General features: G+C 49.0%; 1 protein-coding gene and 1 long non-coding RNA gene across 4 annotated transcripts; one reads left to right on the top strand and one right to left on the bottom strand.

Moving 5' to 3' along the window:
* Positions 1–1,316: 1,316 nt before the first annotated feature.
* On the bottom strand, positions 1,317–20,642 carry LOC125915898 (uncharacterized). The gene is made up of 2 exons (XR_007455792.1): positions 20,467–20,642; positions 1,317–1,494 (listed from the first exon to the last, which is right to left on the bottom strand). It is a non-coding gene; the product is annotated as an uncharacterized LOC125915898 (long non-coding RNA).
* Positions 20,643–20,662: 20 nt separating this feature from the next.
* Positions 20,663–36,463, top strand: CE2H16orf78 (chromosome E2 C16orf78 homolog). Of its 3 annotated transcripts, none has more exons than XM_049621937.1 (6): positions 20,663–20,954; positions 23,919–24,026; positions 24,574–24,688; positions 31,833–32,088; positions 34,218–34,332; positions 35,808–36,463. In XM_049621937.1, exons 1-6 carry the CDS (start codon positions 20,805–20,807, stop codon positions 35,865–35,867), a joined length of 804 nt encoding a protein of 267 aa, XP_049477894.1. In that variant the 5' UTR covers positions 20,663–20,804; the 3' UTR covers positions 35,868–36,463. The 3 variants fall into 3 exon arrangements, 2 of the variants coding, with proteins under 2 accessions (XP_049477894.1, XP_049477895.1); XR_007455791.1 differs by having other exon boundaries at positions 20,665–20,954; positions 34,218–34,427; XM_049621938.1 differs by lacking the exon at positions 35,808–36,463 and having other exon boundaries at positions 20,665–20,954; positions 34,218–34,514.
* The last annotated feature ends 34,743 nt before the right edge of the window (positions 36,464–71,206 follow it).

The following is a 71,206-nucleotide window of genomic DNA, read 5'->3' on the forward strand; positions in this document are numbered from 1 at the left end:
AGAGCTCAATAGTATCAGGTGAGAGCTGCAAGGATCCAAGAGTCCATTGAAAACAATGATTCCTGCTCTGATGTTCACAGAAGTAGCACTGGGTTCTGTGAATTCTTGGCAAAAATTCAGAAAACCTAAGGGAATCCACACATTAGCTGATAATGAGGCCACACAGACTAACTAAAGCATCAGCCACCTCATTAAACTGGGAAGCTTAATACTATTTTTATTGCACAATCACTTCTAAATGTCTTTTATTAATAAAATTTGGGGAATGAATTTGTTATTCCTTAATAAGTGCAGTGTGTTTAGTTGACAAAATCATTACAAAAATAGGGATCAATGAGTGTTGAGAAGACTAAAAGGTACTCTTGTTTTACAGGGTTGGAAACAACCAGGCCACCACCCTCCTACCAATCATTTTACAAATGAAGAAACCAGGGGGTTAAAAAACTCATATTTTTACTCAAGCGTCAATTTGTCTTAAACTGTTAGAGTATTCTGTAACCCCATATAGCCAATAGCAGCTTTAGTAATTAGAGTTAATGTCTCTAGAATCTGTTTGCTTTATTCTTTTAATTCACTCAAACCTCAGCAAACAATTGGCCCTTGAAGTCAACATTACAAATAAGTATAAAATTGTCATCAATTTACCTGCTACTCTTGGTAAGAAGGGATAGGAGAAGGTTCAATATCTGTTAAAAGTGGGGGAGAGGGGGTGTAAAAAAACACCTCACACTTATTACACCAATAGTTTCTCCACATTATTTAATCTCCACAACAATCTCACAAGGCAAGTATAATTTTCCCATTTTACAGATAGTAAAATTACCATTGGAGAGGTTAAAATACTTTCCAAGGGAACATATGTTTAGAAGTAAAATCTAGTTCTGTCTAATATTTGAGTCCACTCTGTGAACGCCACTGGTTTCAGCACCACGGACAGAGGCAGAGTCCCTAGAGTCTTCACTGCGGAAGAAATAGGGGCCGCGTGGGTGGAGTATGGGTGCTGAATCCTGGGGGAGAGCTCTAACTACAGAAATGTCTGAACTAATAGGAAGGGGATCAGGGCCAAGGAAGGGCTCACCATCATAATCTCTTCACAATAATATCAAACTGCTCTTTTTAGAATGGATTTCTATCCTCCCACCAACTAGTTAAGCTAGGACAAGCATTTTCATCTGTAAAATGCCATTCCCAGACTGCCACCCAGAGTTTTTGTGAAGAAAAGATGAATGAATAGATGGGAAAGTTATCTGGAAATTCATAAAAATTCACTGGTAAAAAAAAAAAACTGTAACAAATAAACCCCAAAATTCCACTGGTTTAACACAACAGATATTTATTTCTCACTTATGTAGTACTCCCAAGCAGGGACTCCTAATTGTCATGAAGCTCATCTCCAAGAGTGATTCTGGTACCCATAGTCCTTCCTCCTTGTGGCTCTTCCCACTTCCAACATCCAAAATGGCTTTGAAGGTCCTCATGTTTACCTGCATCAAGCTAGAAGAGTAAAAATCATGAAGAATATCTAAGAAGATTTTTTATAAGCCAAGTCTGGAAGTGGAATATATACCTTCTGCTCACATTCTATTGGTTAGAACCCAGCTCATGGCCACACCTACCAGAAAGGGTCCAGGAAGTATAGTCTCCCTGTGGGGACAGGAAAATAAGGAAATGTTTTGATGAACACAGATCAGTCTCTTGCTCCTGTACAAAGCTGAGAAGTCACAATTACATGATTCTTAGCCCCATTTGAGAGCTTGAGAGTGGGAATAAACTAAGGACCAACCATGTAAAATATCTTGACTACTGGGCTTTCACTGGATGCATATGTTGGTAATCTGGAATTCCCCAGCTGAGCATCTTCCATCCTTCCATGGTGCAAAACTGAGTAAGCTTATCACAAGCTAGAGCTGTTAGACCATTAGATTACCCAGAAAGATCTACCTACCTACCTACCTATCACCTCCATATTCCTGGAAATTCTAATTCAGTGGACCTAGTAATGTGTTTTTAACACAGGGAAATCAAGATCCTTTCAGTTGCAAGCGACAGAAATCCAATTCACATGGTCTTAAGCACCAAAGGAAATGTACTGGTTCATGTAACTGTGCCAGGGGTAGAATAAGTTGGGGCATAGTTAGATACAGACACAAAAAGTCTCATTGGGTCACCCCCACTCTCCATCTCTCACCTGATCTCCTCAATAGAGGATCCATTTTCAGGCCATCTCCCTCATGGGTCAAGGTGGCCACCAGCAGCTCCAGGCATACTCATTTATGAACAGCCCCATGAGAACTACTCTTTCTCTGTAAAAGTCCCATAATTTGTCCATCTGTCAGTAATTGTTCTGGCTTGGTTCCTATGCCTATCCCTGAACCAATCACTGTGACCAAAAAGATGGTACCCTCTGATTATCTATGTCTGGGTCATGAGACCATCCTGAATCTAGGGGTGAGGTTCAATCCATACCATGAATATACACCAATGTGCATTAGAGGTGACTCCTCAAGGACAACTAAGGTGCTATTCCCAGGAGAATGGGGACAGGGAAGGGATGTTAGGCAAGCATCAACAACAGGATTCTCATATACTAGGCTATGGGAGGCTCCAAGAGAGGTAGGAGCTCTGAGCTTGAAACTCCCCACAGGACTGGGAAGGAACACTCCTTCAGATATGCAAAGGGGTCTCTGCTCACCAAGCTGCCTGATGCCTCCCACCCCCATCCCAAGCCCCAGTGGAGTGCCCCTTGCATTGAACACATGAAGCTGAAGTGACTCTCAGGGCTTTCTTTGTCAGCAGGCCAGGAGTCTACTTGGCCTTTTCACCCAGACCCTCTCAGTGGCTCTACCCCCAGCACGCTTGCACCCTCACCCCCAGCCAAGGCCTAGTGCTTGGCTTCCAATAACATCAAGGACTTAAGCTGATAATGACTTAAAGTTTAGTGACTTGAGGCCCATGAGCAAAAAATGGCCTATGAATCCTTAAATCTGAGTTCAACATTCTGTGTGTGTACACAATACATGTGAGTGCTTCTCCTCTTCACCAAGGAAAAGAAATCCACAACTTTCATCAAATTACCTAAGGACACTTCACCTAAAAAACACTAAGAACCACAAATGTCGATTGTGGCTTCTCTGGGCACCTGTTTCAAGTATTTAGTGGTGAAATTTCATGTTCTGTAATACTCCTTCTGGAGAAGCAGGAAGCTATGTGCCAAACTGAAATGATACTCTTAGATCAGTGTTTCCTGAGATTGGCTCATTGGAAGATGAGTTGATGTGATCTCATGTCCAGTAGGAGAAACAAAAACATTTCCATGTTCAAATAAGTTGGGGAAATGTTGGGTTAAACAAACTTCTTTTCTTCATGACTTGTCATAATGTTCTTTAATATTCTAACATGTGGAGTGACTCTCCAGGAGGAGTTGTGGTAGGTAGGTGGAGTTTCCCAAAGTTATTTAACACAAGCACTGTCTTGTATGGGGGTTTGCTTTGTTTTCAGCATCCTGTTCAACATTTTCCTGAACACAGATTCATGGGACTAGCAATTTGGGAACGCCTTTGTCCTCAAGGGATGTATATTTGTGGTGGCAACTTTGTGTTTGCAAGCATGAAAAAGCTTCAAAAGGGGCAATATTTAAGAGAAATAATTCCCTGTTCTTTGCTTGAATTAGAACAAATGAGGTGTCTGTATGTTTGCGAGGCTCCAGGGCATCCCTGGGTGTCTTTGAGCTGTGGCATGTCAGGTAGAAAGAGCAAGGGACCGGGGTCAGCATGCCTTGGGGCAGACTCGTGGCTCTGTCACTAACTGGCTATGTAATTAAGGCATGGACTTGACCCCTTTGAGTGTCAGCCAGTTACCTGTAAAAGGGTTTGATGTGAGGATTAAATAAGATTGTGAACTAAATGCACAGTGTCTGGCACTCAGAAATGCTCCTCCATAGCAGCTGAAGCAGAAGACTGTCTTGGTTTGGGGTCTGCAGAGCTTCACCCTTTGTTCTGGCAGCCCCAGGAAATTCTATTGTCCTTACCTGCCTTACCCTCTTGCCTCAACCTTCTCCCACCTGCTCTTGACAGCTCCCCATTCTCTCCTCTTCAAGCTGCTTTGCTGGTGCTCCAAACATGTCCAAACACTGCTGACCCTCTTCCCTGCCCTCTGAGTGGGGAGATGGGTGATGGCAATAGGACCACAACCTCCAAGGCTGGCTCCCTCCCACCTGCCTCAGCAACTACCCTGGCACCACCTTGGGCCAACAAACCACATGGGAATGGATGCAAAGGCCTCACTATCTGCTGACGCTGGCAGACTGTCCTTCAGGTCACCCTTTATGGTATGTCACCAAAAGCGAACAAATCTATGCCGCGTCTCTTCTATCAGAGCTTGTTTCTATCTGCATCTGTCATCGCTGATTGCATTTCAATGGGTTTAGTCTCTATTTTAAATAAAAGATTTATGCCTTAGCTGTCAGAGCCTGCTTTTATTTGAAAATTTAATCTTGTTTCTTGGAGTCTAGATTAACTTATTAGATTTAGGCGTCCCTCGTGTGTCTCTGAGAGAAAAGGAGTAGATTCTCCCCTCTCTGCATATGGCCCTGCACATACCACACAGCAGAAGCCAAGAGCTGGATGGACTTCACTGTGAGTAAACCAAGACAGGACAGAGGGACAGAAGCTACCTCTTGGACACCTTTCTTTGGTTACCACATGTCCAGGGAGTGTTTCTCCTGTTTCTGGGCCAGTTTCCAGGCCATTCCCCGGGAGGCCTGTGTTCCCTGCAAGGGCCCTCCACCAAACTTGCCCATTCTCAGGGATTTTGTGGAGGCTCCAGAAGAGGCCCCCATTTGTCAAGCCCAGCTATGCCAAGGAGTTCCCAAGTTTCCTTCATACCTATACTGTATCTTCTACCCCTCTCAGGTCGCTCACTTGACTGATTAAACCATGGGGTCAGAAGACGGGTTTGAGTCTCAGCAATGACCTCAGCCAAGCCACTTAACTTCCCTGACCCTTGGTCTCTTCATTTGAAAGGTGAAGATAATGGTAATGCCCGTCTAATAGGGTTTCTGAGTGAGGAAATGGCGGGGGTGGGGGGGGGGGAAGCTCTTGACAGGCCCCTTTCTGTGAATTTGTTGCTGCTTCAGTGTGTATGGGGGTGTGGGGTATACCACTACCCCCTTTGGAGGTGAAGATGTGGCAGTCCAAAGGGAAGAGTGGCTTGCTCAAGGTCCAATAAGGTGAATGGCAAATCTGGCTCAGAACCAGGAATCCCCACCCAGTGCTACAGGCTCTTCCCTTCTCCCCTCACCCCACCCCACCCCTTGCCTCTCTGTCTGTCTCTCCCTTCCTCCTTCCCTCTCTCTCCCCCTTTTCTCCTCTCTCTCTCTCTCTCTCTCTCTCCCTCTCTCTGCACTGGGCTGAAATGTTTCCCCCTAAAATTCGTATTTTGAAGCCCTAACCTCCAATGTAACTGCATTTGATTTCTGGAGAGAGGGTCTTTAGGAAGTAATTAAGGTTAAATAAGGTCATAAAGATGGGGCCCTAATCCAGGAGGACTGGTGGCTTTACAGGAAGATAAGATCTGTCTGTATGTCTCTCCCCTCTCCTCCTCCCCTACATGCTCTGAGGAAAGGTCATGTGAGCACATGGTGAGAAAGCAGCCACCTACAAGCCAAGAGAAGACACCCAGAATGAAGCCTACCTTGCTGGCACCTTGACCTTGGACTTCCTCCCCTCCAGAATTGTGAGAAAGAAATATGTTGTTGAAGACAGCCAGTCAATGGTATTTTGTTATAAAAGCCCAGTGCTTTTGTATCTGTCTGTCTCTGTTCCTTTCCCCCTCCGCCCCCAGCGATTCTTGACTTTCCCGTAGCATGACTGCCATCTGCTGGTCAGTCTAAGGATAGCAGGCAAGTGCAGGCCTCAGAGAGGCGCAGCCTCCTCCAGGGCACCCCCTCCCCGCCTCACCTATGCCTGCACTCTGCGTGAGCAGCACAAGTACACTCAGCAACCAAGGAGGAGAGCTGGGAGAGCTGAGATGGCTTCTCGCTCCCCTTCGTTTGCCCACTCTCCTACACAATAACTTGGTAGTCCTCAACTCCTATGAACACTTCTTTTTAGTTATAAGTTCCTTAGAGTCAGGGCCACAACTGACCCATCTCATTCCCACCTACTAACTGGCTGGCACACAGTAGGTGCTCACTAAATGTTCCCTGAATGACTAAGGGAAGCCGCTGTCATTTGGGGATTTCATTGGTTCTCATCTTTGAGGGGCTGGGTCTCAGGAACCTCTATTGCTCCTGGTGGGGGCCACTGCACCCAGGCTCACATGTGCTGCACCCAAACTCAGGCTCCTGCACACAGCGACAGGTGCCCACCTGGCTGGGCCAACAGGTCACAGATCAAGAGCATCATCTCCTATCTCATTAGAAAGGCTTCAAACCCAGCTCTGTGGGCCAACCCTTAGTGGGGACATGTGTCTCCTGGTTTGTCACTTGGCAAAACAACTCCAAGGGGAGGAAGACAGTGTCTTCATAAGTCAGCTACCTCGGCCTCCAAAAGAACTGTTATCTGAGGGGGCTAATTAAGATGAATCTGTCCAAGGGGAGAGGAAGCCCCAGCTCCAGCTCGAGCTTTCCAACCTAGAGGCTCTTCTATCACTCCAGTTCCTAAATCAGCCCAGGGTAACAGGGGGAGAGGAGGCTCCCTGGGGCCCAGTATGCTCAGCCAGGCCCCAGTCACCCTCATCAAGGCTAGGACTCCCCATGAGGAAGCGAGGCGCTCACCTGCAGTGCACGATTTAAAGGAGGAGCTTGTGCCAGGTAAGAAATGTACCCCCTCTCTTTGGCCTCAAGAGTCTCATGTGGCTCAGCACAGTGCTGGTCCTGATCTTGTCTTTCCTTAACATTTGGGAAGTTTATTCATCATGGACTTTCTTGCATGAGATTTAGTTGCTATAAAATATTGCGCTAGTGAAAGTTAGGGCTTAAACAGTATCTGTGCACCCATGTCCATAATAGCATTATTCACCATAGCCAAAAGGTAGAAAGCAACCACCCCACGTGTCCGTCGATGGATGAGTGGATAAGCAAAATGTGGTATCTCCACAATGGAATATGAGTCAGCCTTAAAAAGGAAGGAAATTCTGGGGTGCCTGGGTGGCTCAGTCGGTTAAGCGGCCGACTTCGGCTCAGGTCACAATCTCGCGGTCCGTGAGTTCGAGCCCCGCGTCGGGCTCTGTGCTGACAGCTCAGAGCCTGGAGCCTGCTTCCGGTTCTGTGTCTCCCTCTCTCTCTGCCCCTCCCTGACTCATGCTCTGTCTCTCTCTGTCTCAGAAATAAATAAACATTAAAAAATTTTTTTTAAAAAAAGGAAGGAAATTCTGACACCTGCTACCTATGCATGAACCTGGAGAACATCACGCTAAATGAAATAAATCAGATACAAAAAGAGAAATACTGTATGATTCCCTTTATACAAAGTACTTAGAATAGTCAGAGTCATAGAGATAGAAAGTAGAATGGAGGTTGCCAGGGGCTGGGTGGCGGGAGCAGGGAGTATGGTGTGAATGTTTAATGGGGACAGGGTTTCAGTTGGGGAAGATAAAAAAGTTCTAAAGATGGAGGGTGGGGATGGTGGCACAACAGGGCCAATGTATTTAACACAACTGAACTGAACACTTAAGAATGGTTAAAATGGTAACATTTTATGGTATGTTTCACCACAACAAAAAATCTGCATGAAAATAGTATTGATCTTAATTGCTGAGTTTTTTGGTGTCCTCTGAAATTTTGTGCCTGGGTCGAATGTGTCTTGCCTCACCCTTGCCTGACCTTGAATTCTTTACATTGTCCCTATCCTACTGACCATGGGGCCCAGCCTGGGGGATGTTAGAAGTTAACAGGCCTGCTCAAGGTCACCTAGGAGATTATTGGTGAGCCGGAAAGTCAAAAGCCGAGGCCCTGGCTCCCAGCTGAGGACTTCGTTCCATGCAGCTCTTCCTGCCTAGTCATTCCCAAGGTGCTTCCGGGCAGCTCTGTGAACACCACTGTCCTTTTGGAGGCAGCTATTCCTTGGTCAGAATCTTATCCCACAAATAAGATCCTCAGTGGACCCAGCCCTAGCCTACCTCTCCTATTATGGGGACCCCCCCCCCCGCTACAGCTACAACTCTCTGCTCCCCTTTCAGAGAAATTTCTAGGCAGGGGCAGGATCATGGGGCCAATAGGGTAGGCAAAGGGGCCAAGTCCATTTTCACACTCCCTAGCTATGACCATGGCTGCTACCTTTCCCCCAACATCCATCCGCCCTCCTGCCCAGGAACAGAACCCAATCTTAGCTGGGCACAAGCTGACTGGAATAAAGCTTACATTTCCTAGCTTCCCTTGCTAGCTGGGTGTGCCCACAGACTTTAGATGTGGACACACTAAACCCTACACATGGAAGCCAAAGCCAGTCTATGGTATTTTTGTTATAGCGGCCAGAGCTAAGACAAGGTACTTATTTGTATTATCTGGTGAGTGGCCAATCTGTTAAAACCAAGAGTTCCCCCGAAATCAATGATCATCTCCAAGCTCCAGATATTTATTTCTTTTCCAGCAATTCTGGCTGAGATATTGGGTTCCTCAGACTTTGCTATAGGGAATGTGACCTGAATGTTGTCTATTCAGAGCACAGCTGTGGGGACCAGTCACAGTGGATGAGAACCTGCCCCCATCCTCCCCAGCTCTCCCCACATCACCTCCCCAGGCTCTCTCCCAGTCCCCACCCTGGGGCTTCCTCGGCCAGTCAGATACTTCTGCTGACTGCACATCTCCTCTCCAGGCTGGGGAGAAGGAACCAGGCACTGGGAAAGGCTCTCAAAGTGGCCCCTTTGGCAAGAACACAGACACATGTCTCAGGCCCAAGGGTGGAGGCTGGGAGAAAGCAGGGGAGGAGGCTGGAGGGAGTGCTGATGGTTAGAAGGCCGACAGGCAACTTCCTCCTAAGTCATGACCAGAGATAAAAGTGGTCGCGAATAGCTTCTCCAAGCACTTCACAGTCTCTAAAGCACTTTTCCTTCCATTATGCTCCTTATTCCCAGTGGGGAAACAGGTCAGAGAAGGCAGAGAGCTTGCCCACGGTCACACAACAGTCAGAGATACTGTGTTGACCCACCTTAAACATTCCTCAGAATTTGGAGAACATTCCAGACACTTGGGCCCTTAGCAGTGGGCTTGGGGGCACATGAAGAGACACTCACCTGCTGACTGTTTCTGAGCCTTGGTCTGGCCTTTAGGGAAGGACCTACAGATGTGGGGGTGGAGGGAAGGCATCTTCCTGGGGGTCCGACCTGGCCTCCCCTCACAGGTGTGAACAATAACATGCCTTTCTCAGAAAACCTTGGGTTTATTCACTTAGTGTCCCCTCCTCTCTCCTTTTTTTTTTTAATGTTTATTTTTGAGAGAGAGAGAGAGAGAGAGGGAGTGGGACAGGAGCAGAGAGAGAGGGAGTCAGAGAATGTGAAGCAGGCTCCACGCTATCAGCACAGAGCCCAATGTGGGGCTTGAACACAGAAACCATGGATCATGACCTGAACCAAAATCAGATGCTCAACCAGCTGAGCCACCCAGGAGCCATCCTCCCCTCTTCTGATACTAGCACCCCAATAGTGCTTTGGAGAGCCATCCCTCCTCACAGGATACACTCTGAGTCCTTAGTCAAGGGTCCCACCCGGCTTCTTGGCAGAGGGGTGACTGTATAATGGTGGCCCAGACAGCCAACTCTGTTTCCCCTGGAATCTCAGACACACAGATGGCAAGGCCCCAGCAGGCAGACAGCATGGGGGTCTGCCTCCATCTCGGGCTCCGCAAGACTTTATTTTCCACCTTTTCCTCCTACACCGAGAGCTACTCCAGATCCTTCCACTATATGCCTGCCTCATTCAGGTTAGCCAGAGACACTTGTTGGGGCTCCCAACTGAGATGCCTGTCTGATTACCCAGCTGGGCCCAACAAAGGGAGACTCCCAGGGGTCTCTGTCTAGCAGGAACTGCCCCCCTACCTCAGGGCAAGTCTCTCCCTGTGCAGACCACTCCCCAGCCCCTATTGTGTTTTCTGCAATTTCCGATTGATTACTTTCATAGAGTCCTGGATGCAGGTCTATTTCTGGGAACCCGGCCTCCCCTTCACAGACCTTATGATGTCCGGCCGGGTGGCAGCACAGCAGGCCTGAGGCAGGTGAGGTCTCCCACCTTGCACCATGGAGAAATGACACCACCTATGAGCCCTCGCTGCCCTGCTGCTGGGCATGTTACTCATGTCAGCTCACTCCAGCCTCCTCCACTTTGTGCCTGCTGCACAGGCTCCCCCAGCCCCTTCCCATCGTAGGACCCTTCCCAGAGCTACACAAGACTCGCTGCTCTTGTCCACCCTTTGGGTGTGAGTTCCAGCAACGCCTTCTCAGTGAGGGCCTCCAGGACCCCGGAGAGATGGAACTTTACCGAGCCACCCCCGGGGCTGCTTGAAAACCACCACCAGAGACAGATGTAGGTGGAAGGTGTCACCCTGCAGGCTGTACTCTGGAATCAGAGGGGAAGGAGGAGGACGGTAGAGAAAGCAGCTGTGGGGACCTTGGGCAGCATGGACGTAAGGAGAGAGAATCTGGAACAGACTGCGGGGGACATGAAAGCCAAGTGAGGATGTGGGAGATGCTCCTGTGGGGTAACTGGGCACCCGGAGACAACATTAAAGAGGGCGAAGTCCCCGGTACTTGCAGTCCCGTAGGGTCACCCTAATGGGCAGGGTCAGAATCAAGAGCCAGGGCTGGACCCAGGAGCACGACAGAGAGAGTAAAGTGGCAGCTCCTGGGGTGCCAGCTCAGGGCTCTTCAGGGAGACGCATGGAGCTGTTCAGAGCTCCACTTACACAGAGTGCAATTGCAGTGCAGTTTCGCCTGTCTTTCCATGCCTCCCCCAGCCTCCCGGCCCCAAGGCCTCCCCAAGCTTCTTCTAGGGGCAGTGGGGGAGAGGGAGTTCCTGCCACAGTGGAGCCAGACTCACTTCTCAGGGTATCGGCCCTTGTATCTTTCCCAGAGGAAACAGCCCTCTTCTTTGTAAGTTAATAATTTAGTATTAATAGTGTTAATATTTTTCATGTGCTAATTGTGTTAGGGAGACTTCACATGGATGAATCCTGGCTGGTAGGAGTGGGGGGGAGGGAGCGGGTAGGTATGGTTATTAATCCCAGATTTTACAGGGAAGGACACTGGGGCAGGGAGATTGAAATTCATGTCCATGGTCACATGGGCCTTAAAGCGGCAGAGCCATGACTTAACAGCAGTCTGGCTCTACCATGCACCTAACCAGGCACCACGCTGCCCTGAAATGAAGGGGGCTTGCATCCTCCCCCCTGCCAGTGAGGTATACCCGGCCCCTGCCCAGTCCCTGTGTCTGGCCCCCTCCCTGCCTTCCCAAGGTCCCATCAACCCCCCACCAAGTGGCTCCCATTCCTGACAGTCTCCCCTCCCTTCCTTCCAGCCCCACCCGACACCCAGGCCCCCCACCCCCCGCCCCACAGTGGTTTCCCCATCTTCACCCTCCCACCCGCGTCCCCTTTCAACTGTTTCTCCTAGAAGCTTCAAGCAGGAGAGACAGCTGGGGATCTGCTCTGCAACCTGCTTGGGATGGCCACACTGGGGCCACCCAGGCCTCCTGCTGCCACCGCCGCCCAAAGGCAGACATTCGGAGCTTCTCAGCTGACTCCAGCAGAGAATTCGCCGCACCATCACCGACTGCCATCATGCTGTGATTAGTTAATCACTAAGTGCATGGGGCTTTTAATTAACTGCCAGCCCTGCGCGGGCGGGCAGCTGTTCCACGAACCACATCAGCTCACGGCTCCCCCAGTCCAAGCTGATGGAGCACTTCAATCATGCACTTGATGCCTGGATATTTGGATGCTGCGGAGATGCGGCTGCCCTTTCTGCAACCAGAGGGGGACAGAGCTGCCAGCCACAGGAAGGAGAAAAGAAGGTGACTGTCAGTTGGGGGTGGGGGTGACCTCAGATGTGTAAGTGTGAAAGGGGAAGTCTGCATAAGATCTGTGAGTATGCAGATGTAGCTGTGGTGTTTCTGTCAAAAGTAACTCAACTCAAATAAGTGTAGGGAACAAAAAACAAAAACCTATAGGTGCCACATAACCAGAGAGTATGAGACTTCAGGGATGGCTGGATCCAGGAGTATGAATGAAGTTGCCAGGGCAGATGGAGCCTGAACTATCGGTACAGCAGCACTTGCATCCCCGGTGAGTCAACTGAATACAGGTAGCTTATGTGAGGCATGAACAAGATAGCAATGTTGTTGCTCCAAACAGGGATGTCCCCTGCTCCTCTCTGATTCAGTTATGCCCTCTCACCTCTGGGCCTCCAACTAATTCTGGCCCCATTTCTATTATAGCCTTATTACATTTAATTGTAACCATTTGTTCACATGGCTGTGTTGCCCAGTAGACCGAGATTCCCCAACATTAGCACTAGTGACCGTTGGGGTTGGATAATCCTTCAGGGGCTGTCTTGTGCACTGTAGGACGTTTGGCTCTGCACGTGACAGAGGGTGACCAGTGTGGATGTGTCCCCATCTCAAGGGGGAAGATGCTTACCTTGTCATACCACATCCTTCATTTATTAAACAGATCAGAAATCTGAATTTTTTTATGACATGGCCTGACTTCTAAAACACTTAGCAGGCTGAATAAAATACATCTGTGGGCCAAATATCACTGGCACTACTTTGCAACTCTTCATTGAGTCTTATTCACTGTAAGACGAAAGAGGTCAAACAGCAAACCCAAGGTCACAGAGCCAAAAGAAGGAGAGCTGCATGGGCCTCGTACCTGGGCCTCTGGCTCCCTGACCAGCCAAGTCTTCCTAGCTCCATGCTGCTCCGTGTTTTACCTCACCCTCAGAGCCATCCAGCCCTGAGGCCTGGCCCCTGGAAGGCCCTGGCAGCCTCCTTGGGGCCCTGCTGAGCAAAGGAAGGACACTTTCAGGACCAAGGAGACTGCAGGGCCGTGAATATGTAAATCACAGCCCACTCCACAGTACATCCATCCTGCAGCCTAATTGAGACATTTGCTTGGAATGTCCTGGAAAACTAGGGCAGATGTGGTGTTCTGAGAATCAGAGCCACCCTCCTCGGACACCCTGCTGAGACTGGGGACCTATGGCTGTGCTCTGGAACTTGGTTGGGCCAGCCACAGTAAAGCAGTTCTTGCTAATAAGATTATATATATTTTTTAAATGGCCCTTGAGTATTGCAATGATACTGGGTATTAAAATGCCAGAAAGGAGGGCAAAGTAAAAAAGACAGCCCATCACTACATAAACCGTGCAGCACCAGGTGGAAAAATCCGCTGATTTCATCCCCATATATCCCCACCCCCAGCCTAAGCCAGAGAGGTTGGAGGTATGTTCACACTTTTCTTGACACTGGAGGCTTCCTCAATTTGCAATTCATTTCAATAGGTACCACTTGGTGATGGGGGTAGGGAAAACACTGTCCGCAAGGCTTCATTTCTTTCTTGCAACAGAATTCCAGGCCCTACTCTGGACTTGGGATCCCAGCTTATCAGCAGCCGTGGTCTATTCGATGCTGCCTATACGTATGCATGGTGTCTTCCCGGGTCTCTCTGGCTCAGCGTGCCCACTCTCCTCCCCACCCACCCCCATTTCTGCTCACATCACTCAGAGGTACCTGGCTGGTTGGAAGCATTCAAGAGCTGCTTGTTGAATGACTGAATGAGCTTTCTAAAGCAGCAAAACATTTCACCACCTTCATTCTCTGGCTCTGTTCCCTGTCCCCATGCCTCCCCTCTGTTCCCTGTCCCCATGCCTCCCTGTCCCCATGCCTCCTCCCTGTACACCTTCATACCTTGGTAGGTGCTGTTACCTCCAAAGAGAATGTAATTCTCCTATTGTCGAAGCCTCTGATTCCTTCAAGACCCCGCTTGACTTCTTTCTCGGGGGGGTCTTCTCTGGTGGCCCCCCCCCCCCCCCCCCCCCACGGCCAGGAGACTTCACCATGCCCTCCATCACTATTACATGTTACCATCTCCCCTGTATTAGCTATTTGTATCACCCGAAAGATTTTTATTGCAAGTAAGAGGAAACACAACTCCAGCTCATTAAAAGTCTGAAAAGTTCAGGGGTGCCTGAGTGCCTCAGTCGGTTAAGCATCAGACTCTTGATATCGGCTCAGGTCATGAGATTGAGCCCCGAGTTGGGCTCTGCACTGAGTGTGGAGCCTGCTTGGGATTCTCTCTCCCTCTCTGCCCTCCCCCACTCACACACACACACACACACACACACACACACAGACTCAGTAAATAAATAAATAAATAACTTTTTTAAGTCTGGGGGTGCCCAGGTGGCTCAGTCAGTTAAGCTTCCAACTTCAGCTCAGGTCATGATCTCATGGTGCATGAGTTCAAGCCCCGCGTCAGGCTCTGTGCTGACAGCTCAGAGCCTGGAGCCTGCTGTCTCCTCTCTCTGCCCCTTGCCCATTTGCACTCTGTCTCTTTCTCTCTAAAAAATAAATAAACATAAAAAATAATTTAAGTCTGAAAATCTCAGACACTGGCTCAGTTGTTCAGTGAGACTCTTGACTCTTTGAATGGTGTTTTATCTTCACTGTAGCTTCCCTCCCTCACCAGACCAAAATGACCACCACCATTCCAGGCTTCACATCCATACACCCCACCATTCACAGAGGAGTCTTCTTCACATTCCTAATGAAGCTCCCAATTCTATACTGATTGGGCCCTTCTTGCATCAATCACTCTAGCCTGGGGAACTCAGGGTATTGATTGGCTTACACCAACCTGATCCCGTCCCTCAAATTGGAGTGGTGTTTGTTCACCCAAACTACAAGGGGGAACAGTGGAGGGGAGAGTGGGAGACAAAACCATGCTCACAAGGCTTTGCAGGTGTCTCCCCTAGGAAACAATAAGCTCCATGAGAGCAGGAACTGACTATACTTAATTTTTTTAATGTATATTTATTTTTGAGAGAGAAAGAGCATGAGCAGGGAAGGGGCAGAGAGAGAGTGGGACAGAGGATCTGAAGCAGACTCTGCATGGACAGTGGCAAGCCTGATGTGGGGCTCAAACTCACAAACTATGAGATCATGACCTGAGCTGAAGTCAGATGCTCAACTGACTGAGCCACCCAGGTACCCCAGATTTCTACAGCCCCCCTCCCTCACTGCCCAGGACAGTGCTTGGCACCAGAAACACACCCATAAATGCTCCTTGATTTGAATTATCTCCTGTCCCATGAGATGATCCTCTGGGTCCTGGGTCTCCTAACCTCTGGTCTCTTTTAAGATGGCTGTAGCCGAAAGAGAATGCTAATACTCATGTTCACAAACATAGAGTTCTGGCAACCCAATTTCCACCCCAGAACAGGTCTTCTAGAAACATGTGGACACTGATTTCTACTGCAGATTTGGGGATGAGAAACCTGGGGTGAAGAGGCCCGCATGTGTTGCCCTGTCCATTCACTCTCTCACTCATTCACTTACCTACTCACTGTATCAATGCCTATTAATCATTGCCTCCCACCCTGCACACACAGCCCCTGCTCAATGGGGACAGACCATGTGACTGTACACGGCCTCCACCCAACTACCCTTGATTGATTACAATCGATTTTTTCATTATTTCATTAGAGAGGTTGCAACATTCCCTGAGAGGCATTTGAAAAACTTGGAGGATTTCCTTCTATTTTACTTGTGACCAAGTATTAAAATATTGAGATGTGGCGCACCTGGGTGGCTTAGTTGGTTGAGCATCTGACTCCTGGTTTCAGCTCAGGTCATGATCTCACAGTTTGTGAGTTCGAGCCCCGTTTTGGGCTCTGAGCTGATAGCACAGCCATCTCTTTCTGCCCCTCTCTTTCTGCCCCTCTTCTGCTCCCACTCTCTGTCTCTCAAAATAAATAAATAAACTTTAAAAAATAAAATAAAATATTGACATAGACCCAAAGGGAGACTGTATACATTTTTTAAAATTTCTCCCTTATATTAGTTTGGAGGACTAGTATGTGTATGCAAATAGGCTAAATTATATATGAATTTTATGTTAACACAGTAAAGGGGGTCTTACAAAATGTATTATATAAAAGGTGTATTGACAGGGGACTTCCACCTACGGCTGAGGAGGGACATAGCAAATCCTCTCCCCTAAAAGCAATTACAAAGCTGGACAAAATTGATCAAAACAACCACGTAGCACTCCGGACATCATACCATAATTGGAGCAGTATCTGTGCTTGCAAACCAGAAAGTTGGGCAATAACCGTGAACATCTGTGGCATTCCTGCCCAAAGCTGCTCCTGGCCCCTCCTCCCAGCTACAAGCACAGAGGTCCCACCAGTGTGGGGCAGTTTCTCTGCTTTGGCTAAAAGGGAATCACTGGGTTGGGAGCAGTAAGCGGCACCCACCCTTGGCAGCCTTGTAGGCTTCAGGGAAAATCTCCAAGGCAGAAAAGCACAAGAGCCACCAGCTCCACCAGACCGAGGCTGCCGGTTGTGCTTGGGGCAAACATACTCCTGGCTAAAGCTGCGTGCACGCAGTGTGCAAACCACAGAAGGCCCAAGCCAGCCACACACTCCAGGCTAACCCCTAGGTTGTGCGTGTGTGCAAAGATGAGAAAGAGTCCAGCAGAAAGTAAACGACAGAAAACACATGAAAATGGCCTGAGTTTTGAGTGGGTTCCTGTTATCAGCTGCTTCTAAAATGGCTCCCTGTGATCCTCACCTCCTCGGATTAGTACCCTATGTAATCCTCCCTTTGGGTGAGGCCAGCACATAGTGACCTGCTTCTAATAAACAGAACTCAGCAGAAGTGATGGGTGTCACTTCCGAGGCTAGGTTTTAAAAAAATGACTTCCGCCTTGCTCTCATTCTCTCTCTGGTTCTTCTCCCTTGCTGCCCTGATGAAATGAGCTGCCATGTTGTGAGCTTCCCTATGGAGAGTCACATGTCACAAGAGACTGAAGGTGGCCTTCTGCCAATGGCCAGCAAAGGAAGATCTCAGGTCAATGAGCTGCAAGGAACCCAGTCCTGCCAAGAACCAGATCAGGAACTTGGAGGTAGAGCCTCCCCCAGTTAGTCCTTCAGATGGTCCACCGTAACCTGGCTCACACCTGATTTTAGCCCGAGTCAGAGGACCCAACCAAGGTACACCCAGAATCCTGACCCACAGGAGCTCTTCAATAATTAACTGTGCAAAAATAAATAATAATGCAGTCCTAAGAGAGCTGACACAGCCCCCCTGTCCACACACAGATTCCTCAACAGAGGACAGATTGCTTACTGGCTGGAGGTATTTGAGCACAATCTCTGTCCAGTCGGATATGCAGATATGCAGACACAGAAGCAATCAGGAAGCTAGGCTTAAATATAAAAACAAAAATACAAAAAATTTAATCAGAAACTTCAGGGACTTCACACCATCAGGAAGACAGGATTCCCAGATTCCCAGACAGGGATTGTCTGATTCACAGAGCCTAGCTAAGTTATTAAACAGATAAATAAATGGGGAAAAAAGCAACAATAAACTTGGCAGGAATCAGAATCCAAAGTTGCTACAATTTTTCTTAATGTCCAGTTTTCAGTAAAAAAATACAAGATATACAAAGAAACAGGAAAGTGTGACACATACGCAGGAAAACATCTGTCAATAAACACTGTCTCTGAGTGTTTGCAGATGTTGAATTTAGCAAAGGCCTCAAATAGCTACTACAAATATGGCAAAGAATTAAAACAAATCATGTTTAAAATTTTAAATGAAAGTATGACAACAATGAATCAACATAAATTCTAAATAAGGAGACAGATTATTTTTTAAAAGATAAGTGAAATTTAATAGAAGAATTTTGCAACAAAGGAATATTATATCAAGACACTCTTATAATTTTTAAATGACCCAACTGAAGACAGCTAAGTATATTTTTTATTTTTTATTTTATTTTTTCTAACAAAATAACAGTTACTTTAATTTTGTAGAAATGCTAATTTTATCTGTGCGATTTATACAAGTGTGTTGTTTTGTTTATTTTTTTGTTTTCAACATTTACTTATTCATTTTTTTAATATAATTTATTATCAAATTGGTTAACATACAGTGTATAAAGTGTGCTCTTGGTTTTTGGGTTGGTTTTTGGGGGGAGAGGGGAAAATGGGTGATGGGCATTGAGGAGGGCATTGTTGGGATGAGCATTGGGTGTTGTATGTAAGCGATGAACCATGGGAATCTACCCCAAAAGTTATTTATTTAAAAAGGAAAATTCTGGGGTTGAAAGTACAATTGAAATGAAAATATACTATAAAGACTCAACGAAAGATTATATATGGCCAAGGAAAGAATTAGCAAACTTGGAGATAGATTGATAGAAATTATCCAATCTAAGGATCAGGGGGAAAAAATGATGGAAGAAAAATGAACAAAACTTTGGAGCGCAGTGGTACAACATTAAGCATGTCAGCAGATGCGTGATGAGACTCCCAGACATAGAAAGAGAAAGGAACAGAAAAACATTATGGAAAATATGGCCAAGATATTCCAGAATCTGATGAAAAACATTAAATACATTATCCCAAAAGTTCAAGAAGCTTCAAGGAGGATAAATACAAAGAGATCCACACCCAGACACATAATAGCAAACATTTAAAAGACAAAAACAGGGGCTCCTGGGTGGCTCAGTTGGTTAACGTGTTGGACTTCAACTCAGGTCATGATCTCACAATTTGTGAGTTTGAGCCCCACATTGAGCCCTGTGTAGGGCTCTGTGCTGACAGCTCAGAGCCTGGACCCCGCTTCAGATACTGTGTTTCCCTCTCTCTCTGCCCCTCCCCTGTTCACACTCTGTTTCTCTTTCAAAAGTAAAGAAACATTAAAAAAAAATTTTAAGACAAAAACAGAGAGAAAAAAATCAGCAAAATAATAATAATAATAGTAATAAAAAGACTCATATGTGCAGGGGAGCAATGATGTGATTACCAGATGATTTCCCATATAAAACAGTGGAAAGCAAAAGGCAGTGAAATGGCATATACAAAATCCTGGGGGGAAAACTGTTAACCAAGAATTCTATTATCCAGCAAATGTTTCTCCAAAAATGAAAGTAAAATAAAGACATTTCCACATACACAAAGACTAATAGAATTCATTGCTAAAATCCTGCAAATATATTTGTAAAATGAATGAAGCCAGATATGAAAAACTGTATGTAATATGATTCCATTGATATAAAACTCTAACAGACAAAACAAACCTATGAAATTAGAAGTTAGAATAGTGTTTACCCTCAGAGGGAGACCCTGACCAGCAGGAGCTGTAAGGAGGAATTCTGGGGAAATTGTTATACAGATGTCTTCATTTGTGATTCTGGCACATTTCTTTTCTTTCTTTCTTTCTTTCTTTTTTTCTTTTTCTTTCTTTCTTTCTTTCTTTCTTTCTTTCTTTCTTCCTTCTCTTTTAATTAGATTTCTTTTTTTATTGTTCTTTTTTAAGTTTATTTATTTATTTTGAGAGAGAGAGAGAGTAAGCAAGGGAGGGAGGGGGCAGAGAGACAGGGGAAGAGAGAGAATCCCAAGCAAGCTCCACACTGTCAGTGCAGAGCCTGATGCGGGGCTCAAACTTACAAACCGTGAGATCATGACCTGAGCTGAACTCAGAATCAGATGCTTAACCGACTGAGCCACCCAGATGCCCCTGGTACATTTCTTTATACACAGTTTCCTTCAACAAAAGTTTAATAACACAAAAAAGGACGCTTGATTGTGTCAGTCCCTCCCCTCTTTTTGAATCGCTTTATTGTTTTCCTCTTCCTTGTGAGTCTGAGCAAACCTGTGACTTCTAAGGTCCTGTCTGGTCTGGCCTTAGCCCACCTCTCCAGCATCATTTCTCACTACCTGGTACTCTAGCCTTTGGGCTTCTGTTATACTTCAAGTCTGCTGTGCTTCCATCCTGCCACAGGGCCTTTGTACATGCTCATCCCTCTGGTCCAGAGCCCCACTGAGACCTATTTACCCTTTAGCTCCATGCTTGAGTGAGTCGCGACCCTCCCACAACCCATCCAAATCTAGTTCTTTCACAGCATTGTATTTCTTTCCTTCAGAGCCCTCATTTTTATTTGCCCTTATGGACTCATAGAACAATTATTTGCTGCTTTGTCTTTCCCACTGGCCCATATGTTTTAGGAGGTCTGGCTATGTCAGTTTGTACTGTATCCCCAGCACCGTGCCTGGCACCTAGTACGCATCTGATAGCTATCTGTTCAATGAATGTTCAATAAAGTAACTGAGGCTATAAAAAATCTTCATTCTAATTAGAGTACATTGTGGAAAGCCTGGATACCAAACTAAGGAATATAGATTTTTTTTGTAGGCTACAGGGAGCCATTGAAGTTTTGTGAGAAAGGGAGGTATGTGAACTGACCTTTGTTTAAGATCTTCATGGCAGTGGAGGAGGAGAGGCTGTGGCAGAGTCCAGATAAGGGACAGTGCCTGCGGAGTGGCAATGGCCGTGTGTGGAAGCCAGTGCTGCACCCCACCCTGACCCCCCAGGCCAGCCTAACAGTGACCTCACAATCACCCCCTAGACCTCCCACCTTTGAAGGCCAATATCCCAGCTGCTGGCCTATGTTCACATCCGAAAGGCCACACCTTTCCACCTGAGAGGCCTTTCCACCACCAGGCCAGAACCCCACCGGAGACAGGGGGGTTCAACTAAGCGACAGTGCCATCTTGTGCCCCAGGCACAACCAAGACCTCAGAATGACAGAGCCATCCGAGTACTTAAAGGATTCAATGCCCACAGAGAGGAAGTCCATGTGGAGGACCTCGGAGGAGAGGCGGATGTCCGACCTCACGCGGATGCTGGAGTGGCTGCAACGCAGGCAGGGGAAGAAAAAGCAAACTTTCCAGGTGTGTACTTGGCGGAAAGACTCTCCGGGGAGCCGGACTCAACACTATTACAATAGGGAGACATGGAACTGAGCCTCCCAGGAAACAAAAGGTGGGAGGAGCTTTAAGCACTGGGCCAACTAATAGAGAAGCACTCGGGGCAGAGGGGAGGTTGTCCAGGTGGTTAGGCCGGCTGTGCCAACTGTCACTCAGGTAGTTAGCCTCCCACCCTCTCACAGAGACCCGGAGGAGGGGGTGCTATCTTTCCAGATGATTTCATTTCAAAGGGATGGCTTCCAGGTCCTTGAGAAAAATATTCCTGGATTCTGAAACTGGCAAGAGGCTGGGAGAAGAAGATTTACATCTCAAAGGGGCAGGAAAAGAATTTACAAGTGCTGGTTTTCTGAAGGAAAAGGAAAGAGAGGTCCTGGGCCCAAGAGCCAGGAAGGAACCTCTCTAGTTTCATCGGGGTGAGGAGGGCGTTAAGGTTGTCTTGGTCAGTGTTCTAGAAGAGCTTAGGGACAATAGCTTCTAAGATCTCCAGGGTGGCAGAATGGGCCCTCCCCACTGTCCCCAGAAGCTTGCATCTTTATGATGGCTCCAGGGTCAAAGTGCATTCAGTCTCCACTGTTATCCCACTGGGACTCCTGCTAACATACCTCCTCCTTTCTATCCGGTATCCCAACGAGTTCTAATCTACCCATCTTGGTCCTCTTCAGCTGCTGTGACAGAATACCATAGACTCGGCTTATAAACAACAGAAATTAGTGTCTCCCAGTTTGACAGTCTGGGACGTCCAAGATCAAGGTGCCTGCAGATTCAGTGTCTGATGAGGACCCGCTTTCTGCTTCATAGATGGCCACCTTCTCGCTGTGTCCTCACAGGAAGGAAGAGATGGGAGAGCTCTCTGGGGTCTCTTTTATAAGGGCACTAATCCCACTTGTGGAGGCTGCACCCTCATGACCCAATCACCTCCCAAAAGCCTCACCTCCTAAAACCCCCATCACACCGGGAGTCAGAATTTCAACATATGAATTGGGGGAGGGGAGGGGAGACACCATTCAGCCTGTAGCACCACTAGCACCACACTCCCTCTCTCTCCAGGAACTATGGCAACCAGTTTTGCCTCAGTTTCCCCCCAGGCCCACCATCTATGGAAAATCAAGCCATGTCCTTAGAAAGTGGTCTCCTCTGTAGAGGACACCCCGTGATCTTGAATTCTCCGGCCCCCAGAGAAAAACGGGTGGAAAATGGCATTACGTAGGATGATGCTAATGCTTATTAAGCATTTACTGTGTGCCAGGCCCTGTGCTTAGCCTTGCACTGCCCCCAGCAGGGCCACACGGTGGGCACCATTCTTACCTCTCAGCGGAAGTGACGTAATAAGGAAGCTGAGTGAGGTGCAAGGAAGCAATTTGCTTGAGCTCACAGAATTAATGAAGGGTCAAGCCAGGGCTCAAACTCAGATTAATCCAGTTCTCACTCTCAGGGGCTTTGTCAGGTCAACTCCCCATGACCACCTCCACTTCTCTGCTTCAGCTTCTCTAGCGGCCCCTGCCTTTCCAAAAAGTTCTCGTCCGTGTATGTGCTTGCTCCTCATTCATATGCAGAAAGATCCGGAGTGCTAGTTCCACCAGACATACTAAAACACGTCTGAGAAACATATTTTACATTAAGGTGCTAAAGATTTATGGATTGTCTACCCTCCTGGCCCCCCTTTTTGACTGCTGGGCCGCTCAGAACTCAGTATCAATCACAGAGATTTATATTCACTTCTGTGATCAACATGTGTCCCTTCTCATGAAGAGTATATTCCAGTGTTTTCACAGCTTTACCTTTTATGTGGCTTTTTACTGGAAATAATTTTGGACTCAGGGAGGGAACAAATTTAAATTGAAAATACACTGAAATCTTCAAGCATTCTTATCCTTCCCAGAGGCACACGGATTTTGAAGAAGCTCCTGAGAAAGCGATGCTTCCGTGGCAGGTCCCAGACAGCACAGATTGAGGGTCCGGGGCGGGGGGGCTTTAGTAAAGGCAGTTGGAGGGGGGCTGTCTGTGGCCTCCTCTCCCTTCCCCTGGCACCACACAGTCATTCATTAAGTTCTCAAAATAACCCTAGAAGATAAATCCTACTACTGCTTCCATCTTCAGATAAGGAAACCAAGCTGCCGAGAGAGCAGTCGCTTGCCCCAGATTGCTCAGCCCCCAGCAATAGAGCAGGATTCCCATGGGCGTCTGACCTGGAAGCCAGCCCCAGCCACCGTGTCCCCACAACCACAAGCAGCACACTGCAGGTGCAGACCCAGCCAATTCAGCTTTCCTTGAGGGGCTCCAGCACCCCTACTCCTTGTAGGCTGGCCTGGATGCCCCTCTGTGGGGCCCTCCCCACTGGACCCCAGAGCTCCCTGTTGTGTCCTCCCCAAAGCCCCAGTGGGGGTAGGAGCCTAGGCATGCGCACAAGGAAGTCCACAGCCACCAAGAGGAGCGCCCAGGGAAGGAGAAAGGCGGGATGAAGTCATATGACGGAATGGGGAGGGGTTGGGACAGAAGGGAGATCTGCGGACAGAGGGCATGTTCTGGCTGGACTCCAAGACAAGAAGGCCTTCCTGTGGCTTCAGACTGGAGGCCATGGCAGGAAAGTCACAACTACACAGGTCATTTGGGGGCCAGGAGGAATTCCTACTAGGCTGGAGAGAGGGGCCGTTGTGTAGAGGGTAAGAGGGAGCTAGTGATGGGTTCTGAGGTGGGGGGGACAGCCAGATCTGGGAGTTAGGTCATTCTCTAGGAGCAGAGTGTCGTGGACAGCAGGGCGTGTCTGGAGGCAGAAGGACAATTGTGGGGGGATCCGGGGGGGGAGGGACAGAAGTGGCAGAGTGGGAGCCAGCCAAATCTAGAAGTGGGGAGGGTGCAGCCCGCTCTCCACAGAGCCACCCCTCTGTGGGGGCAGCCACAGTGCAATCCTGTCTGTCTTTTCAAAAACAGAAACCCAACTGGGCGGTACCCCCTAAAACAACTGGGAAGGAAGAAAAGAAAGGCCGAAGCATCCCCAAAAAGCAGAAAGGGAACCACCAGGCAGCCTTCTCTGAGAAGGTAACACGGGTTCCCCGGGTTGAGAAGGGGTACGCGCTCCACCCCTGCACAGTACCTGGCTACATTTTTTTTCAGTTTAAGGTTCTAAAATTCACCCCTGCTCCACACTAACACACAAATGAATCCCCTCCCCCCTCCCCCCTCCAGACCCCACCAGCCCCATAGATGCTGGCACTCCTGTGGTAGAGGGTCATTCTTGCCAGGTGCCTTCCTCTCACTGCCGTCCCCAGACCATTCAGGAATGCCATCTGAGAGGCTGAGAGATGAGAACAGCCAGGCTTAAGTGCCCCCCGTCCCCGACGGCTGTGGCTTCTGTGACCCCTTATGGACTCCCTCTGAGGTAGCAGGGACCAAAAGTCACGTGTGGGTGAGCAGGTGCCAACTTACCACCCCAGCCCCTTCACCTGCCTCAGGCCCAGAGCAGTCTCTCCTTTGGCCCCTTTGCCTACCTTTCTGCGAACCCCTGAAATCACTCATTTTGAGGGTGGAGGAGGCCACGCCAAGCCCTGTTCCTTGTGGAGTGACTTGTCTCCCGCTCCCCTCCAAGACCCCCGAGCAAGGCATCAAGAAGGACAAGGACCATGTCATGTACCAAAAGCTAAAGGGAAAACGCCTCAGCCTGTTTCCTGGCAGCTACTCCAGGGACAACCCCAAGAAATCTGGTAAGGGGAGCATCCTACCCTAAGACGGGAAGATGGGATGCCAGAGTCGTCCCTCATAATTGCCCACCTCTCAGAGTTACAGGAAGCCCACACTGTTGTCAAAGCAGCAGGTTCCATGCCAGCCCAGCAGCCCTGGACCGTTGTGGAGCCCCACGTGGCTCTTTAGGGATCACACCACAAAAGGTGCGACCTGGACGGCAAGCGAGTGGATGTCCAGGCTCTGCCCACCCCTGGGGGTTCTCTTCTCAGGGTGCCAGCAGAGTGTACCCCAGGTTCCTAAAAGCCAGTATGATGATGGCAACCTCGTGAACTCCAGATTATCTCACTGGTTTAGGTACTGTGACAATGTCAGTGTGACATATGAGGCACCACTTCTGCTGGCCCAAAACCCGCCAGGTGTCGCTCAAACCCAGGAAGAAGTCGGCTTAGGTAATGCCAGATCCTCAGTTTCCAAGGCTCCCTGGGTTCTAACAGCTCTGTAGTGAACTTGGAGTTGTATAATCCGGGGTGAGTCTCTCCATCTGCAGGGGCCAGTTTTCATATCTAGAATGTGCAACAGTAACATGACTTGCCTCACAATAGAGTTTTAGTGAGATGAGGCATATAAAGCATGTAGCCTGATACATAGTAGGTGGTCAATAAATGGTGGTGGCAGCGATTTCTAAGGAAAAAAAATGCTAAAATTCTCAGGTGGGCTGTACCACGGTGTTGGAAAAACAGTTGCATTTATTGTGCCTGGCTTCTTGGAGAGGAGGTGTCTGGCAAAAGAAGTGGGAGGAGTGGCCGAAAGCTTTTGAGTAGGGGCTGGCAGGCCTCCCGTCCAAAATTACTCCCATCGTGCCCAGCAAAATGCCCTCTTTTCCTTTTCATTGAATACACCAAAGCTGTCGCAACCCAACTGCGCTCACTTGCCTGTCAGGTTTCAATATGATTGGCTCTAGATGCCGTGCAGAATCCTGGACTGAATTCTAGAACAACACTTTGGTGGAAAAACTGGTGAAATCCAAAGAAGCTGTTATGTGCCAAGGTTAACTTGTTAATTATCTTTTGACAAATATTCCCTGCTGGTGTGAGATGTTAACATGAGGAGAAACTGAGCAAGAGTGTACAGGAACTCTGTGTGCCATCTTTGCAACTAGATTGGCAAAGGCCCTAGAGTTTTCTGTGACTCCCAGAGTCAAGTCTGGCTCCCGCTGAGCCCCTGAGCATCTGCAGATCTCCATTCCAGTGGTTGTTCCCTTTTCCCTGCCCCTTGCCAGAGCAGACACAGCCCCGTGTCCTTCATTTCCCCCAAAACCTCTCACAGGAAGCCTTTGTGTGTAAACAGACTTTACTGAAGTTTAGGGCAACAAAGGAAAAGAATTTCATGGCAGAATTCTACAGAAAACAAAACGGAAGTTGATTACAAAACCCTCTTAAGGGTTCGTCCAAGTCCTTTGTCCCCAGCCACCAGGAGATGTCCCCTGGCTACCTTTCCCTACTTTTCCCAGCTGTTCCACTCACCCCAGCACTGGAGCTAAAGTGAGCCCAAGTCTGGCCCCCAGATACAAGATTTAAGGAGGCACTCACTCTCTGGTATTGACTCTACACTTGCGGGAGCCTGAGACTGAACACCTCCTTGAATTGCACCCTTGCCCCGGGCACTTTGCTGTCCTCACTCTACTCCTGGGCCTTCCTAGCTCCCCTCTCTTCCTCTGTTTTTTCTCTCCCTCTCCTCCATCCTCTGCTTTCCTCACCCCACAATTCCCATTGGCTTTTTACCTGGAAGGATCATTTAATTTCCTTTGTTTCACTGTCTTATTCCACACTCAAAAGGAGTCTATCAAGATAATTTCCTAAACAAAGGCAGTTCCTTCCTTAAGAGAAAATCACTACCAGCTAATAAAATAATCCGTTTCATAACACTGCACAAAAATGCAAGCAGTTCTTTGGTTCTTTGCAGTACTCCCGCCCCAGCAAGACAAAATCCACCCACTTCAACGGGGGACATTTTTCTCCCACCTGATGCAATACAACAAGTGGCCACTGGGGGGCAGCAGGTGCTCAGTTGCAGCAGGTGCTCAGAGGCACCCAGGAACCACCTTGGCATCCAGATGTGGCACCCAGGCACTGAATCAGGACTGAGCCTGAGCACAGCAAGGGGAGCTTCCAGAGAAGGCTAGCAAGAGGCCTGAAATGAATGGGCAGGATCTGCTTTTGGAGTCAAGTTCAAGACAAAGCAGCCCCTAGGAAAGAGGTGGAGCCAGTTATGGGCTATGGCAGGAGTCCAAGTGGAGAAAAATATAGATGAGGTAAGGACCAGGACTCCTGGTCCTGGCCTCCCCTGGCCCCACTCAGCACCTGGATCATTGGTGTCCTTGTCAAGAACCAGATCCCCCGGGTGTCCCGGGTTCCCTATCTGCAGAGTGAGGCCTTTGCACTCTTGTTGCCACATTTCTGTGTGATCTGCTGCGCAAGAGTCTGTGGGGAATGGCCATCAGATGATCCCCACCACCTCCAGAACTAGAATGTGACCACTCTATCTGTACAGATACAACAACTCCCACTCATCCACGTTTTTAGTGTATGGTGGCCACAAAATCAAAATCTGTGACACACAGTGTGTTCTTTTTTTTTTTTTTTTTTACGTTTATTTATTTTTGAGACAGAGAGAGACAGAGCATGAACAGGGGAGGGTCAGAAAGAGGGAGACACAGAATCTGAAACAGGCTCCAGGCTCCGGGCTATCAGCACAGAGCCCGACGCGGGGCTCAAACTCACGGACCACGAGATCATGACCTGAGCTGAAGTCGGATGCCCAACCGACTGAGGCACCCAGGCTCCCCAACACACCATGTGTTCTGAATGAGTGACACAGACCTGCCTCCAGCTCCAGAACCCCACAGCCAATAGAAAACATCAGTGATGACCCCCACAGGGAGCACTGTGCTTTTAACGCAGACCACTTCATCTTTGTCCGCCTCAATTTCACAAAAGCTCCCATTCACTCCTCCTAACAGCTGAAATGCCACCTCCATCCCACCAAAGACCACCACGCTGTCGCACCCAGGAGGCACCGGCCTGCTGCCACGCTGCTGCTATGGGCCACGGGCCACTCTCTTCTCCCCACACTTGAACTCCCTGAAAACACTCTCTTCTGTTTCCCCTTTCTCACCAACCCCTTGGCCCACGTGGAGGGCCACTAAGTTGGTTTTGAATTTGTAAAAGGTCATTCTGGCTATGGTCCCATAAAAGACCCTGGGAAAGAAATTGGAGCCCATTTCCAAAGTAAATCTTGGCAAAGTCTGAGCCGGCTAAACTAGAAAAGGGACAGGCGGTTGTCCCTGAATTTATATAACTGTTGGAGGTCTAGACTCATTCCCCCTAGACATAGCCCGGTAAAATTCCCAAACTTTCTTGATGAAATCTTGCAAGCTTACAAGGAGAACAATCTACTTACAAAGGAAAAAAGAAAATGCCCTAGGTGAGAGCAAAGACCCCAAACTAGCAAATAACTGGTTTACAGATCAGAATCTAGATACACTTAAAACTGGGTTTAATATGGAAAGACAACAAAAGAATAAGCCAAGAGATAACAAGAAAGACAAACAAATGAGGTTGGAATTAAGGCTAAAAAGAAACATGTCAGGTAAAAGAGGGATATTTTTAAATGTTAAAGAGAATAAGTAATAAACCTAAACCTACACACACGAAAAAATATAGTAGCTGAATACATAGTTATTGAGAACCACAAAGAGAATCTAACAAAAATACAAGTATAGTGGGAGATTCTAATATGCCTCTTTGATTTCTTTATATGCTTCTTTTTGAATCAAACAGATCAAACAGACTTAACTTTATATTTGAACAGAGAATGCATTTTTATGTGGCTAAAAAATATCTACAAAACTCATCTGCATTTTCACCTCAAAGAAAACGTTAACATTCACAAAGTAAAGATCCTAGGGCCATGGCATTATCCTAAAGCAATAATTAGAAATAACATTTAAATTAAAAGATACTCCCAACTCAGCAGTCATAAATGAACAAATACACTCCTAAAATACCCTGTATCAGAGGGGGGATAAAAACTCATGAAAATAAGCCCGTTTCTTACGAAAACCTATGGGAACAAAGGCGGAATCTAGCCTCAGAAGAAAATTTATTATAAAAACTAAAACTAATAATTCTTACCTTTATAACACAAAAAAAAAGTAAGAAAAAAACTAATACTTGTAGCAATCCATTATTTACAAGAAGATAGAAGAAATAATTTATGTGAAAAAGAGAGCTTTAATACATTAAATAAATACCAGCTGAGATTAATGAAATCCAAGCTAAAAAATAGTTAAAAGGATCAATCCAAAGCTAGTTTAAAAAAAAAAATTTATAATGTTTATTCATTTTGAGGGGGTGGCAAAGGAGGGGCAGAGAGAGTAGGAGACACAGAATCTGAAGCAGGCTCCAAGTTCTGCACTGTCAGCACAGAGCCCGATGCGGGGCTCGAACCCAGGATCCTTGAGATCATGGCCCAAGCTGACGTCGGACGCTTACCTGACTGAGCCACCCAGGCGCCCCGCCCGCCCCCCCACCCCCGCCAAAGCTAATTTTTTGAAAAAGCAAATGACGAGTAGTATGAACTTTTCGTGACCATCGTTAAAAAGAGTAGGGGTGCCTGAGTGGCTCAGTCAGGTAAGCGTCCGACTACTCTTGGTTTCTGTTCAGGTCATGATCTCGCAATCGGTAAGATCGAGCTCCCCATCAGGCTTTGCACTGAGCACGGAGTCTGCTTGGGACTCTCTCTCTCTCCCTCGCTCTGGCCCTTCCCCGCTTGTATGCACACACTCACTCTCTCTTCAAATAAATAAATAAACTTAAAAAAAAAAAAGAGCAAAAATGTCGAAGATTTTGTATGGAGAGAATGTATAAGCAAAGATGAGAAATACATGAACTGAGCTGTAATAGAACACTATATACACCTCTCTCTGATACATTTGAAAACCTAGAAGAAATAGATCATTTCCTCTCGTACTTTAAATTATTAAAATTGATATCATAGGCGCCTGGGTGGCTCAGTCAGCTGAGTGTCTGACTTCGGCTCAGGTCATGATCTCACAGTCTGTGAGTTCGAGCCCGGCATCGGGCTCTGTGCTGACAGCTCAGAGCCTGGAGCCTGCTTTGGATTCTGTGTCTCCGTTTCTCTCTGCCCCTCCCCAACTCATGTTCTTTCTCTCTCTCTCTCTAAAAAATAAATAATAAGCATTAAAAATTTTTTAATTGATATAATAAAGAAACATTGAGGAGAGCAACTTCTGAAGTAAAAATTGAAAGGTGGTTGACACTTTCCCACTGAAAAAGTCACCAGGACAAAAGGCTTCACATTTGGTTCTATCTAACCTTTTCAAGAACAAATGATCTCAATATCACTTCAACTATTCTGGACCATATAACATACAGATATTCCTGCATTAATCCCACAAGTCACCATAACCACAATATTAAAATATTTGCAAAGAAGTAATATAGATGCAAAAAATTTAAAAATTTTAGCAATATGCCAACTGTATGAAAATAGATCAACTATTTCAATGTGTGAAATTAATAACACAACCATGACCAAGTGGAATTTCTTGTAGTGGTTAGGAAAGGTTAGATTATCAATATCAGAATATCTAAGAACATAATTTATTCCATTAGTAAAATAAAGGAAAAACCATAGGAGCATGTCAGTAAGTGACAGAAAAGCAGTAAGTAGAGTCAAACAATAATAAAAACTCTGTGTAACCTAAGAATTATTAAGCTGATAAATATTATAAAGCATATCAAAAATAGTGGCAAGTATCATTCTAAATGACAAAGTGCTAATTATTTTATTTTTTTTTTTAAACGTTTTTTTTTTTTATTTATTTTTGGGACAGAGAGAGACAGAGCATGAACGGGGGAGGGGCAGAGAGAGAGGGAGACACAGAATCGGAAACAGGCGCCAGGTTCCGAGCCATCAGCCCAGAGCCCGACGCGGGGCTCGAACTCACGGACCGCGAGATCGTGACCTGGCTGAAGTCGGACGCTTAACCGACTGCGCCACCCAGGCGCCCCAAGTGCTAATTATTTTAATTAAAAGCAGGAACAAAATGAGGCATGACTGCTCTCATCATTATTGACATTGTGTTAGAACATCTGTCAAATGCAATATGTCAAGAAGAGTATATACATTTTCTAAATGTTACAAGGAAGCTATTTTCATTGTTCCCCTGGTATGATTACGTACCTCTAAAACTCAAGAAATTCTAGTAAAGAAAGAATAGAATGTAGTTTTGTTGTTACTGGACTAGAAAAAATACATTGTGAAGCAATAGTCTTTTCTCTATACTAGTCATACCAGTCAGAAATGGAAATGGGGAGAATATATTCCCTTCTCATTAGTAAAAAAAAAAAAAAAGCTACAAAATACTGAGTGGTAAATTTAGCAAGAAGAAAAAAAATTAAATTCTCCAAACACTCGCCCCCACAGTATTTAAATTCAGTCCAAACCACATATTTGGGTAACATCTGACACTCACCATTTAATTTCATACATTTGTTCTTTGTGCATGCTGTTCCTCCTTCCACACATGTTGTTCCTCCTGCTGCACATGCTATTCCTCCTGCCACACATGCTGTTCCTCCTGATGCACATGCTGTTCCTTCTGCCTGCACATGCCGTTTCTCATACCTGCACATGCTGTTCCTCCGGCTCGCACATGCTGTTCCTCCTGCTGCACATGCTGTGCCTCCTGCCTGCAATACTTTTCTCCCCTTTTCATCTAATAATCTGTTTTTCCTTTAAAAACCATGTCAGAGTTGATTTCAGATAGCTTCCCCTACCTCCTCTAGGCTAAGGTTCCCTGTAGGTGAGGAGGGAAAGAAGAGAAGGTCTAGAGGGGGACTAAAGACAAGAGGGAAGGGGAGGGAGCTGGGGGAGGCAGGGAGAAAGGAGGGAGGAAAAGACAAGTGAGAATTCAGCCAATGCCAAGAAGAGACTGCAAACCTTGAAGTGACCTCGTATCTCACAACAGGCAATCGTTTGAAGCCCGTGCAGACTCGCCAGCCTCACCCCTTCCTGTCCGCCCTGCCTCTCACCTCTACCAGGCTCTAACTCCCTGCTGTGCCATCTGTCCAATTTCAGAACTAGACATCAAGGATGCCATCGTCCTGGAGTCCACTCAACGGTCCATGCCATACCATCGACAAAGCATCATCGACCCCATGCTCCAGGACCCTCTCTTTAGCACTCGGAGGTCGACGCTCTTGAGAGACTGGCTGGTAGGCAGGATGCCCGAGGTCTCCTACGAGCGCAAGCTGAAGAGCCTCGTGGAGAAGGGCGCCGAGCCCAAGGTGGAGACGGTGAGAATGCTGAAGCCGGAGGAGGTGCTGAGCTGCCGGTGAGTCTCCACAGTCTGGTTCAGACACCGGGGCTAAGCCCGGGGGAGGGGAGGGCGGCGGTGGCAGGACGGGGCTCCGTCTTTGTGACCTGAAGGGCTGACCCAGGGCTGAAGCCGCTGGGTTTCCAGCAGCCCCAGCTGCTGGGGTACCAGCTCTTGGATGAGGCGCAACATTTAGGTGCTGCCATTTTGATGCCATGCCTCTGGACACCTTCACCACCCCTCCAGTATTTCTGTACGTTTCACAGTACAAACCATGAATTATCCACAATGAAAGAATGAGTTGTCTGTGGCCTGGTTTGAACAGGAAATCCCTCTGAGGGCCTTCACACGGCAGTGTCACGTTGCTGGTGATAGGAGCCACCCTCCCTCCTCAGCTGGCTACCTACTGTATGTTTGGGGTTTTAGACTCCAGAAGGTACTATGAATAGAGTGTGAGCCATTTGCTGTTTACTGTTCTCACTAAAGGTCTTCTTTCTCACTTGTTCTTTGTCACATTTATCAGGACCTGCTGGTTTCCGCCCCCAGATTCAAGCGCCCCTCCCAAGCCCTTTCCTGTAAAGATGTAACTGATAAGATTCAGAAACTTCAGTAGGGGAAACGGACGACAGAATAATGTGGATGTCCTGTAGACTGAACAGCAGTGAACTCATCTGTAGAGTTAAGATTGGCCTCAGATGCCTGGCACGCAGTGACCCCATTCCAAAGTCCTGCTCTGCTCACTGACTGGCTGAGAGATGGATGGGTAGAATGGCAGCATCCCCCACTGAAGGGGGCTTCTAGCTTGACCTCTCCACGGATGGGTGACTTTGGCTATGGCTTTCAGTCTGACAGGGTGATTTTAGTGGACTCTGGCCAACAGACAGCTACCTGGGCTCAATACTGGGCAGAAAAGAGATTTGGACAGGGCCCCTACCCTCCAAGGAGGGAGAGAGAATATTTGGAGAGATGGCATCCAACAAGCCATCCAAGAAAAAGATGAAACTGTCCATAACGAGATCTTAGTGAGTGCTCACATGTACATTTGTGTGAGATCTTCCAGAGCTGTGCTGGTCACAGACGGAAGGGGCAGACCCTGACTGGTGCTGTCATGGAAAAGTAGTCCCGACATGGGGCTGGAGAGTGGGATCTAAGGTGGCGATAAGACCAGGTAAGCTCTGGGCAGATCTTGAAGGAGAGGGAGACCATTCCCAATGGTTATATCAATATCCAGCTCTTCCCCCGTCAACTGTAGCAAGGAAACCAGCAGGTGGCCTGAGTAGGGGGACTACCTCCTTTACTAAAGCTGGGAACAAGGTCAAGATTGCTGGTAGAATACAGAGCTCTCAGGATATGACAATAGAGATACTCTCTAGACCACACAGCATAGATGGGACCAATTCCACTCTCCAGAGTAAGTTAGAATTGTGGAGCTTTAGCTAAGATTTTAAATCAATGGCCAGACTTTTAAATTGTTTGAATGATATTATAAGAAAATACTCCCCTTTCCCACAATTTTACTCAGCTTTTATTGCCACCGTTCTGTATTTGGCCCAGGCTTTGGCATCACTGAGGTTATGCACACCTGGCAGTGATGGAACCCCTGACAATTGGATCTCTCCCCACGTGGCATAATGTATCATGACCACCATATTGCACCTGCTTTCCTAATGGCATGTTAGCTTTGGCAGAAGAGTCCTTGAAATGGATATTCTGTTATTTGCTTAACCATTCCTCTGCTGATGGAATTTCTTCTTTTCCTGTTGTTGCTAACCCCAGAGTGAACACTTTGATTTATATAGCTTTTTATCCCCCTTGGCTTCTCTTCTTGGGATTCGTTGAAGGCCTGAGTGGATGGAGTTCCTGAGTCAAAGATCATGAACTGTTGGCAGGGAGGGACTTGGGGGGACAGGGGCGGAGCTTGGCATCTATGTTGCCAAATTACTTTCCAAGAGTTATACGAATAAAAACTCCCATCAGTTCTGTGGGGTGTCCCACTCTCTCATAAGACCTCTGTCAGCTCCAGAATGTCCACAGAGCCCATTCCCTTTAGAGATCCCACGCTGCCTAAATCTAAGCTCTTGTCAATAAAGTTTGAAGCTAGAGTGACTCCACCCTCAACTGACCTCTTTGGCCCTTGTCTCTCACAGATATCTGAGGTTGTCCAAGAACAACATTCGAACCTTGCTCAAGCTGTGCAAGGATGCAGGCATGAACGTGGACATCCACCCCCACATGGTCGAAGGGGAGATAGACGCTAAAAAGGTGTTCGCGCAAATCCCCAGTGTGGCCCTTTAGGCAGCTCCTCCCCCAGGCCATTGCAAGCTCCCTCTGCTGTTGGATCCCTGCCCACCCCCCAGGTGACATCTTCTGGTACCCCATGCCATCAGACCTGGTGCATCTCTTTTAGACAGTAGTGATCAGAAAACAAGGCCAGACTGCATGAATCATTGTACTGATGTAGCATTTGTCCTTGACCCAAATCAAAACTGATTTGGGAGAGACTGTGGATTTTCTCCCCACCAAAAGAAAACTCTTTGGAAAGGGCTTGTTAGAAAAGGAGTCTTGGAAAAAGTGAGAACTGGAGACCCAGAGTCCCCAGAGGGACATCAGGAGGGACAAAGGGCTGAGGGGCTGGTTGGGGACACACACACATCACAGGTCTTATACACCACCCCCCAACCCCTGCCCTTGTGGAACTTCATTCTGTGGGGAGCTGAATGCTACATCTTCAAGGGACTGCTTGGTGCTCCCAGACCCTCAAGACAGGGGCTACCCTGGGACCCTCACCTCTCAGACCCCAGGTGCTCCAACAGAGGTTGCAAGCTTCCCCTGGGGTTCAACAGGGACTGGAAAAGAGAGGGGTAAATGAATGCAGAGGAGAGGCCTCGCCCCACCCCACAGCTGCTACGGCCACCTGGGTGCTCTTCTGGGGTCCACAGTGCTTTTCTCTGGGAACTCCACAGGCACAGGGAGTCTCCAGTTCAGCTTCTTGACATTCTAACCAAATGAGCTACAGTGAGCCCCAAGATTCACAGACAACATTGAGAAAAGAACATTTATCAGCAGCCCCAAACCAGGGTCCATTGGCAGAGAGTGCCATCTGTAGCACAGTGTATTTTATAAACTGAAGTGGCCTCGCCATTACCTTTTTAACAGTTATCACCAGATACAGAAACACACACACACCAGCAACAGAGTCACACAGGTACAGCCTCCTGGTTTATGGCAAAGGTGACACTGTGGTGCAGTGGCGAAAAGACAATCTTTTCAATAAATCAGGCTGGTCAATTAAATGTCCATATGGAAAAAAAAATCAACCCTCCGCCTCTCACCAAATGCAAAAATAGGTTCCAGATGGATGCAGATTGTGAAAGCTTTTAGAAGAAACATAGAAGACAATCTCCATAACCTTGGGATAGGCAAATAAAATAAAATAAAATAAAATAAAATAAACACAAAAAGCCTCAGTAAGAAAATAAAATATTAATAAATTATATCATATTGAAAGTAGAACTTCCACTCATCAAGACATCAGTGAGAGAGTGAGAAGGCAGGTGACCCATGTGGGAAAATACAGATCTGACAGAGGGCTCACACTCAGATGAGCCCGTATTTTAACTCTGATAAGTCAATGTGAAGAAGGCAGGCAACTCGATCAAAAAATGGGCGAAAGTCTTATGTAGGCACCTTGCAAAAGTGTTAGCTGAGTGACCGATAAACATAAGAAATTGTATTAGTTTTCAGGAATGCAAATGAAAAATACAAGGCAATACCACCAACACCACCAGAATGGATGATCCCAATTATAGTGGAAAGTGTAGAGCAAAGAGAACGCCATTGGGATGGGTACAATCGCTTTGGAAAACTGGCAACATCTACAAAATTTGTTTACACACTGATGCTGTGGTCCAGTATTCATTCCTAGATACGTACTTCACAGGATTGTACAGCTATGTGCACCAAAAGACTGTCCTAGAACGTTCGCAGTGGCTTTATTCAATGCAGACAAATACTGGATTCAACCCAAACATCCCTCAGCAGTAGAAAGATTAACTAGCAGTGTATTCATACAATGGAATACTGCATAGAAACGAGAATGAGCAAATACGGATGAACGAAGCACGCAATATCACGCAAAAGTAGCAAGACACAGAAAGGAGGACAGCTGTATGATTCCCCGTATACAACAGCACCCCCCACCCCCACCCCACGCCAGGCAAGACGAATCTACCGTAGTAGAAGCCAGGATAGCGGCGGCCCCTGGAGGAGGGTGTGTAGTGCCTGGAGCCGCATCTGCCGTGCTGGTCACACGGGGGTCCATTCACTGTACACTTCGGAGTGCTGCCTTTTAGGCAGGTATACGTACTTTAATTAAAGTACATTTTTAAAAGTATACGAACAAGAGTTCTGGTTTTGTTTGCTAAAAACAATAACAGCCTCAAAAGCGAAGCAGTTTGGGTCCCCTCCACCTGAGAGGCTAAGGTGACCAGGGGATAGAGGCTTCCGGTCCTGGGGATGTGGTGTACATCTTGGTGACTTTGGTTAATAATGGAGTGCTGTATATTTGGGGGTTGCTGTATGTTTGGATCTTGAAAATTCTCACAAGAAAAGCACCAGAAACTAATATGTGATGTGTTAATCATGTCTAGATACAAAAATAAAATTAGAAAAATTACTTTTAAAAAACAACAGGAGCCTCAAAACTGAGGTGGTTCAGAGTCCCCCGCGTCCCCCTCGCCCTCCCCCTCCCATCCACAGCGGTAGTTCCCTCTCAGCGCCACCAGGTGGAGCTCCACCACAGCAGAAGACCTGCACCCACAGAGTGGGGCGTCTGCGGGGAGAGCCGTCAAGCCCAGGTGAGGGGCAGCAGAACCCGAGGTGACTGCAGCCTGAGCTCAGAGAGGGTGGCAAAGCCCAGCCATGCATACACCAGCTGAGGACCCCCGGGCACGTCACTTCTCTGAAGCGTCCATTCTTCCCCAAAATGGGGACAAGAAACGCAATTTAAAACAACAATGAGGTATCACTTTATACCTAATTAGACTGGAAAATATTAGTAAGCTGGGGAATGCCAGTGTTGGCCCAGATACAGAAATAAAGGAGTTTCAAGCCTCGCCAGTAGATAGTGCAGGCTGTTGTGGCTTTCTTGGTGAAGTCACACAGATATCAGAGACTGGCAATTCCACTCCTGGGTATATACTCCAAAGAAGTTCCATCACAGGAGACATATTGGAGGGTGTCCCCCCCCCACACACACCATGTTGAGAGGTGGTTGGGTGCTGGAGGCAGTCCCATGTGTGGGAAGGTGGACGGCAAAATGTGGTGGATGGAAACAATGGGAAACGGGATGAAATGTTACACACTGACCTTCATACAAAATAAAAATACATGCATGTAAATAATACATTGCTTGTAAGAACATGTGTAAATGTATTAGGACAGCTGAAGTGGGAGAAGGACGGAAGGAAAGGAAGGAGGGAAAGAGAGAAGGAGGGAGGAAGGAAGGAAGGAAGGAAGGAAGGGAGGGAGGGAGGAAGGAAAGGAAGGAAAAGAAAATGTGGACAAGAATACCAAGTTTCTAGAGTGGTTGTGAAAGAAGAATCTAAGGGAAGTTTCTATAGCATCTCTAGCATTTTCTGAGCACCCAATTATTTTCTACTTGTGCCTTTATACGTTAATATTTCTTCAATGCCTATTGTGTGTTAGACAATGTACTAGGCTCTGTAATACAACAATAAAACAGACCAAAAAGAAAAATTCCTGCCACTGAGAGCTCTGAGCCTTATTTCACAAACCTGGGTATGGAGAAATGGCACACCTTCCTAAATCAAATTACTGCCAGTCCGATTTTGTGCCCCCACCATGCTGCACTGGTGAGGAATCCAATTTCAGTCATGGGTGGGGCTCCCTCTGTCAGAGCCCCAGGCTCTGGGATATAGGAGCAGTATGCCCAGGGTGTGTAGGATTCCCAGTCCCTCGTGTCAGTCTACACCGGTCACTGCTGAATCACTGTGAGTCACAGCCCACAAGAGCCCAAAGTTCTGGTTCCATTTGGTGAGGCACCAAGCTGGCTCAAGGATTTCTGCAGGGAGGCCCCAAGGCTGTGATCCTGCCTTCTGAGAAGGGCCACATAGCCATGGCTCCCAGGACAGACTGTCATCTCCAGGACGCTGCCAGCATCGGAGATACATCTCCATCACAGCTGTGCTGGCTCCGTTTTCCATGGATTATGCTTCCTCTCCCCCCAGGACCTAGGCTACCAGACCAAGGCAGCTGGGTTGTCCACAGACACCTTCTGCCCCTGGCCTGGCAACAGAAATGTCCTGGGGGTGGTGAGAGAGCTGCTTGCTCTGCGAAGGGAGGGGAGGGAGGGAGAAATTCGGAGAACCAAGCATAAAGAATTCTCAGGCTTTTAAATTCTTCTCCCAGAGTGCAAACAAAACACAAATTTAAATCACAATAAAGAGCCCCGACATCGTTCCTATTTCTGGGTTCTTATGTATTCAACACAGTGGTTGAGTGCTTACTGAACGCTGTGTGTTCTAGGCACTTGGGGGGCCTTCAGTGACTGGTGTGATGGTTGATAGTACAGTGTGGATGACGATAGGGAAGAGGCTGTCCCAATTCAGTTTATTTGGTTGCCAGAAATAGTCAATAGGCAAAAAAAGAAAACGCATGTCTGTGTGTGTACATGTGTATATAATACCTGTATGTATGTATATGTATATACACATATGCATGTATTTGTTCACACATACATGCATATTGTGTGTATACATGCATGTATACAATGTGTGTGTGCACCTGTATAGAATGCATGCATGTGTGCATATGTTTGTGTGTATGTACATATGTGTGTATGTATACGTGTGTAAATAATGCATGGTGTGTGTAATATCAAGTAGTTTCCAGAATCAGCCTAACCACTTCCTGGACTGTATCTGTTGGAGACACAAATTGCAGGGAGAGGGTCTGATTGCCACCTCCGGGTCAGGGCCCCATCCCTTGGCCCAGGGAGGACAGAGTGTCATGAGAGGCAGTTCCACCAAAGCCACACAAGGGGAAGCAGGGTAGTCCCCCAAAGGAAACTGAGGTACCTGTTGGTTACCCACCGCCAGGTGAGAATTCTCCCCCAATAACAAGAAACCCTGACCATCTCCCATGGTGTCTCTCAGCTGGGGGTGGAGGGGCAGCTTGGCAGGAGGTTCTGGCTTGGGAGGGCTCATGAGGTGACAGTCACGCTGCCTGTCATCTGCAGGCATGGCCAGGCCCAGAGGACACACTGGTTCATCACAGGGGTGGCTAGTTGGCTCTGGCTGTCTGGCTTTGGGGAGGCAGCCTCAGTGCCCCACAGACATGGGCCTGTCCTGATGACATGGCTGCTTCCCCTGAGCAGGCCATCCCAAATACAGCAAGGCGACGCTTCAGGGCCCTCCACGCTCCTGTCTCGAAAGTCCGAGACAAGGTCTCGCCGGTTACACAGCTCAGCCTCATTCAGCGTGACAGGGAATAATGGCACGAAGATCAGGAGTTGACTGTCACTGGGAGCCATCGTGGGGACTGGCCACCACCTGCGCTGGTGGAAAGTGGGTAGGAACCTAAAGATGTAGCGAGTAGCCTTGGCTGAAAGAGTCAGGGGAGGCCCCTCCGAGGAGGTGACATTTGAGTCAGACCTGGAGGGGAAGTAGAAGTTCACCAACAGAGATGGGAGGAAGAGCACTCGGGGCGGCTCAGGGGTCAGTTCCGCTGCAAAGACTGGAAGCCTGGACAGAGAAGGCCTCTGAAGCACCTGAGCACTGCCTGCCTGTGTGGGGCCTGCTCCCAGGCCTGCCCTTGCTTCCTGCCCCCGGACTCCAGTGTCTGGCTGCTAAGGGGGAATGGGCTTGCTATCTCTGCGGGAAGCACCCACTCCCCCAGCTCACTGGCCTCCTGGGAGGGTGAGTCGTGAAGCCTGTCCTTCTAGGAGAAAGGCTGGACTCCTGGAAGACCCTGCCCTGCACCCCCACTGAGGGCCAGGAGGCAAGGTGGAGGGGTGGTGAGCAGGGGCTATCACTATGGCTTTCCATGTCACTGGGCCCAGGCCAACTTCACCACGCCCTGCCCCTTTATGGGGTTGGGGACAGCCGGTCAGAGACTGACAGATCCATTTGATCATCCCTGAGGCCCCCACACCCCGGACACACACAAATTCCCACTGGCTCTGGGCCAGCGGGCTAGGAGCTTCAGCAGGGCCAGGGGAGCTGCCTTGCCTAAGGCATCCGCATCCCCTAGGACGCATTAGGCAGGCTTCACTGGCCAGAGCAGGACGTCTGCAGAGAAACAGGCTCATGGGGGCTCAGATCCCCAGAGGGGTGGGGACTGTCTGGCCCCAGCCGTAGAAGCAACAAGGGGTGCACACAGTGCCCTTCTCCCTCCTCTCCCGTGGTGGAAGACGGTGAAGGAGGAGGGGAATAAGATACGGGCAGCAAAGCCACTGCCGCATCCTAAGTAGTCAAGGCCAGAGACAAGTCCACACCTTCAGCCACAGAACCCAGTGTCACGGAGCCAATGTCCCTGCCCCACGGGCTCCGGGAAGCTACAGAGTCTGTTGCCCAGGACCCAGCTGGGAGGGAGAGTCCTGCAGCTCTGCCCACCATGAGGCCACCAGCTCCAAAGTAAACCACACCCCTCAAGTCCAAAATAAAACTCCCGGTGGCCACCAAGCTCAGAGGTATGGGCTTTGTCCCAGACCTGCTGGGACCTCTGACGTAGGAAGGGAAAAGCCCCACTTAAACAGCTCTGGGCACTGGTGTGAAAAACAGGAGGGGCTTGCCCAGCACACCCAGGTGGAAAAGTGCAGAGCCTGGACTCAACCCAGGTATGTCAACAAGGAGACCCAGGTTCTCTCTTTAACTCATTGACTAAAGTGTTAAGTCCATTTGCAGCAAATATTTACTGAGCTCTTCCTGTGTGACCAAGACTGCTCAGCCCCAGAGATTCTGTGATGAGCAAAAACAGACATGATCCCACTGCATGGAACTTACAGGTTAGTTGGGGAAACAGCTCTTGAAGAAGTCTTTAAAAATACAGAATTACTAAGTATGTCGAGTACTATCAAGAAAAGAATGGATTTAGTCATAGACAACCTCCTTTAGAGGGTGGCCAGGGAAGATGCTTCTTAAAAGCAAAGGTGCTTTGAAACCCTGTCCAAGCACAGCAGAAGTGAGTGCAGGGATCGATTAATAATGTCTGCCATGGCCACTGGATTAGCAAGTGGTCGTGGTATGCATGCCAGATACTTGCTTCAACTGGTTTATGCACTCATCTAGGATCCTTGCTACCCAAAGAAAACTACATATGATCCTTTTCTTTAAATTTTTTTAATGTTTATTTATTTTTAGGGAGGGAGAGACAGAGCATGATCAGGGGAGGGGCAGAGAGACAGGGAGACACAGAATCTGAAGCAGGCTCCAGGCTGTGAGCTGTCAGGACAGAGCCTGATGGGGGGATTGAACCCCGGGACTACGAGATCATGACCTGAGCCAAAGTTGGACACTTAACTACTGAGCCACCCTGGCACCCTGATCTAGATGTGTTTCTAATTCTCCTGGAATTCATCGTGGGATCATGTGGATGAACATTTGCAGAAGCAGCCATGATACATGACAGCTCACTAGCTTTAATTAGTAGAAAAGCCAAGGAAGTGAAATAGAACCTGTAAGGGAATGATTGGTAGCCACTAGGGTGATGTTAGTGAGGTCTTGAAGGACATGGGACTTGGGAGCCTGTTGAAAAGAAGGCCCTCATTTTAAAGAGCAGAAGGCACTTAGCATCAGAGAGTGTTAGACATTCTCTGGCTATGGCTTCAATGGAGGGACAGCTGATTCCTGCTCTGGTCCCATCCATATTCTTAACAAGTGCATATACAATCCTTGCCTGAAGATATTTCTCACCTATGCTCAGAGAACCAGTCTCACCACAGACCTTCAGTGAGAGCTGACCTTCTATAGGACCTCCTACCCTCAGCTTTCCATCAGGTGGTCCATCCAAGCATCTCAGGGTTCCCCTCACACACTGCAGTGGGGCAGCCTGTTCAGACCCCACCAAATGGGAAACAAATCCTTGAGAGGCAGTGCTTGCATCTCTCCAAATGCTTTTAGAGCAGCCTACACCTACCCTTCACTGCGTTTATCACAACTGCAATCAATCCTGTTCGTACTTCTTGATTCATTGTAAGCCTCAAGAGAATGGGGACAATGTCTGGCATATTCACCACCAAATCCCCCATGCCTGGCACATCACGGGTGCTCAGCAACCATTTAATGATTGACTGAGCTGTTATAGAATAGAAAGAGTTGGAACAGCATTGAGAAGCTGAGAAGTTTTGGCCTTTTCCAGGGACCAGTGGTCCTCCAGGTTTTAGAGTGGTTCGCAGAGGGTAATGGCAACATGGCGGCCATTCCTTGTAAGTCCTGCTCCCCAGCTTCAGGGAGGCAAGATCCCCAGAAGAAGGTAGTGAATCCATATCATTCTGTCTCTCCGGTCCACAGCCTGGCTACTTCTCATGGTTTAGAAGAGGCCAATGCTTCGTTCACCCTGGGTCATGTGCCAACACCTACAAGACAGGTGCCCTGGGAAGCTGACAGACCTTTGGGGAGAGTAGGCTAGGCTGTCAGTCAGTGAAGTGGGTCAAATGCACATAGAAGCAGTGTGTGAGAACCCACAACAGGAGCTCGGTGAGGATGGGCTAGTCTCAGAGGCACCCAGGAGCCAGGTCTGTCAGGACAAGTAGACCTTCGACAAGATGAGGAAAGACTACGGGAGAAGGTGACTTTCAGAGGAGAGGAGAAGAAGAGTACAGCGGAATGAGGAAGGAGATGGCTGTGTTGGAAATAGGTGTGGGGACTTAAGTAGGCCAAGTGGAGCCAACCCATGGTAGACCTTGCTTGATAACCTAAGAGTTTGGAGTCATAGTCTCAGCCTATGGACAATGGGAAGCCACCACGACTCTTCCAGACAAAGAGCCCAGGGCTGGCTGTCTGGGGCTTCAGAAGTAATGGGCAGAAGACACATCCATGCCCCCTTGGAGGCCAGATTTTGTAGACAAGGGGAGGAAGGCCTCGGGGAGCCAGCAATGGATGACTCCTCCAGAGCTTGGTTTTCAGAACGTGCCTCATCAAAGGGGCTGGTTGCCTTATTAGTTCTCCAAACAGCACGTCTTCCCCAGATCAAGAGTCCAGTGGAAACACAATGGCCACAAAAGTGGTTTTTGTGCCTTGGTTTTCTGGGTCTCCCCTTCCCCCCCTCCCGCCAATATCTATTCCCCATTATTGGCCAGACAAAGCCCATCCCAAGATGCCCACGACTCTGTTGTCGTGAACATCCGTCTTTCTCACCTGCGCATTTACCCATGTGCGTCTCCACAAAATCTTTCATCGCATCCACACTGTAAGGATTCAAAGTAAGGAGGTTCATGTCGTCAAAGAAGCCTTGAACTGAATGCCTTCCCCCCACTTTCTCCTTAAATGAGTTGTTAGCAGGAACCCAAGTGTCTGTTGAACCTAAAATACTTTTTTTTTTTAAATATAACATTTCAAGGTAACTTACGGCGCGCACTTTAAGAAGCGAGGGCTCAGCGTGTCCCCGCAGATTCCTCCTTGAAGCTCTGGTCTTCAGGGCTGTGGGAGGCATCCAATCAGACAGGCCGCCGCTGAGGGCCAGGGGAGGAGGGCTGTGGTGGTTTTATTTCAGATTTGAGCTAAGACCATGAAATGGAAGGCAGGAGGAAACGTGAGCGAGCGAGCAAATGTGTGTGCGTGTGTGTGTGTCTGTGTGCGCACGGCCAGAATAATGAGTCGCACTAATTCATAGAATTCCATTTTGGCCATCACACACGGCTCCCTTTTCTCTTGAAGGCCACTTTGAAAAATCCCGTTTTCATAAGTCATTTACTTCCCCTAGGAGGGCAGGCCTTCTAAAAATATTCCCCATTTCTTACACCTCAGAAGCAAATTATTTATGTTAAAGCAGCTTCGTTATCCTGGCCCCACTGGGCCAAGCTTGGAAATGGAGGTGACTTTAAGAAGGCACCATTGTCAACAGCAAAGTCCTAGGAGGGGGCCTTTCCGGCCAAGCAAGGCTTTCTGTGGGGCCGAAAGAGCATTTATGGGTCAAGAAGAAGTTGTGTCCTATTTTTCCACAAATATTTACGCACCAGGCACCGCACTAGGCACTGGGGAGACCCCAGTGGACACACAGGTCTGCTCGTGGGAGCTTGTGTTTCAGCGAGGGGAGACCGACACTTGATAAGTACACCAAGAAATGAAACTGAGACAGTGCCCTCTGAAGGGTGTACTTGGCCTTCTAGAGGGTGGGTCCTCAGGGTCATGGGAAGCAACATCCCGATGACAGGAAGGAGTGAGTCACGCAAACGTCTGGGAGTTGGGGTTTGCAGGGAAGGGGAATGGGCAACAGGGGAGCCCGAGGTGGGGGTGAGCTGGGGTGTTAGGAGGAGGGCGAGGGGGTGAGCAGGGAGGTGAGTTTGACTGGGAGGCAGGAGAGACCAGCACAGTGAATTTTTGTGCTGCTGTTTACGCTTCACTCTGACCTCACGTGCAAATTTACCAAGAATGCAAACCCTGCAAGATGTACGCGCCCCATTGAGAATGGGGTGCCGGGAAAGTGGCTGAGACAGGTTCCTGGTGCTGAGGAAGTCCCTGGCCCCAGGTGCCTCTTCCTGATTCTCTCCACCCCAGAAAACACAATTAGAAATCACCTCTGAGAAGTCAGCCAGAGGAAGAGTGGAACCAGGGAGGGTGCAAGCTCTCAGTGTTTGTGGAACCTGTCACGGCCCCCAAGAGGGGGCCCGCCCCCCCCCCTTTTATCACTCACAAGCTCTGTCATTATCCAATGGGGGAGAGAGAAAGGCAAGGAAACCACTCCCTGGAGGCGCCCCTCCATTCTTTCGGTGTCCATAAGGCAATTAAGTCTTAACATTTCTAAACCTGAAGACTTTCAGGGGCTGAGCCAATTGGTGTCTCCGTAATGAGGGGAGGTTTCTGCTCAGAGAGACACATTTCCTTTCCCCAGAGTTTGTCCCAACCCAGCCTCATAGAGAGGCAGAGGGGCAGTGAGGCCCAAGCATCCCGGGGGCCCCCAGCACTTACATGAACGTGCACAGCCCGGACGCCAGAGGAGGCCAGAAGCAGGGTGGGCCTGGCCAGGATGCAGGTGAGGAGCCAGGCCCCCCATTAGCAAAAGTGGGGACTCTGTCACACAGCTGCCAAGGTAGGAGCTCTGGAGCAGTGGGGCCGGTATAAAGGCCTTCTGTGAACAGTCTCATTACCAATGAGCCTTAGTTTAAGACTCTATTACGGGCCTAATTGGAGAGTTCATTATTAGGTGCCATTGTGTGCTGCTAAGGAGCCAGGATGTTTCACCCAGACACTGGGGCCAGGTTCTACCCTAAAAGCAAGGGATACTGTACCCACCACCCTTGTGAGACCTATAATTTCAGGAGCTGGGAGGATACAGGGGATAAATAACCCCAGGTAACAAAAGATAACACACCAGAGAGGGAATACCTCTGGGCCATGCTGAGGGCAGTGATAAAGACCCCTGCTTCAGACTGGGAGCAGGGACAGCCAGGGAAGGATTTGTAGGAAGAGATGTTAAGATAGAAAGGAGACACGGTGATGGGAAAGGTGCTCCAGGTGGAGGGAACAGCATGTGCAAAGGCCCTGGTGCAAAGGACGTGGAAAATGAGGCTGGAAGGGCTACTGTGCTGGGCGTGAGGGTAAGACCCAGAGACTGGTGGGGAGCAGATTCTGTAGGCCTTGAAGACACGGCAGGGATTTTGAAACTCAAATCCATCCCTGCCACCTGCCCCAAGTCCCTTCCAAGGGCCAAGAGAGCCAGACACACTAGCAAGGACAGAGGACCCACATTCTCTAAAACCCACCTCCACTTGGCTACTTAGGGCTGGCAAAGAGAGAGGCAGAAAGCCTCTATGGAGCGGACAGACCTCAACTTTCACTGTCAGGGACCTACCTGGAGGAGGTGACAATCAACAGGAGAGAGGCACGATAAGATTTTCCTGGAGCCACCCGAAGACCAACCCCAGCACCCCAAATTTTCAGTATTCACAGGGACTGAACTTTCAGTGGGGCTCAAACCCGTGTGTTCCAAGGCAAGGCTGAGTGATCCCAGGAGTCAGCATTGTCTGGGGGTGTTGAGGAACCCTGAAGACCCCAAGGATGCTCCCAGTCCTAGAGTCCGGAACCACCCTGAGTCCACGGGTTGAAAGTTCTGAGTGGGAGGCAGGCTTGGGACAGCCACTCCCATGACAGGGGAAGCAGCTCTGTGATTGCTTCCCCTTCACAACAGTGGGGACAGCCCTTGGCAGGGAAGGAGCCAGCTTCCAAGCACCAGCTCACGCAGCCTGGCACCCTGAGCTTTCCCGTGACCATTTCCGTGGCAAAATTGGCCATGTTGTTCTTCTGGGACTCCTGGGGTGGAAGCCTGCTCTTCACTAGTAAGGACATTAGTGGCTAACACAGAGAGGCCAGATGTGCTGCTGTCCTCTTCACGGGCATCCTCAACCCCATTTTACAGATGAGAATCAGGAAGGGGAAAGGGGCATGAGCTGACAACAGCTATAGAGTGATGCCGCCATCTGATGCCAAATGCTAAGCTCTTAGCCTCCTCATTATGCCACTGCAGAGAGATGGCATTCAGTATTTGGTGGCACGTGTGGAAAAGTCAGAGGTGTCCTTGACTGGCACACCCCTGAAGCCAGCAAGGAGCTGGGGCCCCCCCTCAGGTGGTCTTCGCCTGAGAAGCCCCAGGCCTGGCCTCTCCGCAAATCCCCCCACCACGGACCCGGGCTCTCATCTCTCATCACACCCACCAAACACCCCTACCAGGCAGAGGGCGGGGCCGGTCTGGGCTGGGCCTCACGTCTCTAACAAGTTCATCGCAATGGTGGAATGTGTCTCCCCCACTCCTGCCCGGCCCCCCATCAAAGCAATCCCATAATGACATGGGACCATGAAAGGACATTTGCAGGTGGCTAAATGAGGTTTCTTGCCTTTGCAAGGCAGCGGGGAGGGGAAGGGCTGTTTTGTTTAAGGAAAGCTGCCGAAGCTCATTCTCTCACAGAGCAGATGCTTGTGAGGCGAACCAGTGCCAGAATGGGTAGACGCTCAGAGCATCACTCTCCATGGCAGATGGAGGCAACAGGCAGAGAGACAAGGCGGCAGAGCCAAGTCAGGGTGAGTGTGGGCCAGGTTGCTCTCTTGTCTTCCTCGACGTTGTCTGGAGCGGGGTTCGGTGCTTGTCACTCCTCAGCTCCAAAACCTACTGTGGCTCCCCATGGCCCCCGAGATGGATTTTCAAACTTCCAAGGAGCAGATATGTTAGAGCAGTTAGGAATCCTTTGGTTGCAAGTGACAAAAACCATAACCCAAAGTGGCTAAACTAAAAGGGCACTATGTTAACTTTTCTTAACGGACAAGTCCATGGCCAGTTTGCCTTCAGATACAGCTTGATCCAGGATCTTAATGGTGTCATCAGGACCCAGGTGATCTCTTCCCACCCCTCAGCTCTCCTTCCTTGGTGGGCTTCATTCTCTGGCGGATTCTTCTCTCGGGATGGCAAAGTGGCTATAGCTGCTCCAAATTAATCCTCCTGGCTTCCTCCTGGCAGGAGGAAGACCGAATGCCACTTCCTGGTCACTCAGGCAAACACTTGTTGATGGGCTCTAACAGGTGTGGCTTGGATGGCAAGGACCCTCCAAACCAATAACGTTGGCCAGGTCAGTGGGGGCTCCTAAGGGCTTCGGAAGCTTCAGAACTGGGAGCTGAGCTTGGAGCTAACAGCTAGCTCTCTCGTGGCAACGTCCTAAGCCACAGCCAGGCCACGAGTGAGACCGCTCTTAGTAGGGCACCAGGAGGAGACGTCACCTGATGCTAATTGCAAGCCAGTGGATGCTTGCGGCCGGAGCCACTGCACCTGAGGATACCGTGATTTTCCACTGGGTGAGGAGGGGTTCTTTCATGTGTCTTGACTGGTCCTCCTTCCAGCCTCCCAGCGGCGTGGCTCTGGATCTGCAGCAGGCCGGCTTTCATGCTTTTCACTCTCCAAGCTCCTGGGGGACTGACCCCCACAGGCAGAGCGGCCCCTGCAACTTAGCCCAGGAGAGAGAGGACCAGCAGTCGATGGTTCAGACTCCAGGGTCAAGTCTTGGTTGTAGCAGGAAAAGTTATCTCACCCCCAGAAGCCTCAGTTTCCCTGTTTCTAAACTGAGGGTAATCAAAATATCTATTTTACAGCATTGTCAGGAGAACTGAGTCACCCACAGAAAGTGCTTCACCCGGCGCTCGCCTGGGTTAAGTTCTCGAAAGCAGTGCCACCGTGGAATACCCTGCCGTGCCTCTCAGCAAAGAGGAGCGGCCGCGGGTCATGGTAGGGGTAGGCTGGCCAGACAGGGCTGGACGTGGGCTCTCCATGGGACAGTGGGCCGCAGGTCAAACAAATGGGAGTGTTTGGCAGATAAGTGTGAAGTCCCCACCCGAAACCAACAGTAATAAGGAACTACTGTCTACCAGGCTCCTAGCATGGGCCAGGCACTGAGCTTGGCATGATACGCACGTTCCCTCACATCTCCCCACCACGCCTGCTCAAGTGGGTGTATCACAAATCCCACCTTCCAGGTGAGGAAACAGGTTCAGGGAAGCGGCTTGCCCGAGTCACAGAGCCAACGCGTGGCAGAGCGGCATCCCCACCCAGAGCTGTTGGGCTCGTAACCATCAGTGCTTCACTGCCAAACAGGACATCCACACAGAGGTGGCCCTGAGCCGTGTGGGCTGTGCGACAGCCACCTTGCCCTCTGCCCACCCCCAGGACCATCGACCCCCCCCCGTGACCCCAGATCACAAATCCTGCCCCTGTGGTTCTGACCTGCAGGGAATTCCAGGTGGCTGGGCCCAGTCCTATTTCACTGGCTTCCTTGGCCCACTGGGGCTCCCTCTGCCCATCTGACCACAGACAAACCTGACATGCTGGCCTCCCCAGGGTGCCTGGCTCCAGGGCTTGGGATTGCACCAAGCTCCCAGACCTCCTCCACTCAGTGCTGCATGGGCCTCTTCATGCTGCCTCTGGAGCCACCCCTGCCTCCCCTGCCCAGGACCGGGGCCGTTCCGTGCCCCCCACCCCCAAGCCACCATAACCGCTGTGCCACGAGTGAGTCCATGTGGCATGGGCTGCTGGACAGGCATTCTAAAAGTTCCTTCTGTTTTCTGCCCTCAAAGCCTGCCTGCTCAGCCCTGCCCGGGGCTCAACCTGGCACCAACAGCAGGGCCAGCACATTCCAGGACCTGTGGAGGGTGATCCGGCCACAGGCGCCTGATGCGGTTCCCCTGTCCTGCCCAGGCCCCGGTGTGGAAGGTGGCCAGCAGAGGGCTGCTATCCAAAGGCATCATCACATCTGTAATTCCCCCTCCGAGTTCAGCGTGCTCCCTCATCCATTTTTATTGATAATTTTGTGAGCTAATAGTACATGTGTACTATGTGCTAGGCTGTGGGCTGAGTGTGTTTTATACACTAGCCATTCACTCACCGATGGGGTCAATAAACATGTCTAACTCTTTGTTACAGAAATGTTCAAACCCACCCAAAAGAAAGAGGATAATATGATTAACCCAAATGCAATCATTTTCTGATTTTAACAGTTATCAACGTTTGGCCACTCTTGCTTTATCAACTCCCACTTTTTTCTTAAACTGGAATATTCTTAATTTTTTTTTTTTTAGTGTTTATTTTTTGAGAGAGAGAAACAGTGAGTGAGCAGGGGAGGAGCAGAGAGAGAGGGAGACACAGAATCTTAAGCAGGCTCCAGGCTCTGAGCTGTCAGTACAGAGCCCGATGTGGGGCTCGAACTCACAAGCCATGAGATTATGACCTGAGCTGAAACCAAGACGCTCAATTGACCGAGCCACCCAGGTACCCCTTAAACTGGAATATTCTAAAGAAAATCCCAGGCATGCCACTTTATCCACAAATACTTCAGCTTGTGTCTAGCAGTTAAGGCCTCTTGCTTTTCACCCTAACCTCGATGCCATTATCACACTCAACTGAATTAACAGCGGTTCTTCATGTAGTCTAATCCCCAGTTCTCATTCAATTCTTCTTAATTCTTGCCAAAATGCCTTTCACAGTCAAGAAACATTTTCAGGCACTAACACATTATTTACACTAGTGAATAAATAAATACTGTAATTTCAGATAGCAATAAGGACATGGAAGAAAAATAAACAAGAGGCAAGGCATGGGACACACAGGGATGTTCCAGGCAAGGGCGACAGCAGCTGCAAAGGTCCTGAGCGGCAAAGGCTCTGTGAACTCCAGGAAAATGTGGCTGGAGGGACTGTGAATGGAGCCAGGGAACATGGTAAGTGAGGACAGAGGAACTTGCAAGCTGCTGTGGGGTGCTAAGTGGGACACGAATCACAGAAAGTTCTGGAACAGAGAAGGGATTTGCCTGGGATGGAAGCAGGATGGGGATATTAAGAGTTTCATTTGGGACAGATTACGTTTTTAATGTCCATTAGTCATGGAGGACGAGGCATCACGTATTTTTCTAATTCACACAGTGGCGCTTGAGGAATATGCATCATGAGCCCCTTTCATGGATGAGGAAACAAAGGCTCTGAGTAGTGAAAACCATGGTCGTACAGCAGGTATGTGTTAGAGCCACCCTAACCGTGCTCTGTAAGCTCCCGATAATCTACGAGGCAGGTGGCAGGGTGCAGATGGAACCCTTCTACAGATGGAAAAACAGAAGCTCAGAGGGCTTAGGTGATCACTCAAGCTTACATAGCAAGACAACAGTAGAGACCAGACCAGCACCTGTGCCTGCCGCCTCCTCATCAGCACCTTTGGGAATGGCTGGGATGGCCCACTGCGTGCATCTACACCAAGAGGTGCTCACAGGTTGGGGCACCGCTTGTTTCCTGGAAAGCCTGATCTGGTCATAGACGGGAGTGGATGGGCACCTGGGTTTGTTTCTGTCAATTCTTAAATTCCAGGAAGCTGCCCCTCACTCCAGATGGATTTACAAGAGGCATGAAGCATTATCATGAGGACTGGCGAACGTTCTTTTAGGTCCCTGCATGGCTGGGGCGGTGGGTGTCGGTGGCAGTGCCCGCCCGTGGTCCAGCAGTGAGCATGGGGACTCAGAGAGCCCCGGTGGGGATGGTCAACCCAGAGAGACCCGGTTCAGAAGGGAGGCAAGGAATCAGACTCGTCTGGGTTATCCCTGATCAGCACTCTTAACCTGCATCCACCTTTGCATTTTGCACAGATTATGTCAGATCTTCGAGGCGAGACGTCGCATCGGGTTTGTTCTCTAATCTCATAACATCCCTTGAGGTCGGTATCACGACCAGGACCTCAATATCAGGAAACTGAGGATCCGTTTCCTGGAATCTGTGAACGTGGATAGAAAAACAAACGACGTCTTTATTTTTACTCACCTCTACCTAAACTCTACCATCCCTTAAATTATAAATGTGGGCAACAAAGCACAGTAGTGTGAGCAGTTCCCGTGGCTGTGTCGCCATGAGAAAGCACAGGTATTCTTCCGGTCACGGATGCCCTGTGGCAGATGCCCCGTGACAGGATGTGTCACTACCGTGGAAGATTTAGTCATTCCACCCACCGTGAGCATTGTGCAGTGTGCTAACAGACAAGCATGCCACTGAATCACAAGTGTAAAGAGAAATTTTAATAATTGCAGTTCAACATAACTGGCTTCCTTTGCAATGCTGTATTGTGTATTTTGTGCAATTTTAAAGCACTATTCTCAGAGTGCCAAGAGGTCCATGGCACCATAGAGGTTAAGACCCCTGCCCCCACGAGGTGGGCACAGGGCCTGATGCCAAATTGGAGAGTTCCAGAAGGAAGGGGGAGGAGGGGGAGGACATTGGGGTCGGGCAGGCAAAGGCATCTACCCTTCAGTGAAGAGACCAGCGGAGCATCCATGAAGCCGGCACTTGCCAGTCCTTTCGCTCATACATCCCGTAATGTTCATAGTCCTCTGACTAAGCATGTGCAGGCCCCCCTTTCCTCCCCTTCACTCTGGGCTTTCCCTTCTATTTCTGTTCTGTTAAAATTACCCGACACTTCCTGTGCTATTAGTTGACCCATATCCTTTTAGGAAAGTGATGGAATCTTTTTTTTTTTTTAACCAAACTTGTAAAGAGGGAAAGGCATTTTTAACCTGATTTTACTCAGAAAGGAACTGACAGCCAGGACGTACGAAGTGACTTGGTGAAGACCTCACATCAAGTACGGACCCCTGCATCTCAGCGCACCTGCTGTTGCGCCCGCCTGGGAGACAGAGGGTCCCTCTGGAAGCAGAACTCCTGGCCAGGGTCTAACTCAAAATAGCATGCTCCATGTGTTCACCAAGGTTGAGGTCCCCAAGCATCTGGGGTGTGAAGAGCCAGCCACCATTCCCACTGCTACCACCAAATTCATCCTCCTGGCTAAAGGATCACATATTTCTAAATCACTTTCCACTTCTCACTTCTAAAAGTCATTGAGGAGATCTGACGTTAAATGCCCTACGGTTCTGGGAGTTATTGTACCTTTTGCCATACTTTCGCCTGGACTGCGAGGGCAGGTGGGGACACAATGTGAGGATCGGGCATTGGACTAGATTAGGCAGACTAGGACACCCCGAATCACAAGGGGGCAGAGTATCTGCTTACGAGGGGAGGCATCATCTTCACGAGCATGGCCTCCTAAAAGCTTTGACAATCCCCTCTGCCTGAGCTCACATTGGGGAAGTCTTCTATATTACCAAGATAATACTGTATTAAGAGAGATTTTGTATTTGGTGTATTTAATGAGCAAGCAACTCCCAGAAGACCTTTCAATAAAGCCGGTAAATTTAACAGGAGAAGTGCGTCAATTGGCTTTGCTGCTCTGGTTAAGAGGGCCGCCACTTTCTGCTTTTACAGACCCTGGCATGTATTATGCAAAGAAAGCCCTGGAATCAATCTTCGAGAAGAGGGCTAAAAGGTGGGTGCAATTAAGCAGCTAACATTCAGCCCCAGCTGCCCCAGCTGAAATGATTATTTTAATGTAAAAGCAATGAACTTGATGAGAAGTCACCCAAGTTAGGAAACGGCCTGCTCCCCATCAGAACGTCCCTGCTCTGAAGGGTCTCAGAGTGAGGCTGCTCATAAAGGCAGGCCAGAAACCAAATAAAGGACTAAGTACATAAAGGCATGCCACACTCCGAACACACTGCCCAAAGGACATTGACTAATGGAAAGCAATATTGTGGATTTTGACAAGAAGGGAGAGAATATAAAATATTCATATCCAACATCTCTTCAACATGATGGCGTGCCACCTTGGTCCCCCTGCAGAGAGGACTGGACAGAAGTTACATGTGGGGATAGAGATGAGGGCTGATAGGGAAGACCCGGGTCTGGTCCGGTCTTTACCCATAAAGAATATGGAAGCTCAGCCAGTCACATACCCCACCCGGCCCCCAAAACTCAGCTGGAAGTTCTGGTGGAGTGTGGGTGTATGTGTGTGTGTTGTGTGTTGTGTGTGTGTGTGTTGTGTGTGCATGTGTGTTTTGTGTGTGTATGTGTGTGTGTGCTTGTGTGTGTGTAGGTGTGTGTAGGTGTGTGTTGTGTGTATGTCCAATTAATAAACATTTTAAAGAGAAGGTTTAGGTTCCCAGCAGAATTGAGTAGAAAATATAGAGACTTTCCAGATACCCCCGGCCCCTACATATGCACAACCTGCTCAACTGTCCATATCTCACACCAAAGTGATACATTGTTACAATCAATAAACTTACATTGACACAACATTATCACCCAAAGCCCACAGTCTGGTGGTATGTTTGTAAACAATGAATTCACTCCCTCTTTCAACACTTACTAAGAACCTACTCCATGCCAAGCCCCAGTTTAGGGGTTAAAGAAACAGAAAGAAATAGTACTTAGTTCCTACCTAAGAGTAGTTATGATCACAGACATCCCAAGAGGAAAATCTCATGAACTCAGGCCTCCAGTACAGACCTGCAGGTAATCTGCTCATTGCTATAAATCTCATTATATACAGTGTATCACTTAGCTTTTTTTTTTTTTTTCCATAACAAACCACCGCAAAACTCAGTGGCTTAAAAAACCATTCATTTAGTTCATGATTCCATAAGTTGGCATTCTGGGCTGGACTCAGCACGGCAGGTCTTCTGATCTTGGCTGGGCTCCCTCGTGCATCTGTGGTCAGCTGCCGATCGGCAGGGTGGTTCTGCTCCTGGAGGTTGTCTGGCCATTGACCGGGGTGATGGGGAGAGAAGAGGGCAGCTGGCTCTTTCATCACCCAGCAGGCCAGCCCAGGCTCACACACAGGCTGTCCCAGGGTTCCAAGAGCAGGGAAAGGGCTAGTCCTTTTCCGGTTCCTGCATCAGGTTTGCCCCTATTTCACGGATGAACAAGGTCCAGGGCCAGCCTGATTGGAGAGACAGAGAAAGAGTCTCTGTCTTGTGGAAAGAGCTGCATTTTGGAAGGGTGTGGATACAAAACCAGGAAGAATCTATGGCCCCTTTTGCAATCTGCCACACATATGCGTCCAGTTTAAGGGAAAACACAGAATGGGCAAAATCAGTGAAACTCCTCTCCTTTGTTCCCCATTTCTTTCTGGCTGCCACCCTTCTCCACATTGCAGATTTCTCACAAACACTTGACACTTGCTGCCTTTGTCCTGGCTGCTTGCCTGTCCCCGCCATGGGGAGGACAGTGGACATCCACTAACCACCAGATCTGGATGGTGCTCTTCGGACCTTAACATCCTGGTTCTCTCATGTTGGTCTCTCCTTTCTTCTGGAATCTCTATAATCTGTGGTCAAGAGCATAATTGTTCAGTATATCTGTGCCTTCTTTCTGGGGAGGATTTTACTGCCCAGCCTGTTGACCTCAAGCTTGTCCTGGGGCAGACTTTGGCCAGGGAAATGTGAGGAGTGGTATCTATCACTGGAGTGAAAGTTTCAAGAGGCGGTGCCTGGTTGCAATGTCCCCTTTTACCTCTGCTACGAGACTGGTAAGGTGGGAGGGACAGGCTTCCCCATCAGCTGGGGTCCTGGTAGAGGGCAGTAGCTGACCGAGATGGTTATGTCGTCTATGCTATAAATCTCTGTTGTGGAAGGCACTGAGACTTGGGGGTTGTTTGTTACTGGAGCATAACATAGCATATCCTGACTGATACACGCTTTCCCTGGCTTCCATAGCACCACACTCTTCTTGCTTCCCACCCACCACTCTTATGCTCCTCCCCCTTAGGCTCCTCCTCCCTTTTCCTCTGCCCCATGGTTCTGCCTTTAGCCAACTGTCTCACTCATTGTGCCCCTGGTTTCTCTACCTTTGCAAAGACTCCCAGGTCCATATGATCAGCCCAGGTCTATTACTCAAGCTGCAGTCTCATAAGCTCAGTCACCCACTGGGTATATGCCACTGGATGATCCACTGGGACCCATAACCTACTCCTTCCCTGCACCCTAGGTGTCCACTGGTGGCTCCTTTGTCCATTAAGTCCCCAGGTTGTCCTTAACTTCACACTTTCCCATGATACATCCAACAATCGAGCACCTTAGTCAGTACCTTTCATGTCCCCAGTCGATTCCCTCCTCCCTTCTAGTGATTCTGCTGGCACTTCCTTGGTTCCAGCCACCAACCACTGTTCCCTGGATGGTGGCCACAGCCTCTGATAACCTTAACTGTTCCCTCCAGTCTCATTTCCCCACTCTCACCCGCTGTCACCCAGCCCAGACCATAGCTCATTTTAGCATTTGCGAGCTATCAAAATATACATCTGGCCAGGTGGGTCTGCTCATAGCTGCCAAGGCTTCCCACTGTCCACAACACAGTCCAAACCCCTCACTGAGATTTACAAAATCCCCTGGTGGGGCCCCTACCAACCCTCAGTCCCCCTCACTTGTGCCACTGCACAGACATGCACATGCAGGGACCCTTGTCCATTGTCCATGGCCTCAGAGATTCCACTGAGGCTGGGCCCTCTATTTTGTTTTTTGCCAATACCCTTCCTCCTGTGCCCCAGGCAAGTTCTACTTGCTCTTTAGCACTCAGCCTAGATGTCCTCTCCTCCAGGAAGCCCTACCTTGCCTTACACACACACACACACACACACACACACACACACACACACACTGGATTGAACACCCATCCTCCCCAGAGAAATCTCCATATTGCACCCACCTCACTGAAGGCTACTTAGATGCTAAATGCCTTTCTCTCCTTTGAAATGATGAGCTTCCCCTGAGCTCCTGGGGACTTATGATGTGTCTGTCACGTGGTAACTACCATGTAGAGCTTGTTAAATGTATGTCTGAGGGAGTGAATAAAACGATAACCATTTGCTACAATGTCTTGTTTTTGGCCAATCTGTGGACCCCTTTCTGTCTCTACTTACCACTCTTTCCATACTTCAGGCCGTTGTTCCTGCGGGGTGGCAATGCTATGCCAGCATCCCCAAATCCTGTCGGAACCACTCTAATCAATACTTCCAAGCATCCTCACCCACATGGCCGCCAGGACCTGTGACCACACGCACAAATGGCTAGAGAGGGCTCAGCACATGTGTGAGTCCTCCTTCCCACGCAAGTGCTGTCCTCTGCAGGCTGCTGCATCCCGCATGCACATCTGGTGCCTGGTCAGAGCCACATGCATGGAGAGCTTTCTATGGGCAGCATTGTGTGGCTTGTTTCATTGAATCCCAACAATGATCCATTGCACAGGCCCTTTTTACAGGTTAGGAAACTAAAGCACAGGGAAGCTAGTTAAATTTCCCCTGGTCACACAGCTTCTAAATGGTTGAGCCGGGGGGCGCCTGAGTGGCTCAGTTGGTTGAGCAACCGACTTCGGCTCAGGTCATGATCTCACAGCTCGTGAGTTCGAGTCCCACGTTGGGCTCTGTGCTGACAGCTTGGAGCCTGGATCCTGCTTCGGATTCTGTGTCTCCCTCTCTCTCTGCCCCTAACCAGCTCGCATTCTGTTTCTGTCTCTCTCAAAAATAAATAAACATTAAAAAAATTAAAAAAAAATAAATAAATGGTTGAGCTGGGATTCCAACCCATGTGGTCAGCCCCCAAAGAATTTGCTCCCCACCACGTCAATGTGCACATGTATAAATGCAGAAAACATCTGAGGACTCAAGTCAGGGACAGATTGGTTATTTAGACTTGTCCCATCATTGTAGCCTAACATCTAAGCAGATCATTCTTCTAAACCTTTGGCCCCCACAACATGGGTTGTGATGGAAGGACCTGGAACTTGGAGTCAGAAGAGGCAACTCAAGGCTCCACTGGACCAAAGGACCTCTCTGATCCTGGGCTCCTGACCTGTAAGGTGGGCTGTTGCTAGAGATGCCATAGGGAGAATTTCCAGAAAGATGTCAGGTGCCCTGTCAGGCACCATGCAGCCCAACCCTGGTTCTCTTGGGAGAGCCACTCTCCATTTCCACTGAAGAAAATGTGGTGGCATAATGCACTCACCTCACCTGCACTGTGTGTGACGCCCACAGCTAGAAGGCAGCTGAGGAGAACAGCTGACCCGTTGTTCAAGTCGACAGAGCACTGCCAACAGACTTGGCCATTCTGTTTTCTTCCTTGGCTGAAGTGATTGACTGTTTTGGCACCATGAGGACAACCCAGACTGGATGCCAAAATATCTCATCGGTTCCTTCAAACCAGGTGTCAGACTGCCAGCCACCAGCACTCAGATTGTCCCTTTCGTCACGACTGGGTCAGGATATGGTTGAACTGGTTGATCTCAGTAACCAGCCACTCAATGGGAATCAGCTCTTTGGTTGTCGTTTTTCATTCATCTTTGCAAGATATTTTATCATCCCACCTCTGTGCCTTGCACTAAGGATTCAATGTCAAAACCAGTTTCTTTCCCCAAGATGCTCACCGTTCAGGGGGAAATTCAGGCAAATAGAAACGTGGTTGATGTGCAGACAATGGAAAGCATGTGGTCCAGCCTTTCCCAGCTCCAGCCTCCTGCTCTGATCAGCCCGGCATTGACGCTGAGCCCGGACACAGACACATAACCCACGACTCTGCTTTCTGCCCACCTGACAGCCTCTTCCCACTGCACTCAAAGCCTCCTTCTCCTTCCAAGCCTGCCCTGAGTCCACCCCCAACCCAAACATTCCTGGGCCCCTGCCACCCACCTAAGTCACTGTCCTCTTGAACCCTTGGTTCACAGAACCCTGGGTTTGGCCAGTCTTTTAGGAGGAGACACACACCACCCTGGACCGCAGGCTGTGCTGTATTAAAGCAAACAAAACTTGGGGCACCTGGGTGGCTCAGTCAATTAAACGTCTGACTCTTGATTTTGGCTCAGGTCATGATCTCACAGTTCGTGGAATCGAGCCCCATCTAGGGCTCTGTGCTGACACTGCAGAGCCTGCTTGGGTTTCTCTCTCTCTCCCTCTCTCTGTCTCTCTCTCTCTCAAAAAAAAAAATTAAAAAAGATTTAAAAAAAAATTTTAATCTTTTAATATAACATAAATAATGCATGTTTACATTATAGTATGTAGGTAAGCAAAAAAAAAGGCACCTGTCACCGTGAACATCTCAGTGTCTATCCCTCCAGTTCATTTTCTTGAAGACACATTGGCCAGTGTGGATATTGTCTTTGTCCTGTTGTTTTGTAACTGCTTCTCGAGGGCAGGAATCCTGCCTTCCCATCTTTACTCTGCACAGGACCTCACCTCGAGCAGGTGTCACAGCCTGCTGGGTGGTTGTTTGCAATGACAAGAGCTCACAAGGCCAAGGACTACCAGATCCCAGGTTCGCTGCCCATTTTGGACTCCAGAACCCTCGTGAAGGAGCTCATTTTAAGTGGGTGGCACAGGTTACGCCAGTGAGGGGCCTGCTGAAGGCCACTGAGAACCAGTGTCCCAGAAGGTCTCCTCCTGGAAAGACCTCTCCAGGTAGCTGGTCAGTGGGACCCTTAGCTCAGACATCCACCTCTGCGCCTGAGCCCATACGGTTGGACTAAATGAATTGTAGCCCTTGATCACCATCTCTCATGAGACTCACATCTTACAGGTGATGAGAGAAGCTCAAAGGGGGATGCCAAGTGAAAGAGAGAGACCCTCTGGTTTCCACCCATGAGAAAGTGATAGTAAAAATCTACCTGCAGATGCGTCCTGCCTGAGGTCAAGCCTGCTCCCACCTTGCTATCTGACATGGCCTCTTTAGAATCAGATCTTGTTCATTCATTTGTTCTCACTCTACAAATATTCTTGGAGGACCTACTGTGTGCCAGGCATTTTTCTAGGCTCCAGGCATGCAGCAGCGAGCAGCGCAGATAGAAGCCTGCCTTCATGGTGCTTATAGTCTCATGGGACAGAAACAGGCAATGAACAAGGAAATAAGGAAGGAAGTAAATAAACCAAGTTCCAGAGAATAGTATAAACAATAAATGGGGAGACAGGATAGAGGGAGGTTTGGTGGGAATGGGGTAGAGGCTACTCTACTTAGGATGGTCAGAGAAGTGAGATGTGAGCTGAGACCTAAGTAATAAGGAGCATCCAAGCAAAGACCTGGGGCAGAAGGAACAGCAAGTGTAAAGGCCCTGAGGCAGGAACCAGCTTTGTATATTTGAAGAAAAGAAAGCAGACTCCTTTGGCTGGAGTGGCATGGGTGGGGGGCTATAAGAGGGTACCCTGGCATATTAAAAGGTGCCCAACATCACTTACCATCAGGGAAATGCAAATCAAAACCACGATGGGCTATCACCTCACACCTCTCAGAATGGCCAAAATCAACAGCACAAGAAACAACAGCTGTTGGCAAGGATGTACAGAAAGGGGATACCGCAAGCACCATTGGGAATGCAAACTGGTGCAGCCACTGTGGAAAACAGTATGGAGGTGCCTCAAAAAGTCAAAAATAGAACTGTCCTACAATCCAGCAATCGAACTACTAGGTGTTTACCCAAAGAATATGAAAATACTCATTCAAAGGGATACATGCACCCCAATGTTTAATGGCAGCATTATCTATAATAACCAAATTATGGAAACAGCCCAAGTGTCCATCGATAGATGAATACATAAAGAAGATGTGGCATATATTTACAATGGAATATTATTCTGCCATAAAAAGAATGAAATCTTGCCATTTGCAACAACATGGATGGAGCTAGAGAGTATATTGCTAAGTGAAATAAGTCAGAGAAAGACAGATACCATATGATTTCACTTATATGTGGAATTTAAGAAACAAGACAAATGAGCAAAGGGGGAAAAGAGAGAGAGAGAGAGAGAGACAGAAACCAAGGAACAGACTCTTAACTACAGAGAACAAACTGATGGTTACCAGATGGGAAGTGGGAGGGAAAGGGGAAACAGGTGATGGGGATTAAGGAGGGCCCTTGTGATGAGCACCTCGTATTGTATGCAAGTGTTGAATCACTAAATTGTGCACCTGGAACTAATATTACACTGTGTGTTAGCTAGCTGGAATTTAAATAAAAACTTTAAAAAAAGAGGGTGTCAGTGGGGTCAGGGACAGTTCTCAGAGGGTTCACAGGCACAGTGAGAACCTGGATTTTATCCTAGGAGACAGAGGACAGGATTGAAGGGTGTCTTTCACCAGGGTCTTTATGAAGCAGAACATCCTAGAGCTGGGCCAGGGTTGAGTGTGAGCCCGGGACAAGATCGAGGTAAGACAGAAGCGGGGACTGAACAGCTACAATTAGTTCACCAAATACTTTTATTTCCTTCCTTAAAAAATGATACCACAACTAGAAATCTGCAACAGTGTCTCCAGAACTGTGCTCGCTGTTCCCCGGAGTGTTCTAACACATGGCTCCCCATTTCTTCCTCTCCCCCACCTCTATGCCACCCACCTCCACTCCGCAGGTCTGGACAGAGGGACTGTAGCTCATCAGGCCAGTGAGTCCTTACTGAGCATCCACAATGGCCAGACCCTGTACAGGGGTTCCACGGTGAGGACACACCGTGGCCCCTGACCTCACGGGGTCATGCTTTGGCAAGACAGCCAAATACTGAACAAATGAACACACACATATCACTTCACACTCATTAGAGTATAAAGGGAAAGATCAGGATGATGGGGGAGCTTTTTATGGGGTCTCGTGTACATCGGGCCTCAGGAAAGGCAATGAGCTAGTTGAGACAAGAGGAGTGGAGGGGGTAGATTCCTACGGAGGACAGGCTGCACCAAGCCCAGAGCCGAAAATGTGTTGAACAAGATACACATTTCCTGCCTTCATGGAGCCCGCATCCTACCAGGAAGAGGAAATGAGCTGAAGTTCGGTCCAAATGCAGCCCGCATACCACCACTGTGGAGGCCCACAGCTGGCCATGATTCAGTCAAGATTCTTAAAAATATATTCAAACAAAACAAAACAAAACACCAACACGGGTTTTTGTTGGGCAGAGAGCTGCCACAGCACTGAGAAAAAAGTCTCCCAGAGGTTTGACACAGAAGTTTCTTTTCAGGCTCAGGCTTTTCCTTCCACTCAGAGGGTAGCCCTTTCTGGGCCTCAGTCTCCCCGTCTTTCAAATGGATTACCCTGACCTCCTCCACAGGCATTTCATGGGGATCAAATAAAGTAATAGCCACGAACACACTTTGAAAAAGCACACTGTTCACAAACAGCCTGCAGCTGGAACCAGGCACACATGAGATTGTGGCTCCCAGATCTTCCTGCCCATATCCACTGAGGAAAGAAACTCCCAATGGAAACAAAAGTCAGAGGTGCCTGGATGGCTCAGTTGGTTAAGCATCTGTCTCTTGATTTCAGCTCGGGTCATGATCTCACATTTGGTGAGTTCAAGCCCCACGTCAGGCTCTGCACTGACAGCGTGGAGCCTGCTTGGGATTCTCTCTCTCTCTCTCTCTCTCTCTCTCTCTGCCCCTCCCCTGCTTGTGCTTTCTCTGTCTCAAAAATAAAAATAAGCGTAAAAAAAAAAAAAGAAACAAAAATCATTTCAACATAGACCATTTAGGAATATAGGTTTTAGAATCAGAGCAAGGTGACTTTGGGCAAATGACCCCACCTTTCTGAACCTCAGCTTCTGCATCTGTAAAATGGGAATAGTAACAGTACCGATCTCATGAGGTCCTGGAGTAAATAAGATGATACATGAGGAACCCTGTGCATTCGGTGAGGACTCATTCATACCGGCCATCACTATTGTGATCTGATTTCCCCCAGATCTGACATTTCTGAGCCTTGCACAGGGGTCAGCCTGGAGCTAGCGAAGTGCTCGCCACCACCTCCCCCGACACTAACCCCCCTGCATCCCAGTGCCACAGGTGAGGTCATCAGGGGTCAGGGTGGGGGTGAGTAAGGGGTTGCAGCAGGGCCCAGGCAACCCAACCTCAAGAAAGCCAGAGGAAAGAGCCCATTCCAAGGTTTGAGCTTATAAAGAGCCTTCATGCACTTCATCTGGCCGAGCCTCATTGTGATACCCCAGGTTCTGGGCTCCCATGGAACCAGCCTCAGGCTAAATCTGCCGCAATAATTCCAGGAGCTGGAACACGGAGAGAAATGGTGGCGGCTGTGGCAGCGGAGCTGGCCCCACGGGCCTGCCTGCGGAGGACCGCCCCAGCCAGCCAGTCGCATGCAAACCCAGCCAAGGCCGCACAGCAGGGGCAGACAGAAAGACTCCAGGACCCAAGTTCCTGTCGTTTGCTGAAATCAAACTAAGAAATGCAAAACTGCATTAAGGAGACTGCACTTGCTCTCCAGACTCTCAGCACATCGGTTTCAAATGCAAATAGCACAAAGGAGGACATGAAGGGAGGGAGGTGAACCTGAGTGTGGGGGACAGGAATGTGACTCAGAGAGGTTGGGGTGCCACGTATATGTGCAAGCACGCTGGCTGGGAGAGTGCTAGGTATGCCCCAGAAGCAGACTGCACCTTTTATTTTACTTCCCCCTTGGCCTCCTCTCCCCAGGTATGTCTCTTTCTAGTTCTTTCCCCAGTCTGTCCCTTTCTGTGTCTCTAGGTCTTATATTCTCAGTTTGTTTCTGTTGGTCTGTCTCTGCCTCCCTCTGTCTGCCTCTCCCTTTGTGTCTCCCAGTCTCTGCCCCATCTCTGTCTCTCCATCTGTGTGTGTCCCTGTCTCTCCTGGTTCATCTCTGTCTCTTGTGGACTCTGTTGTCTCTCCCTCCAGGGACCTCATCTCATCTCTCCCCCTGACGATGAAGTATCTTCCTCCATCCCCACCGGCTGCCTCCTCCCCCTCTGTGCTGGGAGAGGTGCTGTTTCCAAAAGAGCAGAGCCCTTGGGAGACGCGGGGTTTCCAGCTCTGAATGCTTCATTTCACATTCAGGCTCCACAAGGGCAAAGCTTGCAGCCACGTTGCATTCTGGCTTATCGCACACGCCCCACCAGCCCTGGTTCAGCTGCTCTCCCTTCCTCCCCAAGTAGGGGCTCCGCGGTCCCCCGAGGAAGAGACACATTTCAGTTGTTCTGACCCCCCCTCCACCCCCCCTCCCACAAGGGACACTTGGGGCAGGAAGTCAGGAAATTCCAGGGAAGACCTGTACCCTCTCACCATCCAGACAGTCAGTGAGCCTGGGGCTCGGGAGGGGAGTCAGCTCAGCTTTTCTGAGACTCACATCCTTGCTATATATTCTATTCTATTTTATTCTATTCTATTCTATCCTATTCTGTTCTATTTACTCCATTCCATTCCATTCCATTCCATGAACTAGTGCTTACTGGCTTCCAACTGTATTTTGTTCTGTTAAAATTTGAAAAAATGAAAACCTGCATGAAACAGGCGAAAGTTCCTTGACCATTCAGGTGAATGAATGCACACGCATAAATCCAAACTGGCTTACTCCTTATAATATATCCCCATTTTACAGATGAGGAAACAGACATGGAGAAGTTAGATGACTTGCCAAAGTCACAGCCTGCCTTCAGGGACACAGGTGCGCCCTGGGCAGAGCCTCCCACCTCAGTATGACACAGAAACACCCCCTGTCGGCTCTTATGTAACAACCTTGCCCTTTCCCTTCCCTGGGAACGTGGACCTGGGCTACATTTCCCTCATGTGTCTGCGGGGCTGCTCCTCTCTGATCCTTTTGGTCTCAGCCCAAACCTCATTCTCAGGCATTCCCTGAGCCCCCTCAGTGCAGGAGCCCCCAAGTACTCCAGGACATCACACTATTTTTTCCTTCCAAAGTTTATCGCTTTGGCTATTTCATTGTTTTTTTTTTTTTTTTAATCTGCATGCTTAGTTACTGTCTCTCTTCCTTCCCCAGCTTAATCCCAATATCCAGAACAGAGTCAGAGCTCCAGAAAGATTTCATAAACAAGTAAATGCAAAAAGAGCAAGATTTGGGCTTGTCCAGATACGATGAGCAAGGTGGTCAGGAGTGTTTCGGGAGGAGAGGACAGGTGAGCAAAGGCACAGAGGTATAAAAACATGGTGTACCAAGGCACACAGACGTTCTGCACCCTGTGCTTCTGGGTGGTGTTGGCAGGAAGGACTGGGCTGGTTGGCTGGGCTGGAATTAAGCGCCTTGAATGCCAGGTAAGGAGTTTGAACTTTACCAGAAGGCAATGGGGAGCTAGTAAATGAGCCAAAGAAGTGGCAGGACACCCGCTCTGGTTTTGGGAGATTCACCTGGCCAGATGGAGCTGGGGGAGACAGGGAGAGGCGAGGGCAGGAGGCCCCCATAGGACCTATCTGAGGGCTCATCCTGTCAGGGGAGATCCAGGGACCCTCTCTAAGAGGCAGGGGCAAAGGAGGCCCAGTCTTGATCATTAGCTGGCAGTACATGAGTGCAGGGAAAATGCCAGCTGCTCATGGTGGCAGAAGCAAGACTGAGAGAGAAAGAGCCCCCCATGATCTGAAGGAGCCCCCCATGATCTGAAGGAGCCCCCCATGATCTAAAGGAGTAACACATGATCTGAAGGAGACCCCCATAATCTGAAGGACCCCCCCACCCCCACCCCATGATCTGAAATGGCCCAGATGCATTTTCTACAAACCAGAGCAGCTCAGGATCTTTGTTTTCTATTTTTCCCTTGCCCACTTCAGGGCAATGCGGAGCAGATTGTGTTTCCAAACACATCACAAGAATCTGCAGTGGAAGTTGGAAGAATAACCCCAGGCTTCTTGGTCTAATTCTCAAGGTCAACTGATATCATTAGAATAACATGAACTCAATTTGAGTTACAGCAGGGAAATCATGTTAGGAAATATGGGTCACTCATCACTGAGTAATGAAGCTGCTACCTCGCGCGATCGCAAACGCGCTCAGAAACCTGTCAACCGTCCTCGTCCCATGGTCGGGCTGCCTCCTGACAATGGAGTCGCCCAAGAAAACCAAAGCCCATCTGGAAAGGGAGGGGGACGTGTGAGTGAGCAGGGACCGACTTCCTTACCTGCAGCCTTGGAGCCAGCCAGAAGGGCGGGGATGTCTGGGAACAAAGGGCAGACTTGTTCCACGTTGGTTTGCATTGAGAATCTTTCTCTGTGATTTTTGAGATTTTCCTTAAAAGCCACAGTGGGACACTGGCAGAGGGAAAGGCCCCCAGATCACTGAACAGGCAAAACCCAGGGGTCCATCTGCTAGAGAGGACTGGGTAAGGGGAGAAACAGCCAGCGCTTGCCCAGAAGTTGGCTCCAGCAGTAGCTTGTGTAGAGAGTAAGAATCTTGACACAGACATGTAACCGAGGGTCGTGGGCCACATGTATAGCCTGGGAGTGGCAAGACTGTCCGCTCTGTGATGGGGACCCCAGCTGCCCGGCGCCAGCCCCGAGCTGCCCAGCAGGAATGTGACCCACCATTGCACAATATCCCCATGTTTTACTGAAAACTAGAGCTTCAGAGCTTTGTATGAAATCTGCGTGTTGCAGAATGGTGACAACTAATCAAAACAGTTTAGTGCCCTAGCGTCTACACAAAACCTGTCCTGGTGTTGCCAGTTTGTGAGTTATGGGGCTGAGAAAAAGCTAACTCACACTCCGCCGGGGGGTTAAGGCCTGGGGTTAGACCCAGGGCTCCATGGACTCCCCGTGTCACAATGAGGGAGGCACTGTGGCTCGGCTCTGGAGCCAATCTGGACAAGCGCTCAGGCCCTCTGTGGTGGGTGCCTCGGTGCCCCCTCTAGAGCTGAAGCACTTGGCAGACAGCAGCTAGGAGAGTTGGGCCTCTGCTCTTCATGGAACTGCTACCAATGCTCACCTACCAAAGAGACATTTCACACACAGACACCCCCTCCCTGGAGCAGCCCACATCTGATGGTTGACGTTGGGGGCCGGTGGTACAATGGCCTGGATTCCTCACCCCAGTTGGGAACATCCCTAATAAACTGCACTGGCCGCGGGGTTCCAGGAGGATCAACGAAGGCCTTTGTTGTGACTGCATTGTGGCTCAGCTTCTCCCCACCCCCAGTCCTGCTTCTCTCCCTCCCTACAAGTGCCCCTGAATGCTACCTCACAGAAAACCCAACTCTGATGCCCTCTGAAACCCCAGTTTCCTCATCTGTCCCACAGAGAGCATCACTCGCCTTACCGTGTCTTATGAAGATGTGCCAGGATGCTGCTGGTGGAGGTGGAGAGGGGGGCCGGCACTGCTCACGCAGCACCATGCGTGAAATTCCATGAGTATGTGCTACCCATCGCAGACTAAGCACTTCAGGAAAGGGGGCCACGTGGAGTTCATGCCCCTGAACCAGGGTTTCTCAACCTCCACACTTGATATTCTGGGCCCGGTGGCTCTCTGTCGTGGAGTAGAAGGGCCTTGTTCCGTGTGTTGTAGGATGTTTAACAGCCTCTACCCACTAGATGCCAGTAGCAACCCCCAGTTGTGACAACCAAAATGGTTTCCAGACATTGCCAAATGTCCCCCAAGAGGCAAAGTTGCTCCCATGTGAGAACCATTGCCCTAAACCATTAAAAGTCCCTTGAGCCACAGCTGGGGGGAGACCCCAGTCTGGATCCAAAAGTTGACTGCATCTGGGCCTTGGTGTCCTCGTATGAAAAATACAGATGTCAATTCTGTTCCTACCAACCTCCCAGGGGGGCTGTGAAAACATTTGGATTTGTGGGTGTGAGAGTACTTTGACAAAAGTGTCGTGCAGAAGTTCAAGAGAATTGATTCATACTTCAGCTAGCTCTTACCCACATTCAGCTAAGTGAGCTCAGCCAGAAAGAAGGACAGAAAAGCAGGCAGACAGAGGGGCCTTTATTCACACTGTCACGCTTGCTGTGCTCCCCCCCCCCCCCACCACCCCAGGGAATGGGAAGCCACAGCTAAAGTGCCCGAGAAACAACATGAAATTCTCAGGACCTACTAGATTCTAATAATTGACAGGATTTTCAAGGTGGTAAAATTTACAGGCGATGTTGCCTTATATGGCAACTTTCCTAACCTTGAGTTGAATGTGACGAGGCTTTTTAAAATTTTTTTACTCCAAAAAAGTGAAGAAAAAGCATATCAAAGAAAGTTATACTAATGCGACAAACGCATTCCACCAGCAGTGGGCAGCAGAAACGGGAGAAGAAAAGTTTGCCTCGGAAACACCTGGTGAAAGCCGACACACTGGCTCCGCCTTCCTCCGCTGCCTGCCCTCCATCCTTCCCTCCCTGGAACAGACGGGAAGCAGCAAGATCCTGAAATAGCCTTACTCCCAGCGGTGAGGCAGGAAGCCACCAGCCCCACGAATGAAAGCCATCATGCAATTGACACAGAGAGCTCGCCACTGCCCGTGTCATTTACCTTCAGGGGACTGGCAGCCTCCCACACGGCCAGGGAGGGGAGGCTGGCAGGGCTCTGCCAGGGGCGTGCTTCCCAGGGGCATCCCAAAGAAGGCAGGACGAAGCGGGATGATCAGTTGTTCGGGGGCAGCTGGCTTCCTCGTACCCACCCTGAAACGCCTCACTCTGGTCCTTTCATCCCAGACCCATGGGCTCAGCTTGGTTTACCCTGTGGTAAGCAGCGGAATCTACAGATTTTTCAGGGGCCATTAAACAATTTTGAGATCCAAAACAAAAAACAAAAGCCCAGGACATTGGACCAAAACATGAAAAGAGAATTATAAAATCAAAATCACCAATAATCTAATCATTTCAAAGATAGATTCTAAAACCCTTCTAACATTTTTAAAGCAAAATAATTCCACAGAATCATTTCATTCAATGTAAGCTGACTACATTTTAATATATGGATATAATATGGAGGAGGGCATAAAGTCAACCTCAAAACATGCTCCTATCACCTCCTGGGGGAAAAACTCTCTTACTTTGCTGTATCTAAATGGGACATGAAGGCAGAAAATCTCTGAGTCCATACGGCACCCTTCTTGAATCTGCAAGATAGCCCCTGAGACCACAGGGCACACAGTGAAGCCAGTGTTCTGAAGCTATGGAGGGTGTTAGCACAGATCTGAGTTCCTGGGAGCATCTCCGATCGTGCCCCCACCTCATCAGGGCCTGTGTAATCACCCGCTTTCACCTCTGCAAATTTGGTGGAAGGTTCTAGGCTAGGAGTTAGGAGCAGGGTTCCAGCCCAAGCCTCACCCTCTGACTTATAGGCAAAAGAAATGCAATACTTTCTGCCTCAGTGTCACTACAAAAATAGAGAAAAACAGGATAGACTGACAGGGCTGTTTTTATTAAGAAAAAAAAAATGGGAAAGGCGCATTTCCTTGTGAAAGAGGCCCAGTTCTTTGTAAAAGAGAAAACTCTTCTCACTGATCCCAGATGCAAGTAAAGTGTGCCTGAGTCTCCATCCTGACCTCCTGTTTCACTCAGTCCCCCTGCCGGCCAGCCCCAGGGGCACCTGACTCTGCCCTAACCTGGGTGCTTCCCACCTCTGACGCTATGCTTCTCCGAGGTCCCGAGGTCCTCCAGGAAATCACACGTGACCAACGGAGGGCAAATACCGCCAGAACTGAAGGCAGCCCCTGCCACTGCCTGCTGGTTACCCTGGTTGGCAGAAATCTCCTTCCACAGTCGGTGGGCAGGGTTGTGTTTATTTTGCAATTAACAAAGAACAAAGGAAGTGGCAGGGGGGCTTGGGGGGTGGTGCTTGCGACCTGCTTTTGGGGACCAGAATCCCTGTCCTGCCCCTGGTTCTGTTGACTGGAGGTCTGGGGGTGGGAGGAATGTCAACGCCCTCAATCATCTCACAGCCGTCTGCGTCTCTTCTGGCCAGGTCACCAGCTGTGGCAGATGGGCATGCTCTCCAAAAGATGCAAGGGGCAGGGCACTGCTCAGACAGGCCTCCGGGCCTGCTCAGGTGTGGGGTGACGAGTATAGGTGCCCCTTTACCCGTGGGGGTGCCTTTGGGAGACCAACGGACTGGCCTCTGGTTCGGCAAGTCTCAAAGGTCAGCTGGTTCTTTGTCAAGCAGTCTTCAAAGTGGGCCCGGGTCCCTGTGCCCTACATGAGGATGTGGCAGACCCCTGCTTAACGAAAGCAGGGAGATTTGGGGGGTACGGGCGGTGCTGGTATAGAAGATAGGGCTCCAAATTACCCACAGTAAACAAAGCAAATTATATTTACTTCCACGGGAGCCTGAGATTTTGACAGCAAAGAGAGACTTATGCTGGAGTTGTTGCTGCATTTATATTTAATAAATTTAAGAGAGAGATGAAATAGACTTTAGCAAGGCTAGTGAAATATTTATAAAAGCACACCAAAGCCATGTAAGGGAGAGAGAGGGAAATAAAACAGCTCACATGTGGGATCAAATCGAGCAAGCCAGCTTTTAACCTGACAGCTCCCTAGCACTGCGGGCAAGAAAGCTGCCAACGGGCCACAGATGCACCACACCTGAGCTAGCCGGGAAGCAGAGGGAGGTTCGGGGAGGGGAGGTGGGATGGGACGGTGGTGTGTGCACAAGGCATAGCCAGCTCCATGCGGTCCAGGGCATCTGTCACACCTGCCCGGCTGCTCAGGTGCGCCTGGCACCTTGCGATGCCAGCCCGAGCAGGTTCTCCCGCCTCTGGCCTGTGTCCAGTCAAGCCTATGGCCTGGTAGGAGCATGCAAGGCCCCCGGGAAGCCCTGGACAGATGGAGGCTGGACATCCTGTAGGCTTGCAACTCTCAGGGAGAGCTGGTCTGTCCTCCACCTACTGTCCCAGAAAGGCCTGGTCTTTTCTTAGGGTAAAGGGAAACGGGGTAGGTTTGTTAGTTTGCAAATTCATAACATTTTTTTGAAATGCACAAGTAATATACACGCGTGGTGAAAAAATCACTAGAAAACACATTAACAAGCTTGCAAACCCTAACACCCATAATCTCAACCACTGTGGGCCTTTCCAAACTGGCCACATACCATTTTTCAAGCGGCGGTTTTAATATTATTCAGGACCCTTTGGAAGTGAGTTCTACCAAACACTGACATGATACAGAACATTCTGGCCATTGTCCGTCTCATCCCTTACCTACAGCTCGGAGCCTTTCCCTCTGCCTGGAATATCCTTCTTCCCTGTCCTTATCCGAATCTAAATTCATCTGGTAGGCCCATTTCAATCTTCTTTCCCCAAAAAGACGTTCACAGAGACCTTCCCCCTCTGGCCCAGTTTTCCCTCTGCTAACCCCCCGTATCATCTTTTATGTTGCTCCACTGTGGTTCATTCTTAGACCATCTTGTTTGCTGACCATATTGAATATTGACTTTCCTTGTCTTCTCAGCCCCCGTGCAAGATCCTGCCTTGTCCCTTTGCCCCCTCTCTCTGCCTTCATCGGGTACCCCCAGCACAGCCTAGGCCCACAGTGGGCTCCAGATGATACCCCACTCCCAACCCTGTCCAGGGGATCACAACGCTTGTCAGCTCCTCCCAGGGGCAGCAGGCTGATTTGCAAAAATCGGGTTGGGGAAGATCAGCCCAGTGAATGATCAACTAACTTAGCTACTGAGGGATGTTCTGGAAGTTTTAATTCTCCTATTCTACTCTTTGCCCTGCTTCAGCCCTTCTCATGCAAATGCATGGCTGTCTCAAACTCTGCTTGCTGAGTGCCTCTGCGTCCCCACTCAGCCTTTGCACTTGACATAGCAGCAGAGAACTCTGCTAGATCACTAAGATGTGTGTCCGACAATTC

The sequence above is a fragment of the Panthera uncia genome (genome assembly GCF_023721935.1).
Source record: "Panthera uncia isolate 11264 chromosome E2 unlocalized genomic scaffold, Puncia_PCG_1.0 HiC_scaffold_19, whole genome shotgun sequence".
Lineage (NCBI taxonomy): Eukaryota > Metazoa > Chordata > Mammalia > Carnivora > Felidae > Panthera > Panthera uncia.

Bases quoted from the DNA above. Each gene is read 5' to 3' on its own strand.
- CE2H16orf78 (XM_049621937.1), top strand. From the start codon at position 20,805: ATGACAGAGCCATCCGAGTACTTAAAGGATTCAATGCCCACAGAGAGG. The intron at 20,955-23,918 runs GTGTGTACTTGG...TTTCAAAAACAG, and splicing joins AGAAAAAGCAAACTTTCCAG to AAACCCAACTGGGCGGTACC. The intron at 24,027-24,573 runs GTAACACGGGTT...CTCCCCTCCAAG, and splicing joins AGGCAGCCTTCTCTGAGAAG to ACCCCCGAGCAAGGCATCAA.